At 38.4% G+C, this 72,089-nt stretch overlaps 1 protein-coding gene across 1 annotated transcript; it reads left to right on the forward strand.

Annotated features, from left to right (window-relative positions):
• The first annotated feature begins 1,287 nt into the window (after positions 1-1,287).
• MAEL (maelstrom spermatogenic transposon silencer) lies at positions 1,288-49,913 on the forward strand. Its single transcript, XM_043877380.1, has 12 exons — positions 1,288-1,552; positions 1,801-1,893; positions 3,143-3,242; positions 4,186-4,341; positions 5,655-5,696; positions 23,004-23,128; positions 23,922-23,976; positions 24,069-24,210; positions 44,659-44,721; positions 45,460-45,592; positions 48,764-48,839; positions 49,375-49,913. The coding sequence occupies exons 1-12, from the start codon at positions 1,421-1,423 to the stop codon at positions 49,560-49,562; spliced, it is 1,305 nt and encodes a 434-aa protein (XP_043733315.1). The 5' UTR covers positions 1,288-1,420; the 3' UTR covers positions 49,563-49,913.
• Positions 49,914-72,089: the final 22,176 nt, after the last annotated feature.

Here is a 72,089-nt window from a genome sequence, read left to right on the forward strand (position 1 = left end):
TAAGTCACTTCAGCCGTGTCCGAATCTGTGCGACCCCATAGACGGCAGCCCACCAGGTTCCCCAGTCCCTGGGATTCTCCAGGGAAGAACACTGAAGTGGGTTGCCATTTCCTTTTCCAATGCATAAAAGTGAAAGTGAAGTCACTCAGTCATGTCCCACTCTTAGCGACCCCAAGGACCGCAGACTACCAGGCTCCTCCACCCATGGGATTTTCCAGGCAAGAGTACCCGAGTGGGATGCCATTGCCTTCTCCATATATGCAGATGACACCACCCTTAGGGCAGAAAGTGAAGAATTAAAGAGCCTCTTGATGAAAGTGAGAGAGGAGAGTGAAAAAGTTGGTTTAAAGCGCAACATTCAGAAAACTAAGGTCATGGCATCCAGTCCCATCACTTCATGGCAAATAGATGGGAAAACAGTGGAAACAGTGACAGATTTTATTTTCTTGGGCTCCAAAATCACTGCAGATGGTGACTGCAGCCATGAAATTTAAAGACGCTTACTCCTCAGAAGAAAAGTTATGACCAACCTAGACTGCATATTAAAAAGCAGAGACATTATTTTGCCAACTAAGGTCCGCCTAGTCAAGGTTATGGTTTTTCCAGTAGTCTATAGGGATGTGAGAGTTAAACTATAGAGAAAGTGGAGCATGGAAGAATTGATGCTTTTGAACTGTGGTGTTGGAGAAGACTCTTGAGAGTCCCTTGGACTGCAAGGAGATCCAACCAGTGCATCCTAAATGAAATCAGTCCTGAATATTCACTGGAAGGACTGATTTAGAAGCTGAAGCTCCAATACTTTGGCCACCGGATGCGAAGAACTGACTCATTGGGAAAGACCCTGATGCTGGGAAAGACTCAAGGTAGGAGGAAAAGAGGACGACGGAGGATGAGATGGTTGGATGGCATCACCAAATCAGTAGACATGGGTTTGAGTAAACTCTGGGAGTTGGTGATGGACAGGCAGGCCTGGCGTGCTGCAGTCCATGGGGTCGAAAAAGAGTCGGACACGACTGAGCGACTGAACCGAACTGAACCGAACCGTAGAGCACGGAAGAACCTGAAGCACTGGCTGGCCCTCTTTACCTACTCTGGAGGATATTACGCAATAATGTACAGAAATTTCTCCAAGCCATCCTCGTGACAACAACCCCACCCACTCATCTCCGCCAATCAGAATGCTTGGCCTCTGTGCCCTCGCTCCCCCTCCACCCCGCCTCCTCGGTCGCACGAGGCGGAATCTTCCGGTCGCAGACTGTTTTTCTCCTGGAGAGGCCGATGCGCCTGCGCACCGCGCCCTGATTGGCTGAGAGCTGAGGCCCTGCGCGTGCAGACCACAGCCTCGGTTACTAAGGGCGGGAGCCCGGCGAGGGCGCCGGGTGTTGACTGAGGCTCTCCTCAAGGCCTGACTGCGCTCGCCATGCCGAACCGCAGGGCCAGCCGCAACGCCTACTATTTCTTCGTGCAGGAGAAGATCCCCGAACTGCGGCGGAGAGGCCTGCCAGTGGCTCGCGTCGCTGATGCCATCCCCTACTGCTCCGCTGACTGGGCGGTAAGGCTGGAGGCCCGTGAGCCCGGGGCCAGGCAGTTGGCAAGTGGGAGGGCCAGGCGGGAGGGAGAGAGGCCTTGGGAAGACCAGTGACCCCGGGGCCCTGCTGGAGGGGGAGGAAGCGCCCCGTCCCCGGTCAGGGGCAAACCGACGCCGGAACTGCCTCCCAGTAATGGCCAGGCATCTCTTGCGGGGCCTCGGGCATTAGGCCCTCACTGCTGCTGGTTGTTTTCCCTTTCCATCTCCTTAAGCTCCTGAGGGAGGAGGAAAAAGAGAAGTATGCAGAAATGGCTCGAGAGTGGAGAGCTGCCCAGGGGAAGGACTCCGGGCCTTCGGAGAAGCAGGTAAAGTTAACCAGAGAAGAGCAGCCACCTACCTCACAGGTAGGCATGCTCAGTAAATGCTGGATGAGTGAATGGATTAATGTCAAGAGTAGACGACCGGGTGATTTGGGTGAGTGCAAAAAAAGAGTTTTTCATTTTTTTCTTGGTGTCAGAATGCTTGCTGAAAAACGGGCAGGCTCCTGAACTAGGGCACACATTGGTTTTGTTCAATGGTGAAGGCCAGGGAAAATCCCATTAGGAAACCTGCAACCAATAAACCATGATTAGCAAAAGGTAGTCTTGATATTTAGGATTTGTACTAGATGGCTTCTAAGGGTCCTTTTGAATTCTTTTATGATTGAAGAATCTCTTTTCAGATGTTTAACAGTAGTTTGGTCCATTCTCTCTTTTTAAATGACACTAGTCTGTGTTTAAAATATTGAAATATCAGTATCTGTGGATGTTGATTAATGTTTTGTGCGCTTTACAGGAAAGAGTTGAATAAAGTTTATTTGAATTTATGTCTGTGTAGCAGAATGTTAAAGCACTGAATAAAATCTGTTGCTGATTCATATCTAGAAATATGAATTTTACCCCCTCCCTCTGTATTCTTCCCATTCTGACATAGCAAAAGTTCTATTCTTATTATAAACTGCTAACATTGGATTGAAATGCAATAGTTTTGCTTGTTTTAGGTTGGAGAGATTTTTATCTTATGGATTTATGTTTGAGTAGAAGCTCTACTCAGTTGAATTCGAATTAATTATACTTGTGAGCCCTGATTTTTTTTTGTGTGTCTTCTTTTCACTACAGTTTCTTAAGATATTTCCCCTCAAAATAAAAGTCATGTTCTACATATACATCATTGAGACTTGGAGTCAGCACAGTCTGGCTTTTACTTTGAGTGAAGAACAAACAGTGTTAGAGTACTTGGCAAATGATATTCTTTTGGCCACTGGACAAGCATGTATTATATGACTCCATAGGATTAGATTATCAGTAGTGGGGAAATGGCTTTCAACAGTAATTGGACTGGTTATTTACCACTCAGCCCCTTGATTCAAAATATTTTTAGATTTTTGCCATGTCTGACTTTGGGTGTTGGTGTTATAGACATTTATTTATGTACTCATTGGATTTATTGGCTTGGAGTGGTTACTAAAGTAATCTATGCTATGGGTTGTTTCACAGTTATTTTGCTAAATTTAAGTATATGATATAAAGTGGGCAAGAGTTTAAATATATGGTCAATGATTACCTTTCTCTTTAGAAACCTATTTGCACCCCATTGAGGAAGCCAGGCATGCTTGTACCAAAGCAGAATGTTTCACCCCCGGATCTGTCAGGCTTGTCTCTAAAAAGTGATCAAGGTAGAGTAATCCTACAGTGTTTTGCTTATATAAATTTGGGCACTTAAAATTCTATGTTATGTTGATCAGTAAACTTGTCTTCTCTTCATTTTGATTCTGCATTTCAAAGTAACTGACTATGATGTTCGAACATGATGGCACTAAAGTTGTAAAAGATCAGGTAATAACGCATTTGTTGAAGTAACACTGGGTTTTTGTTTTGTTTTTTTTTTTAAACAAAAATCTGGTTTCTACCATGTCATATGTTTTTAGACATATTTTTTGAATTCAAGTGTTTATAGCTAGACACTTAAATATGTTTGTTTCAAAAGTAAAGATAAATTGAGCCTAGGGCAGCAAAGAATATAGTTAATCAGAGTCCTTGCTATTCCTTCTGGCTGGTTTTTTTTTTTTTTTTTAATTAAATGTATTCTAACTTTGTTAAAAACTTCCTAATCTTTAGTAGTCCTTAAGTGTGGCCAATCCTGGAAAATAATACCTTTCTTACATTTTCACATTTCTTTCTTCCTTTAGAGAATTTATAAGTGGTCTTGTGTGTATTGGTAAAAGGTAAAGAGTGAACTCAATTGTCCATAGTTTGTACTAGAATTTTTCTATACTGATTCTGCTTGGTTTTATTTTCCATACCCTTCTATTTCTTGAATATGGGTCACAGCTTTTCTTAAGTCATTACTCACATTTAAGGCTTATGTATAGCTAAGTTATGTAGAGCTAGCTGTAAGTTTGAATAATTTTGTTATTTCATGCAAAGAGTGGTTACTGCTTTAATCCTTGGTAAATGTTACAAAAATTTATTTATCTGATACACCTGATTTATTTTCTCTTTTCCAATTTATTTAGGAATATAGGAACAGAAGGAGAAAGATTCTAAAACTTTTGTTTTTATCAAAGGAGTAAATCTTGAGATGCTCATGTGTTTGTGTTTTTTTTTTTTTTTTTGAAGCTCTCCTTGGAGGCATTTTTTATTTTTTGAATATTTTTAGCCATGGCGAGCTACCTCCTCACTGTGAACAGCGCTTCCTCCCTTGTGAAATAGGCTGTGTTAAATATTCTCTCCAAGAAGGTATTATTGCAGATTTCCACAGTTTTATAAATCCTGGTAAGTAGCCAATTAGAGTAGATCCTAGATGTTAAAAAGTCACTTTTTTATGTTGATCTTATTTGATAATAGTATTTTTCTTAAAAGCTGTTGCATGGGTGAGTTCTTCAAATGTAGACTGGGTGAAAAACTACTGAGAATGAAGTGTTGACAGAGTTTTTGGTTTGGGCTTTTAACCTCAAGTAAGAGTTAAAGTTGAGCAGGTAGAATGCCTGAAAAAATCTGTAGCCTGCTGTTTGCTTATCTGTAGTTTTAGAATCTGCTGAAAGCTTTGCTGTTTACTTTCTTTCCCCATCCTTCACATCAACAGTTCCTAGTTTTTAACTTGGTGTTGACTTGTAACCTTGAGCAAAATGTTTATCCTTTCTGAACCTATTAATTAATCTGTAAAGTAGGGGTAATACCTGTTGGAGGGCTGTTCTAATGTGGGAGACCTGGGTTCGATTCCTGGATTGGGAAGATCCACTGGAAAAGGGAACGACCACCCAGTCCAATATTTTGGCCTGGAGAATTCCATGGACTGTAGTTCATGGGGCTGCAAAGAGTCAGACATGGCTGAGCGACTTTCACTTTAACTTTTCTAAAGAATACATGAGGAGGTATGAAAATAGACTAGTATTTAAAAGACTTTAAGATAATATTATTCCTACTACTGTTCCACCCCATCAAAAGCAGTTAGTAATGAACACACAGGATTTCATTCATTTCTCAAGTTGGTAGATAGTAGTTAGGGGAGTACTGTACCTTTTAGAGATTAGTGGGAGGAATATATAGGGAGAAGAGTTTGGGGAAAGAATAATTTCATCTTTAGTTTTGTCAGTTGCTTTAAAATTCATTAGGAGAGTCCAACACTTTTCCTTGTTTTGAAATAACAGGAAAACAAATTTTCCTACTTAAGGAGAGTTGCTGCTTAGGACAATTTTTGAACAAGTGTAAAACGTTAAAAAGGCAGAACTTGGAGACTTTCCTCTGAGAAATATGTCAGTTATCTTGGTGTATCGAGGGCCTCATGAACTGTGGCCTTTTTATGGACTCCTGGCTAAGACTCCTTTAGCACAGATTTTCTTTACCTAGTATTTCTTTCTCTGTGAGGACTAACTTTTTAAAGTAGTGTGGATAATATACCAAGATTCTTTGATAGTCATCATACCTTTGGTTAGGAAAAAACTCCTTTGAGGTTTAAATCTTCTGTAATTTCACATAACAATAGCAATTACCTGTGTTATGATATGGTCATCCTATGGAATATGACTGTAGTACAACTGAGAGCTTCTGGATTTCTGCATCTCTCAATAAAATATTTTGAATTACAGGTGAAATTCCACGAGGATTTCGTTTTCATTGTCAGGCTGCAAGTAAGTATAAAGGAGTGGGATAGAATATAGGCATTGAATATAAACACCTGGGTAAGATGCTCTTTAAACAGACACATAAAACATTGGGGGAAGATAATCTTAAATTATTGTTAGTAAATCTTCTTAAAAGTGGTAGATAGTGTATGTAAGCCTTCAAAATTTTTAAATTACAAGCAATGATAGAATAATGTCCTTTTCCTTTTATGGAGATTGTGTTTTTATTTCTGTTTTTTTTTTTCTGCTTATATCCTTTGGCTTGAAGATCAGTGGCTTTTACTGGCCAGGTGCTTAGGTAGGTCTTCTAATAGGTATAAGGTTATCTAGATTTAGGGCTATTCACAGAAATGTCCATTCAAAAGTAAGGGGGGAAAAGTTTATGCTTCAAAAGTAACAGAACGGTAGTGTTAAACAGATGAAACAGCTATGAATTGATTTTTCAGATGAGGAAAACAGGTTTCTATGTAAAGCATCTGCAACTGAAGGATGTGACTATATAAATCTGACCTCTTGTACTCTTTTCTAGAAACTATATTTTAACCAGTTTCTTCTTTTCAAATAAAAATCAGGATAATAGGTTTGTTTTTTAGTTTTTATTCAAAATGTCAGCGTTTAAAAGTTTTTTCTTAAAAATGTAGACAACTAGTCTGTAGAAGTGTTTGAAATTAAAAATAAGTTTTTCAAATCTGCTATAACAAGCAGCTGTTTTGTAATACTTATAATATTGTTCTTTATAAATGAAGAGAATATTTTAGATTCATTTTTTATTTGTTGAGTTTTTCCCAGTATTTTTTTTAGTAAAAAATATGTATTAGTCCCTTTTCTGTTTGTTTTTTTGAATCAGAGCTGTAGGCTTTGGAACAGGGAGTTTAAGGCAGTGTTTTCGTAAGTTCCCTTATGTAGCTTTGGGTGAAAAAAATGTATAGAATAAAAATGCTGTTGTAACTTTGAGATGTGAACCTAGGTCATCTCAAGTGTTAAATTGTCTGAAGCTATTTGGCAAAATAGGTAGTAGTAAAAAAGTAGAAGTAGAAACTTAGCTGGTGAATTAATTTCACATTTTTGCTTAAGCTCTGTTTATGGTTTGTTCATCTCATGAATGCATTGGAATCCCTACCTATATGCCAGACACTCATTTGTGAGAATGCCCATTACTGTTTATTTTGTTTCTGATTAATTTTTTTTTAATCATTTAAAAAACATATTTTTGCAATGTTTTCAAAATTAAGGGATTAACAGAAAGTGTGGTTCTTGAAAACAAACCTATCAAGGTCTCCAGGAATGTTTTCTTAAGTTATTTTTCACACTATTTGAAACCACGCACAATGTTTTTCATTCAGGAAACCTAAAATACTTGGAGCTTACCAGTTTAAGCATGTCTTAAATTGCCAATTTGATAACCCCAGGAAATGTATCAACTAAATAAGATAAATGACTGTATTAGAATGACAGCGATGTCAACAGAGTAACTAAAAATACCGAGGATAGTGTAATCCAGCTGATGTTTCACACAGTAACACTCTGAAAGAGATATACATGATTAATAGCTAAGGATGGTACATTCAGATCTTCCCAATGCTCCTGTGTATCTGGTCTTTAAGAAGTACATGTGAAACCAAGTGAAGGCTTCATGGGCATTATGGTTTAACACATTATATTGAAGAGTTTTAAGACTGGAAGAGATTTGGATGGTCTCCCATGTCCCGCCCACCCCTACAGTGTTCCTCTGAATGGGAGTTCAGGTTCTGCGTGTCTGTGTTGGGGGTGCGGGGGTAGGTAGGAGATGCGGGCCCTCTCCTCCTCCCATACTTCACCAGAGGCACTCTGCCTCTTTTCCTTTCTGTAGTTAATTATGAGACAGAAGTTCTGCTTTAACATGAGCCAAGCCTTAGAAACTGCTTTCAGCTTCCTATATGGAAGGAAGGTCTGTCAGCTTTTAAAACGAAAACTTCATACACACATAAAAGGATTATAACATTCACTTGAAGTTTAAAGAATATTAATGAACAGCAGTGCGCCCGCCAGTCAGCTGAAGAAATAGCACTTTGCCGTTATCACTGAAGACCCCTGTATTTCTCTTGGATTTCATCCCCCCCCTTAAGAGAACCACTGTTCTGAATTTTGTGTTATCTCCTTTGTTTTATGAATAGTTTTAGGATAAGTACATAGTGAAATAATGTGTTTTATTTTGCTCGTTTGAACCTCTCGGTCGTGTCTGACTCTGCAGCTCCATGTGCCGCCCCCCAGGCTCCTCTGTTCATGGGATTCTTCAGGCAGGAGTACTGGAGTGGGGCTTCCCTTGTGGTGCAGTGAATAAGCCTCTGCGCTCCCAGTGCACGGGCCTGGATCAATCCCTGGTCGGGGAGCTAGATCCCACACGCCGAAACTAGAATCGGAGTAGCCAAATAAATACATGTTTTATTAAGAAAAAGAAAGAATACTGGGGTGGGTAGCTATTCCCTTCTCCAGGTCATCTTTCCAACCCAGGGATTGAACCCAGGTCTCCTTCATTGCACGCAGATTCTTTACTCTGAGCCGTCAGGGAAGCTCCACATATTCTATATATTTCTGTGTATTTTTTAAATGACGTCTTTCCCCGTTTCTCTGTTGGATTGTTTGTCATCTTTATTGGTGTATGGAAGTTCATAATATGTCTATCTGTTTTTATTGATTATTTTAATCATGTGCAGATACCTGTTTTCATTTTTCTCTCATGGGTATTTTAATTTATAGAAGTTTTTATTGTTAATTTAGTATCAATTATTTTAATTGATTATTTAATGTCTCAATTTCTTCCCTGATAGTTTGTGGGTGCTTGGGGTCTTATTTAAGAATTCCCTTTTACTTTTTTTATAGTAAACTTTAAAGAATTTATTTTGACTTGACCTACTTATATTTCTCAGAATAAGAATATATACATTATTTACCAATAAATGCTTAATGCTTTAAACTTATAATTACCTTACTTGCAGAAATTTGGCAATCATTTCAATTAACTGGAAAAATACAAAATTTTTTGTTCTTATAATTCAAAATATATTTAAAGTAAAACTTCTATAGCAGCCAAAACCTTTAATCAAAAATTCAGAACTGCAGTCTCTTAAGGGTAACAAAATGGCCACATACTAATTATCTTGATTATTAACACAGGAAAAAAATATGTGGCTCTTCAGACAAGACTGGCTAGCAGTTGGTACAGTGTTCCTTTCTGGGCACACAAAGCTGTCTTTATTTTATCTGTTCAAACACAGACAGTTGCTCCAACTTTAAAGTTTAAACGGACTTTCAACATTTAATATTGGTGATGCTTGCTAAGATTTAATAACTCCCAGCAATGAGAATCAGAAAATGATCACAACTAAAATTATCCTAAAGGACTTAACTACTACACAGAGTAATCTGCTATTCAGTAGTGTTTTTGAATTATGTGGTATTTTTCCACAAACATAGCACCTCATTAAATATCTTGTAAACCACTTTGTAGTTACAATAAGGGTTGGGAGGTTAAGTTCCAAAGAGAATTATGTAATTAGTTTCACATAACATTGAAAGACAATGCAAATCTCAGGCAAAATCAGCATTAGGAATGCAGTCTGTTGATCGCTACAGCCCATGGAGTCGCCCATACTCCAGTGGATGCTCATCTATAATGGGAACCATCTTATTCAGACATGGTATTAATACTACACTTCCAAAGTCCGAGTAGATAAACATTGAAATGGACTCCTCCTTTACAAATCATCTATTAAATATGCCTATAATATGAAAAAAATTTTTTTCCAAAAGGTCAGATGAGTTACACTTATTTTATCCTTAACCCCAGGTAAAGAATTCCTTTCTCCTTGAAGGCCATGAAGATATCTTTATTTTATAGTTCCAAGATCTTATTCCACTTGGAATTGACTTGTGTATGATGTGAGGTGGAGATTTTCTTTTTTTTTCCCATGTGGATAATCAGCTTCTCATTTATTGAATAATCAGTGTGTTCCCTGTGTGTAGTGCCACCTGTATCACGTTGTACTTCTGTTTATGCGTGAGTCTTCTTGGTATCTTCTGTTCTTTAATCTTCTTGTTTTTTAGTGCCCATATGTTAAAACACAATATTTTCATAATATTTACTTAACTTTGTTCTTTTGGAATATTATGGCTGTTCTTGTCTCTTTGCTCTTCCACGTATAATTTATTGCACTTCACAAAAAGGCTATTAAGAATCTCCCGATTTAGAATCACAGGATTCTTAATCTTAGGATTTGGGGGATTTTTAGGGGAGTGTTTGTGCATTTTTATTTTAATTTTTATACATTTTTTAAAGATTGATTTCCACTTATTACAAAATGTTGGTTATATTCTCCATGTTATACAATACATGCTTGAGTATATTACACCCCATACTTAGTACCTCCCATTCCCCCACCCCTATGTTGCCCCTCTGCCCACTGGAAGCCGCTGGTTTGTTCTCTATATTTATGAGTCTTTTTTTATATTCACTAATTTGTTGTAGTTTTCAGATCCACATATAACCCATATCATATAGTACTGATCTTGGTCTGATTTATTTCACTTGGTATAGTGTCCTCCAAGTCCATCCATTACAGCAAATAGCAATGTTTTATTCTTTCTTAATGACTGGGTAGTAGTCCTATGCGTGTATATATCACAGCTTCTTTTTAAATTTTTATTTTATATTTGAATATAGTTGATTTGGGCTTCCCAGGTGGCATGAGTGGTATAAAAAATCCACGTGCCAGTGCAGGAGATGTAAGAGACATGGGTTTGATCCCTGGGTTGGGAAGGTCTCCCGGAGGAGGGCACAGCACCCTCTCCAGTATTCTTACCTGATGAATCCCATGGACAGAGGAGCATGATGGGCTACAGTCCGGGGGTTGCCAAGAGTTGGACACAACTGAAGCAACTTAGCATGCGTAGCACACACATGATTTTTACAACATTGTGTCAGTTTCAGGCGAACAGCAAACTAATTGTTACACATGTGTGTGTATCTGTTTTCCAGATCCTTTTCCCGTGTAGGCCATTATAGAGTATTGAGTAGAGTTCCCTGTCCTTGTTGATTATCAATTTTATATATAGTAGTGTGTGTATGTTAATCCCAAACTCCTAATTCATTCCTCCTCCCCTTAACTTTCCCCTTTGGTAGCCATAAATTTGTTTTCTAAATCTGTGAATCTGTTTCTGTTTTATAAATAAGTTCATTTGTATCATTTTTCTTTTTTTAGATTCCACATATAGCAATACCATATGTTTCTTTGTCCGACTTACTTCACTTGGTATGATAATCTCTATAGGTTATAGAGATTGTCTATTGGTCTATCCATATTGGCTGCAAGTGGCATTTTTGTGGGGAGGGCCCCCCACCTCCACTGCACACAGTGTGGTATTTTACTTCCCCAACCAGGGATTAAACCCATCCCTCTGTAGTGGAAGTGCAGAGTCTTAACCACTGGATGCTGGGTAAATCCCTGCAAATGGCATTATTTTATTATTTTTTATTCCATTGTATATATGTACCACATCTTTATCCATTGATCTGTTGATGGACGTTTAGGTTGCTTCCATTTCTTGGCTATTGGAAATAGTACTGCAATGAACACTGGAGTGCATGTATTCTTTCAAAGTATGGTTTTCTCTGGATATATGCCTAAGAGTAGGATTCTTAGATCATATGGAAACTCTCTTTTTAGTTTTTTTAAGGAACCTCCAGACTCCTTTCATAGTGGTTGTACCAATTTACATTCTTACCAACAGTGTAGGAGTTTGCCTTTTCTCCATACCCTCTCCAACATTTACTGTTTGTAGATGTTTTGATGATGGCCATTCTGAAGTGAGATTTTGATTTGCATTATAATCAAAATTATAGTGCAAATTCATTTAATAATTGTGCAATTTTATAGTAATTTATAATATAAATTATAACAATTTATAATATTATAATTTGCAGTAAATTATAATGGAAACTTTATAATTAACACAATTTTTATATTTATAAAATTTATAAAAATATACAATTTATTTTAAAATTTATATAATTATAATGCAAATTTTGGAAATTAAAATTATTGAGGTGATAATTTTTATTTGCATTATAATTTTGATTTACATTTTGATAATTATTGACATTGAGCACCTTTTTATGTGCTTTTTGGTCATCTGTACATCTTTGGAAAAATGTTTATTAAGATCTTCCACCCATTTTTTTAATTTTTATTTTTTTTTATATTCAGCAGCATGAGCTATTTGTAGATTTAGGGAATAATGCCTTGTGGGTTGCATCATTTGAAAATATTTTTTCTAATTCTGTGGGTTGTCTTGTGGTTTTGTTTATGGTTTGCTTTGCTGTGCAAAAGCTTTTAAATATTCATTTATTTTTATTTACGTATTTATTTTGTTGAGCCAGGTCTTAGTTGTAGCACATGGGATCTTCAAACTTTGTTGCAACATATGGGATCTAGCTCCCTGATCAGGGGTTGAACCAGGGCTTCCTGCTTTGGGAACTTAGAGTCTTAGCAGCTAGACCACTAGGGAAGTCCTGTGTAAAAGCTTTTAGTTAGGTCCTATTTGTTTATTATTCTTTTTATTGTTATTAGGATGTGGATCCAAGAAGATACTGCTGTGATTTATGTCAGAGAGTGTTCTGTTTTCCTCTTAAGAGTTTTATAGTATCTGGTCTTACATTTAGGTTTTTAATCATTTGGAGTTTATTTTTGTGTACATTCTTAAAGGATGTTTTAATATTGTATCATTCTGTCACATGTGTCTGTCCATTTTTCTCAGCACCACTTACTGAAGAGACTGTCCTTTCTCCATTGTAATTCTTGCCTTCTTTGCTGTAGATTATTGACCGTAGGTGAGTGGGTTCATTTCTGGGCTCTCTATCCTATTCCATTGTTCTGTGTTTTTGTATGAGTACCATACTGTTTTGATGACTGTAGCTTTATAGTATAATCTAAAGTCAGGGAGCCTGATTCCTCCAGCTCTGTTCATCTTAAGATTGCTTTGACTCTTTGGGAGTCTTATGTGTCTCCATACAAATTTGAAGATTTTTTTGCTCTAGTCCTCTAAAACAGTACCTTTGGTAATTTGATAGAGATTGCATTGAGTCAGTACACTACCTTGGGTAGTATAATCATTTTGACAATATTGATTCTTCAGATACAAGAACATGGTGTGTGTATATATATATATATATACATATATATATGTATACATATATATATGTGTATATATATATCTGTGTCATCTTTAGTTTCTTTCCTCTGCATCTTCTAGTTTACAGAGTACAGGTCTTTTGCCTCCTTAGGTTAAGTTTATTCCTAGGTATTTTATTCTTTTTGATGTGATGGCAAGTGAGATGGTTTCCTTATTTTTTCTTTCTGTTCTTTTGTTCTTAGTGTATAGATAACGCAACAGATTTCTGTGTATTAGTCTCCTAAAATTTTATTGAATTAATGAACTGTAGTAAGTTTTCTGGTAACATCTTTAGGATTTTCTATGTAAGCATCATGTCATCTGCAAACAGTGATGGTTATACTACTACTTTTCCAATTTGGATTCCTTTTGTTTTCTCTGATTGCCCTGGCTAGGACTCCCAAACTATGTTCAATAAAAGTGGTGAGAGTAGACATCCTTGTCTTGTTCCTGGTCTTAGAGGGAATGTTTTTAGCTTTTCACCATTGAATATGGTGTTGAATTTGTCATATGTGGCCTTTATTATGTTGAGGTATGTTCCATCTGTGCCCACTTTTCTATGGATTTTCTTTAATTTGTAAATGAGGTGCATCACACTGACTTGGAGATACTTAAAATACTTCTATCTTTGGGATAAGTCCATTTGATCATGATGTATGATCCTTTTAATATACTGTTGAATTTAGTTTGCTAGTATTTGTTGAGGTTTTTGCATCTTTGTTAATTGATACTGGCCTCTAATATTTTTGTGTGTTTTCTTTGCCTGATTTTGGCCTCATAGAATGAGTGTAGAAGTGTTCCTTCCTGTGCCATTTTTTGGAATAGTTTCAGAAGGATAGATGTTAACTCTGCTCTAAGTGTTTAATAGAACTCGCCTGTGATGCCATCTGGTCCTGGACTTAACTTTGTTGGGAGTGTCTTAATTAGTTTCAGTCTCAGTACTTGGGATTGTTCTGTTTGTATTTTCTGTTTCTTCCTGGTTTGGAAGGTTGTTCTTTTCTAATAAGCTTCCCAGGTGGCTCAGTGCGGGAGACATGGGAGACATGGGTTCCATTCCTGGGTTGGGAAGACCCCCTGGAGGAGGAAATGGCAACCCACTCCAGTATTCTTGCCTGGAAAATGCCATGGACAGATGAGCCTGGCGGGCTACAGTCCATAAGGTCTCTCAGAACCAAGCACAGCTGAGCAACTGAGCACAGATAGGTACGCACCTTTCTAATAATTTGTCCGTTTCTTCTAGATTGTCCGTTTTATTGATGTATAGCTGCTCATAGTAGCTTCCTATGATCCTTTGTATTTCTGTGGTATCCGTTATTTCACATCTAGTTTTGAGTTCAGCCCTCTCCCTTTTTTCCTTGATGAGTCTAGCTACAGATTTATCAATTTTGTTTATCTTCTCAAAAAACCAGCTTTTGGTTTCATAGACCTTGTCTATTATTTATTTTGTCTCTATTTAATTCATTGTTTTGTCTCCATTTCATTTATTTCTGCTCTCTTTCCTTCTGCTAATTTTAAATTTTTGTTTTTTCCTCTGATTGCTCTAGATGTAATGTTAGATTTTTTTTATTTGACAGATTGTTCTTGTTTCCTGAGATAAGATTGTATTGCTTATAAACTTCCCTCTTAGAACTGCTTTTGATGCATCCCATAAATTTGGATTATCGTGCTTTTGTTTGCATTTATCTCTTAAGTATTTTTTGCTTTCCTCTTTTTTTTTCCCCATGATCCATTAGTTTATTTAGTAGCATATTATTTATCCTCTGAGTGTTTTGTTTTTAAGTTTTTTTTTTATTGATTTTTAAAAAATCTTCTAGTGTTGTGGTTGGAAAGGATGATTGATGTAATTGCAGTTTTACCCAAGCTTGCTTTGTGGCGTAGCCTGTGATCGCTCCTGGAGAATGTTTCCTGTGCACTTGAGAAGAATTTGTATTCTGCTGCTTTCAGAATGTTCTCTAAGTATCAGTTAAGTCTGTCTGCTAATGTGTATTTAAGACCTGTGTTTCCTCACTGATTTCAGTTCGGATGGTCTGTCTGGTGATGTGATGTGATGTTGAAGTCCCCGCTCCTGTGTCACTGTCGATTTCTCCCTTCACGGCTGGGGTGTGTGTCTTGCTCAGTTGCTCAGCTGTGTCCGACTCTTGTGATCCTCTGTCCATGCGATTTTTTCCAGCAAGAATCCTGGAATTGGTTTCCATTTCCTCCTCCAGGCCCAGAGGCCCATTTCTTCCTCTTCCCAACCCAGAGATGAAACCTGAATCTCTATGACTGCTAGCATTTGCATTATACGTTGAGGTGCTCCTATGTTGATTGCATGTATAATTGTTAATTCCTCTCTTTGGATTGATCTCTTGATCATTGTACAATGGAAGTGACAAATAGGTTCAAGAGATTAGATCTGATAGAGTGCCTGAAGAACTATGGCCAGAGGTTTGTGACATTGTACAGGAGGCAGGGATCAAGACAATCCCCAAGGAAAAAAAATGCAAAATGGCAAAATGGTTGTCTGAGGAGGCCTTACAAATATCTGTGAAAAGAAGAGAAGCAGAAAGCAAAGGAGAAAAGGAGAGATATTTCCCATTTGAATGCAGAGTTCCAAAGAATAGCAAGGAGAGGTAAGAAAGCCTTTCTCTGTGATCAATGCAAAGAAATAGAGGCAAACAATAGAATGGGAAAGACTAGAGATCTCGTCAAGGAAATTAGAGACACCAAGGGAACATTTCATGCACAGATGGGCACAATAAATGACAGAAATGATATAGACCTAACAGAAGCAGAAGATATTAAGAAGAGATGGCAAGAATATACAGAAGAACTATGCAAAAAAGATCTTCACAACCCAGATAATCATGATGGTGTGATCACTAACCCAGAGCCAGACATCCTGGAGTGTGAAGTCAAGTGGGCCTTAGAAAGCATCACTACGAACAAAGCTAGTGGAGGTGATGGAATTCCAGTTGAGCTATTTCAACTCCTAAAAGATGATGCTCTGAAAGTGCTGCACTCAATATGCCAGCAAATTTGGAAAACTCAGCAGTGGCCACAGGACTGGAAAAGGTCAGTTTTTATTCCAGTCCCAAAGAAAGGCAATGCCTTTGTAGTACTTTTGAAGTTGTACTTTTGCTCAACATTCAGAAAACTAAGATCATGGCATCTGGTCCAATCACTTCATGGCAAATAGATGGGGAAACAGTGACAGACTTTATTTTCTTGGGCTCCAAAATCACTGCAGATGGTGATTGCAGCCATGAAATTTAAAGACGCTTCCTCCTTGGAAGAGAAGTTATGACCAAGCTAGACAGCATATTAAAAAGCAGAGACATTACTTTGTCAACAAAGTTCCATCTAGTCAAGGCTCTGGTTTTTCCAGTAGTCATGTATGGATGTGAGAGTTGAACTATAAAGAAAGCTGAGCGCTGCAGAATTGACACTTTTGAACTGTGGTGTTGGAGAAGAGTCTTGAGAGTCCCTTGGACTGCAAGGAGATCCAACCAGTCCACCCTAAAGGAGATCAGTCCTGGGTGTTCATTGGAAGGACTGATGCTGAAGCTGCAATACTTTGGCCACCTGATGCGAAGAACTGACTCATTTGAAAAGACCCCGATGCTGGGAAGGATTGAAGACAGGAGGAGAAGGGAACGGCAGAGGATGAGATGGCTGGATGGCATCACCGACTCAGTGTGCATGAGTTTGAGTAAACTCCGGGAGTTGGTGATGGACAGGGAGGCCTGGCGTGCTGCAGTCCATGGGGTCACAAAGAGTGGGGCACGACTGAGAGACTGAACTGAACTTGATCATTAGGTAGTATCCGTCTTTGTATGTTCTATGTCTTTATTTTAAACTTCATTTTTTCTGATACGGGTATTATTCCATCGTTGATTTCCTTTTGCATGGAATATCGTTTTCCATCTCCTCACTTTCAGTCTATATGTGTCCCTAGATCTGAAGTGGTTCTCTTGTAAACAGCATGTATGTGGTTTTATTTTTGTGCGTTCAACCACTGTATGTCTTTTGGTTGGAGCACTTGATCTGTTGACATTTAAGTTAATTACTGATACATATGTACTTTTTGCTATTTTGTTAGTTTTGTACTTGTTTTTATAGGTCTTTTTTCTTCCTCTTTTATTCTCTTGTGATTTGATGACTGTCTTCATGTTATGGTTGGATTCCTTTTTCTCTTGTGTGTAAGCATTGAATACCTTTTTAATTTTATGTGTTGAGTCCATTGTAGATTTTTGGTTTGTGGTTACCGTGAAGTTTTGATATAGAAGTCTATATATCCAAGATTAAGTTGCTGGTCTCTTAATTTCAAATGTGTTTCCATTATCCTGCATTTATACTCTGCTCATTCTGTGTGAGTGATTTCCTATCTTTACTGTGTGTACTGGTGAGCTTTCCTATTTGTAATTTTGTTTCTAGTTGCCACCTTTTCATTTCCATTTAGAGAAGTTCCTGTAGCATTTGTTATGAAACTGGCTTGGTAGTGCTGAATTCTCACCACTTTTTCTTGTCTATAAAGCTTTTGATTTCTGCATCAAATATGAATGAGAGCCTTGCTGAGTAGAGTATTTTTGGTTGTAATTTTTCCCTTCATCATTTTAAATATGCCAAACCATTTCCTTCTGCCCTGTAGAGTTTCTCCTGAAGAATCAGCTGATAACCTTACAGGGATTCTGTTATATATTATTTGTTGCTTTTCCCTTGTTGCTTTTAATATTTTCTTTTTGTCTTTTATTTTTATCAATTTGATTAACATGTGTCCTGGCACATTCCTCCTTGGGTTTCTGCTGTACATGACTCTGTGCTTCCTCAACTTGGGTGACTTTTCCATAATTAGGGAAGTTTTCAGATATTATATCTTCCAAATATTTTGTCAAGCCCTTTCTCTATATCTTCTTTTAGGACCCGTATAACATGAATACTAGTGCATTTAATATTGTCTCAGAGTTCTCTTAAACTGTCTTCGTTTCTTTTTATTCTTTTTTCTTTTCTTTTTCTGTTCCATAGCAGTGATTTCTACCATTCTGTCTTCCAGCTCACTTATCCATTCTTCTGCCTCATTGATTTTGCTATTGATTCCTTCTAGTGTTTTTTTTAGTTACTGTATTTTCCACTCTGTTTGTTCTTTATATCATCTGGCTCTTGGTTGAACATTTCTTGTATCTTCTTGGTCAGTTCCTATATTCTTTTTCCAAGATTTTGGGTCCTCTTTACTGTCATTACACTCAATTCTTTTTCAGGTACATTGTCTATCTCCACTTAGTTTTCTGTTGTTGTTGCTCCTTCATCTGGAACCTATTCCTCTGTCATCTCACTTTGTCAAACTTTCTGTCTTTGTAGTCCCATTGGCTACAGGATTGTAACTCATTCTTCTTCTGGTGTCTGCTCCCTGGTGGGTGGAGCTGGGTCCTTTTTCTCTGGTGGGCAGGGCAGTTGCAAAGATTGTGTTCAGAGGCAGCTCTGAGCTCAGGAAAACTTTAAGCAGCTTGTCTGCTGAGTAGGGATCTGTTCCCACCCTGTTTATTTTTTGGCTTGAGGCATCTCAGCACGGGAACCTTGAGGCTGTTGGGTGGGGCTGGGACTTGGCATTAGAAGGGTATCCTTCAGGACAGCGCACACCAGTGAGCATGCCCCAGAGCCTTTACCGCCAGTGCTCCTGTCCCCACAGTGAGACACAGCAGCCCCCGCTCTGCACGAAGAGCCTCTAGGGCCAGCAGGTGAGTTTGGCCCGGACTCCTGTGAAGTTGCTGCTCCTCCCCCTGGGCCCTGGTACACACGCGATCTTGTGCGTGCTCTCCAAGAGCGCGGTCTCTGCCTCCCCGGCCCTCTGGCGCTCTTGCCGCAAGCCTTGCCAGCCCTCAAAGCCAGAGGGCTCTGGTGGCCCCTCCTCCCAGCATCAGGCCCCAGACTAAGAAGCCTGACAGGAGGCTCAGAGCTGTCATGCCTGTGGGAGAACCTTTGAGATATAATTACTTTCCAGTTCCTGCTTCACCCAACTGGTAGGTATGAGATTTCATTATTTTGCAAATGTGCCCCCCCACCACCATCTTGTTGTGGTGGGTTTTTTTGTTTTTGGAGGTATGATATTTTTGGGGATAGATTCCAGTCCTCTTTGTTGCTAGTTTTTCAGCAGTTGTGATTTTTAGTGTTTCATGAGAGGAGGTGAACTCAGGTCCCTTTACTTTGCCTTCTTGTCCTCTGTCCAGAGAAACTAATCTCAGTATTTTGAATATATTTAAATCTTTGAATCATTTTGGAAAGAACTTGACAGCTTCATGATATTCTTTGTGTTTACACATTTTTGACCAGAGACATGTTAACACCACTGGTGTTAGTTTCTGCAAAAATTCCCCAGTTAGTAATGTTTTAATATAGAACTACTCTTATTTTTTAAATGTGTAGCTCTTTATAATAAAGTCTTAGTTTTCTCTATAGTCTTTATCTTATTAGTTATAGCTTATCATTTTTCTTGCTAATTGTATGTAATAGCTCTCAATTATATTCTTTTTTCTCAGAAAATTAATTTTATTTAAAAATTATTCTCTTTAGTATTTTTTAAATTGAATCAAAATTATATTTTCTAATTGTTTATTTTTTGTTTTGGTTTTAACCCACCTTTGCTAAACTCTGAAGTTTTCAGAAAATTCCTTATATTTGTGAAATGACTTCTTCTAATCTGTATCTTTTATTTAAAACATTTAAAACCTGTTTGTCTTACTATGCTGGCTCTGAACTCTCATTTCTAATCTTTCACCGGTGAGTATTCTGTTTGCCGTAGTTTTTCTCTCTCTCTCTTTTTTAGTTTTGGTATATACTCTTTATCAGGATAAAGAAGTTCCCTTCTGTTCCCAGTTTCACTAGAGATACCAGTTGCATGTTTTAATGAATACTCTTTCTGGATATCAGATGATTTGTGTCTTTTGTTTATATGGTTATTTACTAATCTTAAAAACTAACCTTACATTCCAGGAACAAATCCAACATTTTCACTATATAACTCTTAAATAAATTGCTGGATTTGTTTTGCTAATATGGATTGGTCAGAAAGTTCCTTTGGTTTTTAAAATGTAAAAATAAAGGACACATTTTTCATTTTCACCAAGACCTTTATGAAACAGTGATTCACCATTTTGTTCCACTAACTTCTACCATTTTTCAGCAACTTCATAATTCCATCTTCCTAAAACTTTTTACCTTTTGGAACAAAGGATTGTTCCAGGTGCCTTTTTACACCAGGGAATTGAAATTTTTTCTTTAAAAGAAGTTTGTAAAGATCAAAATAAATGGAAATTTGAAGGTGCAATGTCTAGTGAGTATGGTGGATGAATCAGAACTTCCCAGCCAAGCTTTAACAGCTTTTGCCTGGTCATCAAAGAAACATGCAAGCTTGCATTATCCGATGGATAACATATAGTCTTTATATGTTTGCTTTTGGCGATTTCTGGGTGCTTTTCATTGAGTGCTGCTTTCAGTTGATCTAATTGGGAGTAGTCATTGTTGGAATGAATCATTTGGTGTTCCGGAAAAAGCTCATCCCTTCCAGTCCCACCATGTACACACCATCACCTTCTTTGGATGAAGATCGGCCTTTGGTGTGGTTGGTGGTGGTTCATTTTGCTTGTCCCATGATATCTTCCACTTACATTATTATACTGTATCATCTTTTTATCACCTGTCACAATTTATTCAGAAAACAAAATGTTTTTGTTATGTTTTAAGTAGAGAATTGCATTCAGAAATATGGTCAAGAAGGTTGGTTTTTTTTTCCTTATGTGTAACCCAAACATATTTAATAAAAGCAGTTACTGCAGTGCTTTGATTTTCAGTGCTTGAGTTGGATATTTTGAGTATTTCACTTATCTCCCGTGTGGAATAAGGTTCATTGTTCTCAATGTCTCAATTTGATTGCTGTCACCTTCAACTGGTCTGCCCATGAAACTGTGCAGACCACTTTGGACATGTTTGATCAGTCACAATACCTTTTCTATATACTTCACAAATCTTTCTTTGTGCTTCAGATGCATTTTTACCTTGAAATAATAAAGTATATTATTCTGAAAATGTGGCTTTTTTCCCTTCCATCTTCAATATTAAAATGGTTGCACAAAAATTCAGCAGTTTTGGTAAACTTTTTAAAATGCATGCTTATATGACAACTGTTACAATACAGTCCAACAAAATTGTTTTGAATGAAGTTAAAGACACCTAAGCATGGGCCATTTTACAGAAAAACCAAACTTTTTGGACAACGCAATATTTTGTTTTAGAATTTGCGCATTCATGTTCAACCTGAGGTTAATCTTTACCTTATCATCAAGGCTGTTTTGCCATTCTAAAATGGTTTGGGGAACGTATTTTCAGTTTTTGAGTCTACATTGATTCTTTTTTATGATTCTGTTTAAGTTATCAGTAATTTTATTTCCTGGAACCTAATAAACCTTGTTTTTTAAAGTTTTATGTTTGATAACTCTGTTATGGGGATCTTGTTTTTTGGATGTATTTTTGTAGTCTGTTTATCTTGGTGTTCAATCACGTATTCAACTCTCTTAATATGTCTCGTCATTTTTGAGTACTGAACAGTATGACTTGGCACACATGCAGAGAAATCATCAGTAAAGTTTACAATCAGCTTCACAGCATGAACAGTGGAGGCCAGAAGACAATTGGGCATTTTTTAATTTATAAATTTTTATATATACACAAGTAATTCTGGAGTAATATTTTAAATTCTTACTAGCTATAGGTCTGTTGAAATCTCAGTTTCTCAGTCTCTGTATCTCTTCTAGGATTGGTAAATGCCCAAATAACCAACATACCCAAATGCCAGATTCAGCTCTCTAGGGTTTCTTCATTTTAAGATCTTGGACTTACAGTTCCTCTTTTCATTTATATATCTGCAGTGCTTTCAAGCAGATGTTTGATGTGTTCCGTATTTTCCTTAGTCTGTCATTATCAGAACTTGAACTCCTCCTGTATTATTTTTTTAGTTGGCTGCACAGTGCTGCTTGCAGGATTGAACCCAGGGCCCCAGCAGTGAAAATGCTGAGTCCTCATCACTAGACCACCAGAGAGTTCCTAGCATTCTTTTTCTTAATAGTTTCCAATTTTATGTTGAAATTTGTAATTTGATCTCATCAGCTAATAAGCATGATGATTTAAAATCTGTGTCCAGAAACTTCAACTTCTGGACTCAATTTTGTCTTTCAACTTTGTCTTGGTTCTCACTCTTTTCTGTGTGTGTACCTGGTTTATTCATATAGATTATCTGGAAAAAAATGAGTTAAGGTAATTTGAGGTTGATGGTTCTCTTCTAGAAAGGATTTATGATTGCTTTTTCTCACAAACCAGGCCCCCAAAGCTGTCTGAAACACACTTCTTAGCCAGTAAACTTCCTCTTAAGGAATTAGCAAATGACTCCAGGACAGAGCTCCAGGCAGAGCCCTGCTGGGCTGCCATCTCGGGGGTCACACAGAGTCAGACACGACTGAAGCGACTTAGTAGCAGCGGCAGCAGCCAGGGTGAAAACTGCCTCCAGAGTTAGGCGGACCTCTCTGACTTCTTTGCATTTTGATCACCTCTCTCTGCATTTGATTACCTCTGTGGCTTTTTTTGCTTTTGACCTGATAATTCCTTGCTACTATAGCTGTTTTCGATACCCTAAATTTTTGTGGGAAGTTTGTGTTACTTGGTCTGTATTTTACTGGAAGTGGAAATATCATTTTACAACCTTCTAAAAGCCAATCATTACTATCAAGGTCTCCAGCCTTTTTAATAAAACAGTTCATGAAAGGCGACATAGAAATGGTGAAAACACTGCTACTTTAACTTAACAAGCCTGGGATTGAGTCCTGACTCCACTGTTCACCAGCTGTTAACTTATTGTTAACTTCTGTGATTCTCCGTTCTCTCTTCTCTAATATGTACGTATATTACCTATTTTATAACATTATGGGATAAAATGTGTAAAGTACCTGACCATTACCAGGCTTGGTACAAGTACTTAAATACAAGTTACCCACTACTGCTTCCTATACTCACCCTTCTATACCTAATCCATAATATTTGTCTTGGTCAAATTTTAACTCCTACCTACTTTTTTGCTTCCTTCAGGTGATTCTAGTCACAAGATTCCTATTTCACACTTTGAATCTGGGCATGACCAAGCAACTGTGTTACAAAATCTTTATAGATTCATTCATCCAAACCCAGGGAACTGGCCACCTATCTACTGCAAGGTAATTTCAACATAAGAATTTCTTTTAAGTCATCTACTTAGAAAACAGAAGATCCATGAAAGATACCCAAAGAAAGAACTTTAGCCTGTGTATTAACTGTGTGTTAAAATATGTTCATTTTTAGTTGCTTTGAATGTAATTAGGTACGTATAGTGCCTTTTCTTCTACATTTCTCTAATATTGGAGGGGTTTTGCAGACTGCAGTAACTGAATGTATTTCACCTTTGGTGGATTTCATGTTTATGGCTCCTCCTGTGAAATGCCGTCAATGCCTGTTTACCCTGGAGGGTGGGTTTCTGGTTTGTACACCTATCACTTCGAGGCAAGAGTACTCGAAGTTTATTCAGAACTGTTTTTATAGTAATTCCTTGATCTTCTTTTTGTAATCTTTATTCTTTGTTTTGTCTAAATTCTTTCAGGCTCGGTATAGTAGAATTGGGTTTTAACCTTTCTGTTTTATTAATAAAACAGTAAAAATAGAATATTTCTCACCACGAACACAAATCACCTTATCTTTTTCTGAACATTGGTTTCATTTGCCTACCCTAAGTCTCACTTGCTGTTCATAAAGTATATTAACAATGCTTTATGAACATAACTGATTATTATTAGCAGTATTTTCTAGTATATGTTGCTCTTTTTTTTTTTAACAGTTCTCATTTAGTTTTCACGAACTCTTCAGCCTTTCCCTTCCCCTTACCCCTCCCCCCCGCCCCCAGTTTGAAAGGGCCTTATTAATTGAAAGTAACAGAGGATAGAAGAAAATATAAGTACAATTTTTTCCCTCCTCTAGTCTGATGATAGAGCCAGAGTCAACTGGTGTTTGAAGCACATGGCAAAGTCATCAGGTGAGTTTAGTATCAGTGTTTCCATTTTGATGTACATGTTCTGTGTACTTGAATTCACTAATTTTATGTTTGTTTTTATTTACCAATGGAAGAAATCAGACAAGAGCTAGAACTTCTCACTGTAGAGGATCTTGTAGTAGGGATCTACCAGCAAAAATTTCTGAAGGAGCCTTCTAAGACCTGGGTTCGGAGCCTCCTAGAGGTGGCCATGTGGGATTATTCTAGCAACACAAGGTACTTAGGTGATTTTGTGATAGTGATACTGACTTTTTTCTGAACTGAGAAATACAGTAGGATTAGTTTGTTCCTTTTAAAGCAAGATTTTCCTATGAAACTTTGAAATCATTGTATTTCCTTGAATATAAGTTTTCACTGATTATAAGATACATTGTTAATCACTAAAAGCAAAAAACAAACTACCAAATAAAATGACAGTGTTTTATCATTTTAGAGTGTATTGATGAAAGTATATGGTATCCATTTAAATAAATACTCTATTACATAGAACTCTTATAATAAATATAAAAATGAAATGAAAAGTATTTTTTATTTTTGATATTTCAGGCTTACAGAAAATTTGGAAGACTCTAGTACAAGGAAATTGTATATACCATTCTCAGATTCTAATTGTTAATATTTTAATATATTTATAAAAATAAACACTGTTTCTTTTTCTCAACCACTTAAGAATAAGTTGCTGTCATGATGTCTTTTCACCCTGAATATCAGGAATGTTGTAAGAACAGGAACATGTATATTGCCACAGTACAGTTATCAAAACAGTATATTTCCATTGCTACAATACTACTGTCTAATCATATTAGTTCTAATCATATTTTGCTAGTTCTAATAATGCCTTCTGTAGCAAAAAATAAACACCTAGGGTCCAACCCAGAATGACATGTTATATTTAATTATGTCTCTTTCAATTCAGTTCAGTTCAGTTCAGTCGCTCAGTCGTGTCCGATTCTTTGCGACCCCATGAATCGCAGCATGCCAGGCCTCCCTGTACATCACCAACTCCCGGAGTTTACTCAAACTCATGTCCATCGAGTCGGTGGTGCCATCCAACCATTTCATCCTCTGTTGTCCCCTTCTCCTCCTGCCCCCAATCCCTCCCAGCATCAGGGTCTTTTCCAGTGAGTCAGCTCTTCACATGAGCTGGCCAAAGTACTGGAGTTTCAGCTTCGGCATCAGTCCTTCCAATGAACACCCAGGACTGATCTCCTTTAGGGTGGACTGGTTGGATCTCCTTGTAGCCCAAGGGACTCTCAAGAGTCTTCTTCAACACCACAGTTCAAAAGCATCAATTTTTCGGCGCTCAGCTTTCTTCACAGTCCAACTGTCACGTCCATACATGCCCACTGGAAAAACCATAGCCTTGACTAGACACACCTTTGTTGCAAAGTAATGTCTCTGCTTTTTAATATGCTATCTAAGTTGGTCATAATTTTCCTTGCAAGGAGTAAGTGTCTTTTAAAAAATTTCATGGGTGCAATCACCGTCTGCAGAGATTTTGGAGCCCCAAAAAATAAAGTCACCCACTGTTTCCACTGTTTCGCCATCTATTTGCCATGAAGTGATGGGACCAGATGCCATGATCTTAGTTTTCTGAATGTTGAGCTTTAAGCCAACTTTTTCACTCTCCTCTTTCACTTTCATCAAGAGGCTCTTAAGTTCCTCTTCACTTTCTGCCCTAAGGGTGGTGTCATCTGCATATCTGAGGTTATTGATATTTCTCCCGGCAATCTTGATTTCAGCTTGTGCTTCTTCCAGCCCAGCGTTTCTCATGATGTACTCTGCATATAAGTTAAATAAGCAGGGTGACAATATACAGCCTTGACATACTCCTTTTCCTATTTGGAACCAGTCTGTTGTTCCGTGTCCAGTTCTAACTGTGGCTTCCTGACCTGCATACAGGTTTCTCAAGAGGCAGGTCAGGTGGTCTGGTATTCCCATCTCTTTCAGAATTTTCCACAGTTTATTGTGATCCACACAGTCAAAGGCTTTGGCGTAGTCAATGAAGCAGAAATAGATGTTTTCCTAGAACGCTTGCTTTTTTGATGATCCAGCGGATGTTGGCAATTTGATCTCTGGTTTAGGATCCTTTTAACCTGGAATTATTCACTAATCTTTGACTTTGGTGGTCTTGATCTTTTTGAAGAGTGCAGGCCAGTTACTTTGTAAAATTTTTCTCAGTTTGAATTTGCCTATATTTCCTCATGGTTAGATTGAGGTTGTGTGTGTGTGTGTATGTAATCTATTTATTAATTGAAGGAATATTGCTTTACAGTATTGTGTTGGTTTCTGCCAAACATCAACATGAACCAACTATATATGTATGTATGTATTTATATGTCCCCTCCCTCTTGAGCCTCCCTCCCGCCTCCCTCCCCACCCTACCCACCTAGGTTGTTACAGAGCCTCAGTTTGCGTTCCCTGAGCCACACAGCAAACCCCCGTCGGCTGTCTATTTTATATACGGTGACGTGTATTTCCATGTTACTCTCTTTATATATCCCACTCGCACCTTCCTCCCCTTCTTCCATGTCCATAAGTCTGTTCTCTCTGTCTTTCTTCATTGCTTCCCTGCAAACAATGTCATCATTATGAGGTTGTATGTTTTTAGCAAGAGTACCTCAAAAGTGATGTGTCTTCTCAGTTGTGTCATATCTGGAGGCATCTGATTTTAATCTCATTACTGATAACTTTGATCACTTGCTTAAGATAATGTCTGCCAAATTTTTCCATTGAAAAGTTACTCTTTTTCACCATACAATTAATATTCTGTTGGGAGAGTCTTTGAAATTTGGTAGATTATCTGTTCTTCAATCTTTAATCTGCTTGCTTTAACATCCATTGATGATTTTTGCCTGAGTCAATTATGACTATATTTGTGAAATGGTGATGGTCTAATTTGATTGTTGTTTCTACATTTACTAGTTAGCATTCTACTGTAAGGAGCTTTTCCTTTTTGCTGACTTTTTTTTTTCATTTATGACTATGGACTTACATATTCCTAGTATCTTATTCAGTGAACTGAAATGTCTTACTAACTTATTTTTTGCTCAGATTTGTTTCTTTATGGACAGTGGTTTCTGTGTTGTTTGCTTGGAGTTTGGGTTTTGTTAGATCTTACAGTGCTGCCTGGTTCTTGGAGTGTTTCTCTGCTTTTCCAAATGTTCCAGGTTCCTCTTGTACTTCCCTGCTCTGGCTTTAAATTAGCCATTTATCCAAGGAACCCTAGTTCTGTTTAATGAAGGAGGGTGTTTAGGAGATAGAATCTGGGTGCTAGGTGTTCATTCCTACTAGAGCATCTTTGGCTCTAGTTCCCCTTAGTGGAGAGAACTAGGAAATATGTATGTGTGTACTACCCTTCATACACATTTTTATGTGGCTAGACTCACCTGCCCACTCCTTCCTCCCTTTCCTCCTCCCTCTCTGTCTTCATCTCATCATGAGTTCATACATAAACCTGCAACTGCCATTTAAAACCATAGAGTTTTCTAGTTTTCTATTTTTGTATTGCCTTTCTGCATGTGCTCAACAATTTTGTTGGTTCAGTCCTAGAATGTATTAGGTTGTTGTAAAATTAAGTGATAAACCACCATTTTAAAAAGGCATATTAACAGTTCAGAATCTTTTTTTCAGTTTTGTTAGTCAGAGGTTAGTAAAAAAGTTATTGGTGAGGGACTGGTGGTCCAGTGGTTAAGACTTTATGCTTCCACTACAAGGGGCACAGGGTTTGATTTCTGGTCAGGAAGCTAAGATCCCTCATGCTACAGGATATGGTCCCCCCCCCAAAAAATTATTGGAATTTGTTTTTTTTTTTTTTCCTTAACTGTGGTTAAATTATTCATATGAAATAGTTTATTTGCTTGCTTTATTCCAGTTTGTTTTTGCCCATATTTATTGGTTCTATTACATTTTAAATGTGCATTAAATGTGTATTAAAATTTACAGCTCAAACAAAACAGTGCAGTCTAGTTCTATAAAATTTCTTGAAAGTGTTAGTCACTCAGTAATGTCTGACTCCTTGTGACTCTGGGGACTGCAGCCCACCAGGCTCCTCTGTCTTGGGGATTCTTTAGGCAAGAATGCTGGAGAGGGTAGCCGTTCCCTTCTCCAGGGTATCTTCCTGACCCAGGAATCAAACCTGGGTCTCCTGCACTGCAGGCAGATTCTTTACCTTCTGAGCCACCAGGGAAGTTCTGTAAAGTTCCTTGGATTGCATTAAATTTATAAACTAACTTGAGAACTGAAATCTTTACATATGAATTCTGTGCCAGGACAGGAGATGTCTTTTCATTGTTGAGATCTAGGTTTGGGTCTTTCAAATTTGTTTTAAAATTTTTCTCACATAGATTGTGCCTATCTGAGATTGCTGAGTTTTTGTGGGGTGGTGCCATGATAACTTACTTTGTTTATTCTATGAAAGTTGACTTGATTAGACTTTCTGACTTTAATTGCATCAGTTTTGGTAATCTGTACTTCCCTAAGAAATGATTCATTTTATATAGGTTACCAAACTTATTTAAGTCTGCACACTAAGTCTCTTATAATTTAAAATTCCTTGTTTCATTGGTTTCTTATATATTTGTGCTTCTGCTTTCCCCTCCTAAATCACACCTCGTGCATTGTCTATTTTTTTTTTTAAAACGGCAGGATTTCAGTTTATTAGATCTACTAATTTTTTGTTCTCTTCCTCATTCATTTCTGTTTTTGTATTCTTGGTACTTTGTGACTCTTTGTTTAGATTTGTGGACTCAGTGTTTAGTTAACTTTTTGATTATTTTTTTAATTGATAAGTGTTTAGTAGAGTGAATTTTCTCAGACATGGCTTTCAGAGCACCCCATAAGTTGTTGACATAGCATTTTGTCATTTTTTTTAAAAAAAATTCTGTAGTTCCAACTCTCTTTAACCCAAGAGTTAATATGAGGCTTTAAAATGTCCAGGTGGAAAGAAAGTCTTTCTGGTTTTTTGTTAGTAAATTCTAGTGTCTTTGCATTTTGTTCAAAGTATTGTTTATAACATTTCTACCTTATGAAAGTTACCAGTGTTTTGCAAATTAAAATAATCAATATTTGGACTGTTTTGTGGATATATGAGAACAATATGTATTTTGTCAGGGTGCAGCTTTTGACAAGTATCCACAAGCTCTACATTATTATGTCATTTAAGCTGCATTATCTTCTTATGTTTTTTGTCTGCTTGATCTGTTTTATATTGAAAATGTGGCCTCATTACTATTGTTTATGTCTGTATCTTAGGACATCTCCTATAGTTATAAGTGGTTGCTGTGTTATTTGATGCCTTTACAGGAAAAGTTTGCTGAATCTTGATTGGTCAGGGGCTCTTGGGAATGACAGTAACTGTGTTCTTGTGTGCTTAAAACTTTTTCTGTTGGTTTGCATTTTATTTCTTTTAGTTTTAAAAAAATAACAGCTGCATTGTATTGCTTTATGTTGTTTTTTAGAAATTTGGTTGTTAAATTCTCTTGATTTTTTAAAAATTTTGATCTTTTTTGCCTGGAGACCCTAAGAATGATTTTTTTCATCTTTAATAGATTTTAAAGAAATTGATTCATTCATTCATTCATTTCTTCATGTGCTGGGTCTTCACTGCTGTGCGTGGGTTTTCTCTAGTTGTGGTGAGTCGGGGTGCTCCTCTCTAGTTGTGATGCACAGGCTTCTCGTGGTGGCTTCTCTTGTTGCGGAGCATGGGCTCTAGGGCGAGTGGGCTTCAGTCGTTGTGGCCCATGAGCTTAGTTGCCCACCACATATAGGCTCTTCCTGGACAGAGATTGAACCTGTGTTGCCTTCTTTGGCAGGTGGGTTCCCTACCGCCATACCACCAGGGAAGTCCTCCAGTCTAATAGTCTCACTGAGGTAGTTCTCTGAGCTCATCATTGCAGGTCAGCTTTCCCAGGCCTCTGGCAGCCCCTTTTAGTGTGCAGAATCAGGTCTTATTTCTGGATATTTTTCTTAGATTGTAGTTTAATATTTTTTTCCATTTCATTTTTCTTAAGGATGTCCAATGTATGTATGTTCGGTCTATTTTACCTGTCTTTCATTATGGTCACTCTTTCTCACCCCTGTTTCATCTTTCATTAATCTCTTATTCTTATGTTAGTTTTCGGTTTTCTTTAGTTTTTTACTTAACTTCTCATTTGAATCTGTTCTTCCTTAGGTAATTTGAAATTCAGTTATTTTCCCATACAATTTTTATTTTTTTTCTGAGTTTTGTCAACCCTTATGTCTTATTTTTGTTCTTAGTTTTGAAGTTTCTTATTTAGGCCATGTTTTCATATCATCAGGATTTTTGTTTGAGGATATTTAATTCGTATATTAATAATAGTGTAGAATGTGTGTGTGGTCGCTAAGTAGTGTCCAACTCTTTGCAGCCCCATGGACTGTAACCCACCAGGCTCCTCTGTCCATGGGATTTCCCAAGCAAAGATACTGGAGTGGGTTGCCATTCCTTTCTACAGGGGATCTTCCTGACCCAGGGATCAAACATGCATCCCCTGCATTGGCCCGTGGATTTTTTTTGTTGTTTTTTACTGCTGAGCCACCAGGGAAGTCCTTGTTGTGTTATGGTGTTATGTTACAGTTTTCTTCTCCTTCATGTTTCTTTTGGTGGGGGCAGGAGTAAGGGTAGGGATAGTCCTCAATGACAGTGATTCTCCTTTTCTGTTTTTTTCTTGCCTGGCTTTATGTTGTTCCTTTGCATTTCTTGGACAGAGGTGGTTATTTCCTGTGGTTTAAAATTTATAGTTTAAGTGCTCCCTCATCTGTCAGTGTAACAAAGTATGGTTTCTTTGAATGCTTTCAGGGCGGTGGGGGTGTGGTTATGGGTCTTTACTTTTTTCTTTTTTTTCCTTCTGCTTTCCTTGTTCTGGAAAATATTAAATTTGCCCCTCTTTGCTTTTTTATCCCTCACACAGCCTCTGAAGGACTTTTGCCTCTTGCCTTCTGCTGACCAGAGACATTGCCTTCCAGGCTGCCTTCTAGAGCTTCAGGCACTTTGAAGTCCTTTCCTGTAGTCAGTGCTCTGATCTTACCAGGATTCTGAATATTTATGGGCTTCCTCATTGTGGGAATGATTATGATTTAATCTTGGGCTCTTCATTTCTCTTCTCTCTTCCCTGATGTTTTCTGGGCTCCACTCTCTATATGAAGCTATGTAAAGGCTTGGGTGTGAACTTGAGAAATGAATCCATTGGAAATTAAGAGGTGTTTTTTTCCCCCTATTTATAGGTAATTGACGCTTGTAGTCTTATAGTGTTCTCTGAGTTATGCTGCAGGCCTGAACTTTGTTTGTTTATTCTTGTTAGGCTTTAAGTTTATGGATATTTAGACTTATGTACCATTGCCTCAGCCACTCGCTAAAGTATTCCTAAAATTTCATATCCAGAATCATTCACTGTCTGTGTTTTTATACTTTATTGCCTCTGTGCCATCCAGAGTGGTAATGCAGCATTTCTTAAAAGATAACTGCACTATTATCTCAGGATTTTCTACCAAGCCACTGATAGACACCTTTTCTGCAGATTTTGATGCTGGTTCTTTCTTGATCTTGTGAGTTGATATCAATCGAAGATTTCAGAGACAAATCAATATTTTCTCAATGGTTTATTGACTAAAATGTTGAAAGATCACAGTTGTTAGATTATCAAGAATGGTAAGCAAATATATGTGCAAACCAGAATCAGATTACAGATATAGAAGACAGACTAGAGTGGTTACCAAAGGGAGGAGGGTGAAGGAGGGAGAGATTCAGGAGCATGGGATGATAAAACTAATGTATACATAATAGACACACAACAAAGATATACTGTATAGCACAGGGAATTACTATACCATTATCTCACAATAACCTGTAATGGAATATAATCTGCAAAAATACCAAATCACTATGCTGTGTACCTGAAACTCACACAATATTGTAAATCAAAACTGTACTGCAATAAAAATGAAAATAACTACATATGACTGCTTTGAAAAATAATAAATTTGTACTTGTTTAGGCAATTTCAACTATTTCTAGACTGACCAATAGCAATTGTATAATACTTTGTATGTTGCATTTCACCTTCAGTTAAAATGTGAAAAAATCATTTTAGAATTGAAGAAACAGTGTTGAGTCTCAGATTACATATGGGCTGCAACAGGAATAGAGTAACTTTGGTGTAAGGCATTTTTGGGGGTTTGTGCCATGGGATCTTATTAAAGATAAAACCATTACATAGTACTCTAAGCACTTTAATAATAGATTTCTTTGGAAAGGATGGATCTGCCTTTTCCTGAGCTTCATAATGTCGTATAATTCTGAATACATATATTCAGAAGATTCCGAATAGTTAGTATTTTACAAAGGAGTTCTGGTTTTAGTGGACAATAGAAACTGTTGTTAGAATCTGTTAGTTAATATAAGCTGATAGGAACTCAGTTCATATAAGCTAGATATGACTCATTTCAAACACTGCTCTTAAAGTTTATTAAAATTTGTAATAAATTTTTGATAAATATTGTCTCTACCTCCAGGAGAAATGGGTGGGTTTTATATTGGTGAAATTTAATACAGTTACATAAAAAAGAGTAGCAAGAGTCTTAAACAGGCTGTTAATCATGTTATTTTGAAGGCTAGAGTATTTATAACTTTTATAGATTCCCTCCATTCTCCTTGTTGCTTTCTGTCATAGTTGTCCTTTGATTAATTCACTGTGACCTGCTGACTGAAACAAGGTAGCTTTTATTTAATCAACAAATATTTCTTAAGCATGTCCCAGTAAGTGTCCTAGGCCCTTACCAAGCATATAGTGGTGAATGAGATGAATATGGTCTCTGCTTTCATGCAGCTCACAGTTAAGTGGGAAAGAGAAGCATCCTGTAAATTAAAAAAAACAGTGGTTTTAACTGTGATCAGTGATAAGGAAATCAGCAGGGTACTATAGTAGGAAATACTCTGCAGAAAGGTTGACTGCTTTCTAGAATGTTAAGGAGACTTTTTTGATAATTTAACATTAAAGCTGAGATCTTAAGCAAGAGGAAAGAAGCAGCCTTGCTAAAAATAGAAGGAACAGCATCCTGAGCAGAGGGTTGCAAAGACCTTGAGGTGAGAACTTGGTGTATACTGGAAGCTGTTAGACAATCTGTGCGTCCCACTGGAGAGTTAGTGAACAAAGGGGAGAATTCATAAGATGAGACTGAAGCAGTAAGCAAGGACCATAAACATAGGGCCTTGTTAGCTAAGGGAAGGGATTTTATCAAATAGGGAATCAACAGGATTAGCCAAGATTTCTAAAAATTTCTGAGTATTTAATGGATGTATTAGGAGCAGTCAAGAAAGAAAGTATTAAGCCTGTAATTATTAGTCATTTCTCTGGTCCATGTAAGAAATGGCTTGAACAGGGATGATGACGTAAAGTTAGAGCTGAATAAGTAGCTGTCAGGCTGGTGAAAATCAGTGGACCTTGCTGGTGGGCTGGGTGCGGGAAGAGAGAATGAAAAGAGGAAGGCCTAAAGACCGTGCCAGGTCTCTAGTGCAGGCCTCAGAGTAGAAGAGGAAGTGAAGGAGCAGCGTGTTTAGAATATGTTGGGGCCCTGGGGAGGCACGTTCTAGAAATAGTGTGTAAGCAGCTGGTCCTTCTGGCCTAGAACTCAGTGCAGAAGTTTGGATAATGTCAGCGTTCGTTTCACTATATTTCAGGCACTGTTCTGGATACTGAAAATGGCAGTGAAGGGAGCCAAATCCTCTGCCTAAATGGATCTTACAGGGTATGGATGAGATCATCTAGGCAGAGGGTGCAGAGAGAAGAGGGCCCAGCACAGGGCCCTCACAAACTCTGACGTTTTCACACTGGGAGAGGTTGAGTTTTTCATCTTCTAGGACCTTTCAGCCCACAGTTGCTATCCATATAAATCATCATAGCCAATCATCAGTGTTGATGAGGGTTGAAGAGATGAAGAGAAAACCTGGGATTATAGATGCAGTAATTTCACAAATCTCATTAGGGTACTTGTTGGTGAGGCAGAAATAGCTTGCTTTGGTTCCTTGGATTATCTCATTCTTTTGGGTTGTGAGTTGTGATCCTCCTGTTGTCGTTGTTGAGTCACTTAGTCGTGTCTGTCTCTGCAAACCCATGAATTGCAGCAGTCCAGGCTTCCCTCTCCTTCTCCGTCTCCCTGTGATCTTCCTATGTGGACCTTTCTTGTGTTGCAGGCTTTCCTTGAATGTCTGATTGTCCTTGGCTCTGTTCACATTTTAGAATGAGGCTGTAAAGATGCATAAGTGCTCTGTGTTGTCCAGTGGGGACTGTCAACTGATCAAGCTTTGCTAAGGGAAAACAGACAAAGGAGCTAATTGTAAAGCTGGAGGTCGAATCATAAATTCCAGAATTCTGAGGGTTTTGCCCTATGTTTTCAGCATGCATTCTTGCTGCCTAGTTCTCTAAGAACAGGTCACTTCTTTGCATGGAGTCAGGGAAGTTAACTATTCTCTGTACAGAAGAAGTCCAGTCTCATATCTTGCCTCTGCTTTCTGGCCAGAGACATGTCCATGAGTTCAGAGCTTCTCCAGAGGTACATAAGTAGGTTAGCGTCTGTGCTGCCTATTCCGTGAGCACTGAAGGCTGAGACTTCGTTTGTCTAGTCCCATCAGTTCTCACTCCTTCGTTTACTTTCTGTATCCCACAGGTTTGTTCAGTTCTCTTCCTTGGAGGCCTCTTCCTGTTTTCTCCTCTGTTGTGGACATCTCCTATTATGATTGTTTGACTTTCATTTTGATAGGGTCTTAAGGGCAAGAGGAGATAAATTTTAGGCATCTTGAACCAGAGCATTTGTAGTTTTAAGAGGTGCAGTTTTCTATTTTGACATCACTTTAGAATAACTTTTTCTTAGTCCAACTTGAGGTTTTGATATTTAACAAATACAACTTTTGTATGTAAGGCATGAGACTAGGTTCTGTGGGAAGCAAGGTGAAGAGTAACAGGGTTGCCCTTGCTGTCAGAGTCTCCTGTCTGATAAGAGCAGTAAAGCACGTTATGCATGAGTTATATATGATAATTTCTGAAAATTCTTAGAGAGTTTCAAAAGATTATGATAAATCACATGAGGGAGAAATTGCTTCATGTATTTAATATATGAAGTACTTTATAGAATAAATGTTTTATTTGCTTCTTCTGGAAAGATGGATAGAATTTCTGTGAGCAGAGATTTGGGTTAAAGGGAGGACCTTTCCAAAAGAAGAACATGGCCTGAGCAGTGATTCAGGATTGAAAACATGGAGAGTCTGATTGAGAAAAAACAGTGAGTCAGTTTGACTAGAGTGGAGAGCATCAGAAACTGTCAGATGACAGTGGTTCCTGAGAAAAGGGAAAGGCAGGGCTGTCCTTGAAAAGGAGGAAACTTGACCCTGAAATAAGAGGAAAAGAGTTCTTTGAGACCTTTGGGTATCAAGAGAAGAGTGTAAAAGTCCTTTATGCTGCACATTATTTTAATGGATAAGATCGTTTTGAAACTTCAGAAGTGAGTTGCAGACTTAACAGACATACTCACTTATGATCTTATGTTATTACTTTAGAGTGGAATTTCATAAAGGAAGCACATTGGAAATTATTAAAGTTTAAGCTAGATTTGAGGTTGCATAATGCATTTTAACATAACAGTATACAAAGTTCTGATTACTGACAGTTTTTAGAATGAATCTTCCTTTACTAGAAAATACATTCACATTTTGGGATAATTTGGAGGAAGATCAGTAAGTATAAATAAAACCAGATCAAAATAATGTCCTTTTTAACAGTATGATGAGATTTGGAGACATTTTTCCCTGGAGTCAGATTTTTCTGGGGTTTTTGTTGTAGTTTGTTTTAATACTGGGATACATTGTAATATTTTAATTGTTTTCATTTAAAATATGATCTCCAATGGAAAATGTGTATATTAAGTAGGTGCTCTTGGGAATTAAGATCTGGACAAGAGCAAAATTTCTTGGTTTCGCGTGGACCTGTGAGGACTAGATTCAGTTTTCTTTTGTTCGCGTCTCACTGGGGTCTAGTTCACTCACAACGCTGAGCTAGTGTCAGGCGTATGGCATGGTGGTGCAGATGCATGTATCCATCCTTCTTCAGATTCTGCTTCCCATACAAATTATTACAGAGTATTGAGTAGAATTTCCTGTGCTATACAGTAGGTCCTCCTTGATTCTCTCCCTGATACATAATAGTGTTTCAGTGTTAATCCTAGCCTTCTAATTTATCCCTCCACCCTCACCTTTCCCCTTTGGTGATTGCAAGTTTATTTTCTAGCCCCGTGAGTCTGTCTCTGTTTTATAAATAAGTATATTTTAATATATTTTTTAGATTCCACATATGCTTATGGGCAAATGTCATATAATATTTGTCTTTGTCTGGCTTACTTCACTTGATATGATAATATCTAGGCCATCCATGTTACTGCAAATGCCATCATTTCATTCTTTATGGCTGAGTAACATTTCATTGTATATATGTATCATGTCTTTGTCCATTCCTCTGTTAATGGACATTTAGGTTGCTTCCATATCTTGGCTGTTGGAAATAGTGCTGCGGTGACATTGGGGTGCATGTATCTTTCTGAAATATCATTTTCTCTGTAAATATGCCCAGGAGCAGGATTGTAGGATCATATGATAGGTCTCTCTTTAGCGTTTTTAAGGAACCTCCATCCTCTTCTCCAAAGTGGTTATACCAACTTACATTCCCCACCAATGGTGTATGAAGGTTCCTTTTTCTCCACACCCTCTCCAGCATTTATTGTTTGTAGAATTTTTGACGATGGCTGTTCTGACCAGTGTGAGGTGAAACCTCTTTATAGTTTTGCTTTGCATTTCTCCAATAGGTAGTGATATTGAGCATCTTTTAATGTGTTTGTTGGCCATCTTTATATCTTCTTTGGAGAACTTTCTGTTTAGGTCTTCTGCCCATTTTTTTGATTAGATTGTTTGGTTTTGATACTGAACTTGCAAGAGCTGTTTGTATGTTTTGAAGATTAATCCCTTGTTGGTTGCTTTGTTTGCAAATATTTTCTCACATTCTAGGTGTTGTCTTTTTGTCTTGTTTATGACTTTCTTTGCTGTACAAAAACTTTTAGGTTTCATTAGGTCCCAGCTGTTTATTTTTGTTTTTATTTTCTTTATGAGGTGGGTCAGAAGACAGAGTGCTGTGATGTTTATGTCAGAATTGTTCTACCTGTGTTTTCCTCTAAGTTTTATAATAGTTGGTCTTACATTGAGGTCTTTAATCCATTTTAGTTTATTTTTATGTATGATGTTAGAGAATGTTCTAATTTCATTTCCTCTGCATTCCAGTTTTCCCAGTACCTCTCAATGAAGAGACTATCTTTTCTCCATTATATAGTTTTGCCTCATTCAGTTCAGTTCAGTCACTCAGTTGTGTCCGACTCTGAGACCCCATGGACTGCAGCAGGCTAGGCCTCCCTATCCATCACCAATTCCCAGAGTTTACTCAAACTATGTACACTGAGTTGGTGATGCCATCCAACCGTCTCATCCTCTGTCATCCCTTCTCCTCGTGCCCTCAATCTTTCTCAGCATCAGGGTCTTTTCAAATGAGTCAGCTCTTTGCATCAGGTGGTCAAAGTATTGGAGTTTCAGCTTCAGCATCAGTCCCTCCAGTGAACACCCAGGACTGATCTCCTCTAGGATGGACTGGTTGGATCTCCTTGCAGTCTAAGGGACTCTCAAGAGTCTTCTCCCATCACCACAGTTCAAAAGCATCAATTCTTCGGTGCTTAGCTTTCTTTATAGTCCAACTCTCACATCCATACTGGAAAAACCATAGTGTTGACTAGACAGATCTTTGCTGACAAAATAATGTCTCTGCTTTTTAATATGCTGTCTAAGTTGGTCATAACTTTTCTTCCAAGGAGCAAGTGTCTCTTAATTCCATGGCTGCAGTCACCATCTGCAGTGATTTTGGAGCCCCCCAAAATAAAGTCTTTTCACTGTTTCCACTGTTTTCCCTTCTATTTGCCGTGAAGTGATGGGACCAGATGCCATGATCTTAGTTTTCTGAAAGTTGAGTTTTAAGCCAACTTTTTCATTCTCCTCTTTCACTTTCATCAAGAGACTCTTCAGTTCTTCTTCACTTTCTGCCATGAGGGTGGTGTCACCTGCATATCTGAGGTTATTGATATTTCTCCCAGCAATCTTGATTCCAGCTTGTGCTTCTTCCAGCCCAGCATTTCTCATGATGTACTCTGCATATAAGTTAAATAAGCAGAGTGACAGTATACAGCCTTGACGTACTCCTTTCCCAATTTGGAACCAGTCTGTTCCATGTCCAGGTCTAACTGTTCCTTCTTGACCTGCATACAGATTTCTCAGGAGGCAGGTCAGGTGGTCTGGTATTCCCATCTCTTTCAGAATTTTCCACAGTTTATCCTGATCCACACAGTCAAAGGCTTTGGCCTAGTCAGTAAAGCAGAAATAGATGTTTTTCTGGAACTCCCTTTCTTTTTCAATGGTCCAGCGGATGTTGGCAATTTGATCTCTGGTTCCTCTTTTCTAAATCCAGCTTGAATGTCTGGAATTTCATAGTTTACATACTGTTGAAGCCTGGCCTGGAGAATTTTGAGCATTATGTTAGTGGCATGTGAGATGAGTGCAATTATGCAGTAGTTTGAGCATTCTTTGGCATTGCCTTTCTTTGGGATTGGAATGAAAACTGACCTCTTCCAGTCCTGTGGCCACTGCTGAGTTTTCCAAATTTGCTGGCATAATGAGTGCAGCACTTTCACAGCATCATCTTTCAGGATTTGAAATAGCTCAACCGGAATTCCATCACTCTACTAGCTTTGTTCATAGTGATGCTTCCTAAAGCCCACTTGACTTCACATTCCAGGATGTCTGGCTCTAGGTGAGTGATCACAACATCATGATTATCTGGGTTGTGAAGATCTTTTTTGTATAGTTCTGTGTATACTTACCACCTCTTCTTAATATCTTCTGCTTCTGTTAGGTCCATACCATTTCTTTCCTTTATTGTGCCCATCTTTGCATGAAATGTTCCCTTGGTGTGTCTGATTTTCTTGATGAGATCTCTAGTGTTTCCCATTCTCTTGTTTTCCTATATTTCTTTGCACTGATGGCTGAGGAAGGCTTCATATCTCTCCTTGCTGTTCTTTGGAACTCTGCATTCAAATGGGAATATCTTTCCTTTTCTCTTTTGCCTTTCGCTTCTCTTCTTTTCACAGCTATTTGTAAGGCCTCCTCAGACAGCCATTTTGCCTTTTTGCATTTCTATTTCTTGGGGATGGTCTTGATCCCTGTCTCCTGTACAGTGTTACAAACCTCCATCCATAGTTTATCTGGTACTCTATCATATCTAATCCCTTGAATCTGTTTGTCACTTCCACTGTATAATTGTAAGGGATTTGATGTAGGTCATACCTGAATGGTCTAGTGGGTTTCCCTACTTTCTTTAATATAAGTCTGAATTTGGCAGTAACAAGTTCATGATCTGAGCCACATCAGCTCCCGCTGTTGTTTTTGCTGACCAAATAGAGTGTTTCCATCTTTGGCTGCAAAGAATATGATCAATCTGATTTTGGTATTGACCATCTGGTGATGTCCATGTGTGGAGTCTTCTCCTGTTTTGTTGGAAGAGGGTGTTTGCTATGACCAGTGCGTTTTCCTGGCAGAACTCTATTAGCCTTTGCTCTACTTCATTCTGTACTCCAAGTCCAAATTTGCCTGTTACTCCAGGTGTTTCTTTACTTCCTATTTTTGCATTCCAGTCCCCTATAATGAAAAGGATACCTTTTTCGGGTGTTAGTTCTAGAGAGTCTTGTAGGTCTTCATAGAACCATTCAACTTCAGCTTCTTCAGCATTACTGGTTGGGGCATAGACTTGGATTACTGTGATACTGAGTGGTTTGCCTTGGAAACGAACAGAGATCATTATGTCGTTTTTGAGATTGCATCCAAGTACTGCATTTCAGACTCTTTTGTTGACTGTGATGGCTACTCCATTTCTTCTAAGGGATTCTTGCCCACTGCAGTAGATAACAATGGTCATCTAAGTTAAATTCATCCATTCCAGTCCATTTTTATTCATTAATTCCAAAAATATAGATATTCACTCTTGCCATCTCCTGTTTGACCACTTCAAATTTGTCTTGATTCATGGACCTAACATTCTAGGTTCCTATGTAACATTGCTCTTTACAGCTTCAAACTTTACGTCCATCACCAGTCGCATCCACAACTGGGTGGTGTTTTTGCTTTGGCTCCATCTCTTCATTCTTTCTGGAGTTATTTCTCCACTGATCTCCAGTAGCATATTGGGTACCTGTTGAGCTTGGGAGTTCATCTTTCACTGTCCTGTCTTTTTGCCTTTTCATACCGTTCATGGGGCTCTCAAGGCATACTGCTCATGGGGTTCTCTTTTGCCTCCTTTGCTGTAAATTAATTGATCCTAGCCAGGTGTCCCTGTCCTTCACCATCTCCCAGAGTTTGCTCAGACTCATGTCCATTGAGTCAGTGATGCCATCCAACCATCTCATCCTCTGTTTCCGTTTCTCCTCTTGCCCTCAATCTTCCCCAGCATCAGGGTGTTTCCAGTGAGTTGACTCTTCGCATCAGGTGCCTAAAGTATTGGAGCTTTAGCATATTCATATTGATTTCCTTTAGGATTGACTGGTTTGATCTCCTTGATGTCCAAAGGACTCTCAAGAGTCTTCTCCAGCACCACAGTTCAAAAGCATCGATTCTTCAGCACTCAGCCTTCCTTATGGTCCAACTCTCGTATCCATACATGACCACTTTAAAAACCATAGCTTTGACTATATGGACCTTTGTCAGCAAAGTGATATCTCTGCTTTTTAATTCACTGTCTAGGTTTGTTGTAGGTCTTCTTCCTGGGAGCAAGCGTCTTTTAATTTTGTGGCTGCAGTCACTGTCTGCAGTGATTTGGAGCCCAAGAAAATAAAGTCTGTCACTGTTTTCACTGTTTCCCCATCTATTTGCCATGAAGTGGTGGGACCGGATGCCATGATCTTTGTTTTTGCATGTTGAGTTTTAAGCCAGCTTTTTCACTCTCCTCTTTCACCTTCGTCAAGAGGCTCTTTAGTTCCTCTTCACTTTCTGCTGTTAAAGTGATATCATCTGCATACCTGAGGTTGTTGATATTTCTCCCAGCAATCTTGATTCCAGGTTGCGGTTCATCCAGCCCAGCATTTTGCAGGATGTACTCTGCTTTGTAAGTTAAATCAGCAGGGTGACAACAAATAGTCTTGACATAGCCCTTTTCTAATTTAGAACCAGTCCGTTGTTCCATGTTCAGGTCTAACTTGTTTCTTGTCATGTGTACAGGCTTCTCAGGAGGCATGTAATGTGGTCTGAGATTCCCATCTCATTAAGAATATTCCAGTTTGTGTGATTCACACAGTCATAGGCTTTAGCATAGTCAGTGAAGCAGAAGTAGGTGTTTTTTTGAAATTCCCTTGCTTATTCTATGATCCAGAGCATGTTGGCAATTTGAAATCTGGTTCCTCTTCCTTTTCCAGATCCAGCTTGTACATCTGGAAGTTCTCAGTTCACATACTCCTGAAGTCTAGCTTGAAGGATTTTGAGCATAATCTAGCTGGGATGTAAAATGAGTACAATTGTACAGTAATTTGAAAATGAGTACAATTATACAGTAATTGTACATTGCTTTGGCATTGCCTTTCTTTGGGATTGGAATGAAAACTGACCTTTTCCAGTCCCGTGGCCACTGCTGAGTTTTCCAAATTTGCTGGCATAATGAGTGCAGCACTTTCAGAGCATCATCTTTAGGATTTGAAATAGCTCAGCTGGAAATGCATCACCTCCACTAGCTTTGTTCATAGTAATGCTTTCTAAGGCCCACTTGACTTCACAGTCCAGGACATCTAGCTCTAGGTGAGTGATCACACCATCATAGTTGTCTGGGTCATTAAGAGCTTTTTTTGTACAGATCTGTGTAGTCTTGCCACCTCTTCTTAATCTCTTCTGCTTCTGTTAGGTCCTTGCCGTTTTTGTCCTTTATTGTGTCCGTCTTTGCATGAAATGTTCCCCTTTGCATGAAATGTCTCCATTTTGCTTAAAGAGATCTCTAGTCTTTCCCATTCTGTTATTTTCCTCTATTTCTTTGCATTGTTCACTTAAGAACGCTTTCTTATATCTCCTTACTATTCTCTGGAACTCTGCATTCCAGAGAATAGGTATACCAAAGAGAAAAGTATACCTTTCCCTTTCTCCTTTGCCTTTCTCTTCTTTTCTCAGCTATTTGTAAGGCCTCCTCAGACAACCATTTTGCCTTTTTGCATTTCTTTTTCTTGGGGATGGTTTTGGTCACCACCTCCTGCACAATGTCATGAACCTCCATCCGTAGTTCTTCAGACACTCTTCTACCAGATCTGGTCCCCTGAGTCTATTAATCACCTCCACTGTATAAACATAAGGGATTTGATTTATGTCATACCTGAATGTCTTAGTGGTTTTCCCTACTTTATGCAACTTGACCCTGAATTTTGCTACAAGGAGCTTATGAGCTGAGCCATAGTCAGCTCCAGGTCTTGTTTTTATGATTGTATAGAGCTTCTCCATCTTTGGTTACAAAGAATATAATCAGTCTGATTTCAGTATTGACCATCTGGTGATGTCCATGTGTGGAATCACCTCTTGTGTTGCTGGATAAGAGTGTTTTCTATAACCAGTGTGTTCTCTTGGTAAAACTTGGTTAGCCTTTACCCTGCTTTATTTTGTACTCCAAGGTCAAACTTGCTTGTAATTCGAGGTATCTCTTGACTTCCTTTTTTTGCATTCTAAGACCCCTATGATGAAAAGGACATCTTTCTTTGGTGATAGTTCCAGTAGGTTCTGTAGGTCACCATTGAACTGTTCAACTTTAGCTTCTTCAACATTATTAATTGGGTAATTGACTTGGATTATTGTGATATTGAATGGTTTGCCTTGGAAATGAGCTGAGATCATTCTGTCATTTTTGAAATTACACCCAAGTACTGCATTTTGTCCTTTGTTGACTAAGAGGGCTACTCCATTCCTTTAAGGGATTCTTGCCCACAGTTTTAGATACAATGATCATCTGAATTAAATTCACGCATTCCCTTCCATTTTAGTTTACTGCTTTCTAAAATGTCAGTGTTCAGTTTTGCCATCTTCTGTTTGACCACATTCATTTAATCTTGATTCATGGACCTAACATTTCAGGTTCCTATGCATTATTGTTCTTTATAGCATCAGACTTTACTTTTGCCACCAGACACATCCACAGCTGGGCATTGTTTTCACTTTGGCTCGGCCTCTTCACTCCTTCTGGAGCTATTGCTCCACCCTTCTGCAGTAGTTATAGGGCACCTACCGAGCTGGGGAGTTCATCTTTCAGTGTGATATCTTTTTGCCTTTTCATACTGTTCATGATGACTGTAGCTTTATAGTATAGTCTGAAGTCTTTTCCCCAGCCCTGTGTTTCTTTCGGGATTGCTTTGGCTGTTTGGGGTCTTTTGGATTTCCATAAAATTTTAAGTCTTTTGTTCCTGATCTTCCATTGGTAATTTGACAGGGATTGTGTTGAGTCAGCAAACTGAAGTAGTATTTTGATTGAGTCTTCCAGTCCAATAACATGGTTTATCTTTCTGTTTGTTGATGTCATCTTTAGATTTTTTAATCAGTTATCTTCTAGTTTTTGAACTTCAGTCCTTTTGCCTCCTTAGGTAGGTTTATTTTTAGGTATTTTTTTTATTCTTTTTGATGTAATGGTAAATGGGATTGTTTCCTTCTCCTTCTTATCTTTAGTGGTTAGTAGACAGACATGCGGTACTTACTGTTTGCCATGTTTATAATTTTTAAATGAAGATTCTTGCTAAGTTCAGGCAAGCCTCCTATTGGATTGGCCAAACAGTTTGTTCATCTTTCAGAAAGCCCCAAACAATCTTTTTGGCCAACCCAGTATTATGCAGCTAGTGCTGTTCTGAGTCTTAATAGACTTTGGCACTCAGGGGAAAGATATATATATATGCAGGTTTATAGTGGTTCTTGTATGTTTGTTGTTGGTCATTTTAACATCACTGCCTGAAGTCATCACTTAAACATCCGTTTTTCATTCATACCTTCCCTGCCTGACTTACCTAAAATGTCACCCTTCTGTAGCATTTCATATCACCTTTTTGTTTTTTTCCTTCTTAGAACTTATCATCTAACTTACTGTATGTTATGCCTAAATATCTTTAATCTGACTTCCCCATTAGAAAGTAGGTTTTGTGTGCATAAGTGTGTTTCATTCAATGCTGAATGCCTAGAACAAGCCTGGTAAGTAGTCTGTATTCAGTAAATGCTTGTTTTATGAGTGGATGCTAACCATAGTCACTAATATGTCTCCTGATCTCTCATTTTATTTCAAGGTAAAATTTCTCTCTTATAGTTGTGTGTTGTTTGCAATATAACATGAATTTACATCTGAGGAAGTAATGTAAAAAACTTGTTTTTTAAAAAAATCTATTTTGTATGTTAAATTAGAAATTTTAGTATTTGAGTAATAATTGAAATCATTTAAGAAAAAGTGACACTGAAGTAAGTTTGAAATTTGGCACATGAAAACTCATTAGATCAGGATATTAAAGTCTTTTTTTGTACAGGTGCAAGTGGCATGAAGAAAATGATACTCTCTTCTGTGCTTTAGCTGTTTGCAAGAAAATTGCGTAAGTTAGGAGTGTCTTCATAATACTCTAATCTGCACTGAATTCTTTGCAACTTTCCTTGTTGCTTTGACACATAGGATGCATCACTTCACCTCTGTTTCCATAGTTCCCTTTTAAACACTTTTTAAAATCATGTTACTTTTCTTATTCTGCCCCTGTCACTACTTGTTGGATGTAGTTACCACCTGAGCAATTTGACTGACCCTTCAGAAGCACTTAAGCTGAATTTTTCCTTCTAGGGTTCCTATAGGAAAGCAAAATCCCCTACTGTCGTTAAGAACAGCACTTCCTCGTGAAGGTGCTCAAAAAATATAGACCCTTTTCTCCTCATTTTGTCAGGAAAGTTCCTGCAGCCTCAGATCTGTAGGTGCTCTGTTGATCACTTTATACAGCTGCTGATCGTTGGTCTGAGAATGAAGAAGTGTTTAAGTTTTAGCCCTCCTCCTCGTGATGTCTGTCCCTGCCTTAAGTACATAAGAATTCTGGTGATCTGTACCCTCATTCCTGTTCTCTTATAACGAGGCTGATATATTTGCTAATCAAAGTATTGCTTACCACTGATATCCAGTTTTATATGTGCTGCTACCAATTCCCATTTTTATTCAAATCTCTAAATTTCTTTTTCCCCGGATTTACAGTATCTCTCACATACTTTGTTAGAAATTTTTAAAATGTGACTGCTTTTTAAATGAATTAGATAAGATGCTGATAATGAACGTTTTGAATTCCTTTTTACAGGTACTGCATCAGTAATTCTCTGGCCACTCTCTTTGGAATCCAGCTCACAGGGGCTCATGTTCCGCTTCAGGACTACGAGGCCAGCAGCAGTGTGACCCCCAAGATGGTTGTGCTGGATGCAGGGCGTTACCAGGTGGGGAGCCGACTCTTGCTGCGGGTTTCTCGTGCCCTGCTCAGCGCGGCCCTGGTCCGCAGCAGACAAAGAGCGTTCCTGCTTGGGTCTCTCTTCTCCTAGACGTGTTTTTAATCCTTCATGGAATGTCAGTTTTTAATCCAATTGGATTTTGCATAAGATCCTTTCCTTTCCTGGTATATTTTTTCCTTCTGGGGAACGTTTGGCATTAGTCTTTATACAAAACACATTCAAACATTTATTCAAAAAATTATATGATACACATTTTTGAAGTAGATATTTTAAATACAAGACCTGATTCCGGATTTGATTAGAGGCTAATATAATTTCCGTACCACCTCTCTTTCCTCCTTGCTCTATTTACTTACTCGTAGACCTTGCTATACTACTGAGAACATAGCAGTTAAGAGTATGGGCTCTCTAGTTGAATTCCTGAATTTCACTTCAGGTTCTGCTGCATGTAGGCTGGGTGACTGCAAGTTATTTGAACTATCTGTGCTGATTTCTTATCTGTAGAACAATAATAATAATAAGGGCTAGTAGTTGTAGGGTTAAATGTAGCAGCATATGAAAGTACTAAGAATTCTGCCATAGAATATAGTATATAATAAATATTATTTTAAAATAATAAAATAGTGAAAGGGGAACTCCAAAATGGAATCAATAATTGACACAAATAACTGTTAGTATCGATCTCAAAGGCAATACTTATGCATAGCAAAAGCAGCAGTCTCAAAAGTTATATACTGTATGATTCCATTTATGTGACATTCTTGAAAATACAAATGATAATGATGGACATGTCAGTGGTTCCCAGGGAGTCGGGGAGGTGTGTCTGTGAAGGGATAGTGTGAGGGAGGTTTTTGAGGTGATAAGATGGTTCTGTCTCCTAACTGCAGTGGTGGTTTCACAGATCTCCTTGTTAAAACTCAGAAATGTAACCCCCCCCCCCCAAAGTCTGTCTTACTCATGTGACAGTTTTAAAACCTGGGCAGGACTGTTCTCTCTGTATTGTTAACCCCAGCCCAGTGATTCTTTAGGGGGGCCAGTTTTTGTGCCGTGCAGGAGACACTTGGCAACCCTTGGAGACGTGTTTGGTTGTTAACAGCTGGGAATGGGGCGCTGCTGGCTTCTCGTGAGTAGGTACCAATAAGCCTGCTAAACACCTGATAATGCACAGTGGAAGAAAGTGAGAGTGAGCGTCACTCCATCACGTCCGACTCTGTGCGACCCATGGACTACACAGTCCATGGGATTCTCCAGGCCAGAATACTGGAGTGGGTAGCCTTTCCCTTCTCCAGGGGATCTTCCCAACCCAGGGATTGAACCCAGGTCTCCTGCGTTGCAGGCAAAGATTCTTTGCCGGCTGAGCCACAAGGGACAGGACAACCTTCTAAACAAAATATTACTTAGCCTAAAAATGTCAGTAGTATCCAGGATGAGAAACCCTGCCTTAGCCCCATCATCGCTGTCTGTGTTGAGACTACCAGGTTTAGTCACGTTATCCCCCCTTTCATTGTTAGCATCAATCACTATGCAAGCTCAAAATACCTAGATCCTCGCTCATTTCCCAGACTCATCTTACTAGGCCAGTTCTGTATTCAGCCCTCCCCAACTGTGTGTCTTCTCAACCTCAGCTATCAACAAAATCTTGTATCGTCAGCCTCCGCTGGGGAAGGCCTGTTTTCCTCCTTGATTCTAACTAAAATTTGACTGTCCTCTAAAGACACTGTTTCCCTGTTAGCTCTTTAAAATGGAGACATTTTTTCCCCCTCATTTATTGTGGGCCTAGATTTGAGGTAGTTGTCCTTATTTAACTTTGTGGCCTCCAGACTTCCTAACTTCTCTCTAAAATCACTAGGCTTTGAATCTCATGTCATTCAGGCTGTAGCACCTGATAACCCCTTTTTGGAGTCCCTAGGCCCCTGAGTTGGACGTCTTCATTCTTAGAGCAACATTGAGGCAGAAGATAAAACAGTATTGCCATCAGAATTCTTGATTACAGTTTCCCCATAGATCTTTCTAACTGCCTGATATTTCATTTCCTTGACTTCCCCTTCTCCAGTGGTGCTATCTCCTGCCATCCATCAAATATCCACTCCCATGATCATATTCTAGGTCCCAGTGGCATCTTCGCGCAGTCTCAATTTCAAGCATCTTGCTCTCCGACTACCACTGTCTTTCTCTGGTACCTCAGTGCCAGCAGTTCCTTTATCTTGACTGAGACCTTCTACGTCTCCACTGTTCTGAAGCCCTCCTTCACAGGGTCGCTGCACTGCACAACTCTAGGGGTGCCATTCACATGGACGGTGCTGCACCTTGCGTCTTTCTCTCTCCTCACCTTGCCCTTCACCTCCTCCCTTCCCTTTTTAGACTCCTTGCTCTGTTATTTCCACTCACTCGCACTGGCAACTCCAGTGGCCTTTCATTCTTCATCATACTTGGTTAATAAGCACTAATCCTGATTAAATCAGCTTTTTACCCACTCTGTTCTTACACACTTGAAAAGAAACTACCATACTGACTGGTGGTATTTCATCTCTGTCACCTCCAGCTTCAAGTGAGCCCTTAGCAGTGCGTGGCAGTTGTCCATTTCTCTGGTTTGATTAATCTTCCTCTCTCCTAGGCAGTTATTTTTCATCTTCTCTCACTTCAAACTTCCATCACCTCTTCCTTCATCCTTGTTCTAGCTGACGCTCTTATCCCCTCCTTCTCTGAGAAAATAGAAGCAATCAAGAGGTTTTCCATGTATTCCTACCATTACATTCACCGTATACTCTGCTTCAATGTATGAATTGTCTATGTTTCTATCTAAAGCCAATCCTTTTATTTCTATATATCTCATTCTCTTACCTACCTAAGGACATGGCTCTAATGACTTTATACTTTATCCTTCATCACTAGGGTTTCTGTCTGTTCTGAGTTATTCTTATTAGGAAACATTGTATGATCTCATATTTAAAAATAAAAACCCTTTTTTATGCTGTAATTTCCCCCTCGAAGACTTCCTTCTGCTTTCCTTTACAACAGTACTCTTCAAAAGTTGATCAGACATTGGAAAGTGGGTGTTAGTTTGTATTTAAGGAGTAATTTGAAGTAGATGATCCAATAATAAGAAATAAACGTTTCCCACTTTTCTTTGTTTGTTTGTCGGTTGCTTTTTACTTACAGAAGCTAAGGGTTGAGAGCCCAGGATTCTCTCATTTCAGCTCTTCTAATCAAGACCAAAGATCAAACACACCCACTGGTAAGTATCTTATGTTTAATAAGGCACCTTAAAAAGTTAGGGTCTTTCCAAGATTCCAGGCTATGGTACTTAAACAGATGTTCCAAATTGGCTTTAGGACATGAGAATCTTGAATTGGGAGTTTTACTTGTCAAATGCACTTTTTTTGGATATGTGTGACTTTTTACCACTTTGATAAAATTTAACCTACTCTTCAGAATTTTGTTCAGGGCATTTAAAGTAAAGCCCTTGTAGCCGCTGCTGTTTCGTAGTTTTGATGTGAGGGTGCCTTTGGGGAAATGAGAAAGTTTAAAAAAGCTAGTGACATGAAATTTCAAATGGTCCCTGAAGAACTTCAATTAACATTTCCAGGACTTAAAAAGAATATTCTTGTTCAGCCTTTAGGCATTTACTCTAAGAATTATCTCCCCTTTTGATGATCTGTTCAATCATGGTTAAGTGAAAGGCATGCAGTAGGATGAATCAATTGAGGAAGCTGTTTATAATGAGACTGTAAAATTGCTGCATTTCTTTTCTTGTATTTTTAATATCCTAGGTGACTACCCATCTGGGGTGAAAATCTCTGGCCAAAACAGCAGTGTTCGGGGAAGAGGGATTACCCGCTTACTAGAGAGCATCTCCAATTCCTCCAGCAATATCCATAAATTCTCCAACTGTGAGACTTCAGTCTCGCCTTATACATCCCCAAAACACGGATACAAATCTTTCTCTTCCTTATCTTAATGATGGTACATTTTTCAATTTCTGGAAAAATAGCAGGCCCAACTTCCCTTCTGACTATAGTCATATATTGAACAGATGACATCAATGATAAATGTCATTACTATAAAAACTACCTAATTTGTAAGGAAATTCTGTTTCATGGATTAAAAATAATTGTGGTTGGAGAAGATCTCGGCATTTTTGCATTTTTCTTTAGGGCTTGTTCTACTTTCTGACTGTATTATGGGAATGCCATTAAAGTTTTGAGTCCTGTAATAAAACCAGCATTTTAAGAGTTGTGCTTTTGGGAATGTTATATTTTTGTATCTTTTCCTCCACAATAAAGGTATTGAATATCTGTTATGAAAGATTTTAAAATAGTCTTATGTATTTCTTTCCATTATGAAATGTGGAATGGTACCCTTGAGACCAGCTCTTTTCATTGCAAATATCTAAGAAAATTAGTCTTTAACAAAAATACTTTTTCTACTTAAAGTCTTTTAAACATGCTGACTTTAGCAAAAGTCATTTGAAGAATGAGAAACCAGAAGGAGATTATGTAATTTTCCCCAAATCATATGGCTGGACAGTGACCAGATTCCAGGTTTACTTGACCACAAAGCTTTCTGCATATTCCAAGCAGATGTATTTTGAGTCAAGAATTTGGCCTGTTTGTGACTGACTTAAACTGGCTCATGTTCTCTACTTGGGCTATTATATAGCCTTGGAGTAGGAGAAGAGATATAGTAACCTTTTATCTTGGAACCATAGTAAGATCATAGATGGCAGTGGCAGAAACAGCATTCTAATTTAGGTCTGTTTGACTCAAAACCCAGGAGAATCATTTGGACTCTGGTTTTTCTTAATAGCCGTATTCTCCTTTACTACTGAGTACCTACATTGTGGAGATATATACACACACACACAGAGTTACACAAATACACACACACATGTTGTTAAGTTCCTAATAACTACTCTGAAGAAGGTGATACTTCCATTCCATTTTACACACACAGGTGGTGCAGTGGTAAAGAATCTGCCTGCCAGTGCAGGAAACACAAGAGATGCAGGTTTGATCCCTGGGTTGGGAAGATCCCCTGGAGAAGGAAATGGCAACCCACTCTAGTATACTTGCCTGGAAAATTCTATGGACCGAGGAGCCTGGTGGGCTACAGTCCATGGAGTCTCAAAGAGTCAGACACAACTGACAGAGCGCACACACAGAGATTCAGGTCGTACATCTACTTTATGGAAGAAATGTTAACCATGTCTGACTCCAAAGACCATGTTACTCATATCCACACTGTCTTTTACCTCCTTTTCATCTATCTCTGATATCAGATCTTTAAACAAGGAACAGTTATGGAATGGAACTTTATATATTGCATTTTCTACTAGCAGATTGGTTTTTAAATCTTTATAAGCTATGAGACCATTTTATCTTTCTTCAAAATCAGCATGACAGTAATTGAGTTCATTCAGTCATGTCTGCCTCTGCGACCCCTTGGACTGCAGCGCACCAGGCCTCCCTGTCTTTCTCAGTCTCCCGGAGCTTGCTCAGATTCACGTCCATTAGTCAGTGATGCCATCCAACCACCCTGTCCTCTCCTCCCTTCTCCTCCTGCCTTCAGTCTCCCCAGCATCGGGGTCTTTTCCAATGAATAGGCTCTTCTCATCAAGTGGTCAAAGTATTGGAACCTCAGCATCAGCTTCCAGTGAATATTCAGGGTTGACTTCGTTTAGGATTGACTGGTTTACTCTCCTTGCAGTTCAAAGGACTCTCAAGAGTCTTCTAAAAACCCATAATTCAAAAGTGTCAGTTCTTCAGTGCTCAGACTTCTTCATAGTCCAACTCTCACATCCATACATGACTATTGGAAAAACCATAGCTTTGACTAGGTGGACCTCTGTTGGCAAAGTAATGTCTCTACTTTTTAATATGTTGTCTAAGTTGGTCACAGCTTTGCTTTCAAGGAGCAAGCGTCTTTTAATTTCATGGCTGCAGTCACAGCCCACAATGATTTTGGAGCCCAGAAAATAAAAGCTGTCAGTTTCTATTGTTTCCCCAGCCATTTGCCATGAAGTGATGGGACCAGATGCCATGATCTTCGTTTTTTGAATGTTGAGATTTTAAATTTAATCAGCTTTTTCTCTCTTCTTTCACCTTCTTCAAGAGGCCCTTTAGTTCGTTTGCTTTCTGCCATAAAGGTGGTGTCATCTGCATATCTGAGGTTATTGATAATTCTTCTGGCAATCTTGATTCCAGCTCGTGCTTCATCCAGCCTGGGATTTCGTATGATGTACTCTGCATATAAGTTAAATAAGCAGGGTGACAGTATACAGCTTTGACATACTTGTTTCGCAATTTGTAATTGGTCTATTGTTCCATGTCCGGTTCTAGCTATTGAATTCTTGACCTGCATACAGATTTCTCAGGAGGCAGGTAAGGTGGTCTGGTATTCCCATCTCTTTAAGAATTTTCCACAGTTTGTTGTGATCCACACAGTTAAAGGCTTTATCGTAGTCAATGAAGCAGAAGTAGATGTTTTTCTGGAATTATCTTGCTTTTTCTATAATCTGAAGGATGTTGGCAATTTGATCTCTGATTCCTCTGACTTTTCTAAATCCATCTTGTATATCTGGAGGTTCTGGGTTCATGTACTATTGAAGCCTAGCTTGGAGGATTTTGAGCATTACTTTGCCAGCATGTGAAGTGAGTACAATTTTGCTGTAGTTTGAACAAACTTTGGCATTGCCCTTCTTTGGGATTGAAATGAAAACTGACTTTTTCCAGTCCTGTGGCCACTGCTGAGTTTTCCAAATTTGCTGGGATACTGAGTGCAGCACTTTAACAGCATCATCTTTTAGAATTTGAAATAGCTCAGCTGGAATTCCATCACTTCCACTAGCTTTTGTTCATAGTGATGCTAAGGCCCACTTGACTTCACACTACAGGATGTCTTGCTCTAGGTGAATGATCACACCATTGTGTTTGTCATTAAGATCTTTTTTGTATAGCCTTCTGTGTTTTCTTGCAACCTCTTCTTAATCTCTTCTGTTAGGTCCATACCATTTCTGTCCTTTATTGTGCCCATATTTGCATGACATGTTCCCTTTGTATCTCTAATTTTCTTAAAGAGATTTCTAGTCTTTCCCATTCTGTTGTTTCCCTCTACTTCTTTGCATTGTTCACTTTAGGAAGGCTTTCTTATCATTCTTTGCTATTCTTTGGAATTCTGCATTCAGATGGGTATATCTTTGCTTTTCTCCTTTGCCTTTCACTTCTCTTCTTTTCTCAGCTATTTGTAAGGCCTCCTCAGACAAGCATTTTGCTTCTTGCACTTCTTTCTCTTGGGAGTGGTTTTGACCACTGCTTCCTGTAACTATTACAAACCTCTGTCCATAGTTTTTCAGGCACTCAATCTATCATATCTAACTCCTTGAGTAATCACAATGGTGTGATCACTCACCTAGAGCCAGACATCCTGGAATGTGAAGTCAAGTGGGCCTTAGGAAGCATCACTACAAACAAAGCTAGTGGATGTGATGGAATTCCAGTTGAGCTATTTCAAATTCTAAAATGATGCTGTGAAAGTGCTGCACTCAGTATGCCAGCAAATTTGGAAAACTCAGCAGTGGCCACAGGACTGGAAAGGGTCAGTTTTCATTCCAATCCCAAAGAAAGACAATGCCAAAGAATGCTCAAACTACTGCATAATTGCACTCATCTCACACGCTAGTAAAGTAATGCTCAAAATTTTGAAGCCAGTCTTCAGCAATATGTGAACCATGAACTTCCAGATGTTCAAGTTGGTTTTAGAAAAGGCAGAGGAACCAGAGATCAAATTGCCAACATCTGCTGGATCATCCAAAAAGCAAGAGAATTCCAGAAAAACATCTATTTCTGCTATATTGACTATGTCAAAGCCTTTCACTGTGTGGATCACAATAAATTGGAAAATTCTGAAAGAGATGGGAATACCAGACCATCTGACCTGCCTCTTGAGAAACCTGTATGCAGGTTAGGAAGCCACAGTTAGAACTGGACATGGAACAACAGACTGGTTCCAAATAGGAAAAGGAGTACGTCAAGGCTGTATATTGTCACCCTGCTTATTTAACTTATATGCAAAGTACATCATGAGAAACGCTGGGCTGGAAGAAGCACAAGCTGAAATCAAGATTGCCAGGAGAAATATCAATAACCTCAGATATGCAGATGACACCACCCTTATGACAGAAAGTGAAGAAGAACTAAAAAGCCTCTTGATGAAAGTGAAAGAGGAGAGTGAAAAAGTTGGCTTAAAGCTCAACATTCAGAAAACTAAGATCATGGCATCTGCTCCCATCACTTCGTGGCAAATAGATGGGGAAACAGTGGAAACAGTGTCAGACTTTATATTTTTGGGCTTCAAAATCACTGCAGATGGTGATTGCAGCCATGAAATTAAAAGACGCTTACCTCTTGGAAGGAAAGTTATGACCAACCTAGACAGCATGTTAAAAAACACAGACATTACTTTGCCAACAAAGGTCTGTCTAGTCAAGGCTATGGTTTTTCCAGTGGCCATGTATGGATATGAGAGTTGGACTGTGAAGAAAGCTGAGCACCGAAAAATTGATGGTTTTGAACTGTGGTGTTGGAGAAGACTCTTGAGAGTCCCTTGGACTGCAAAAAGATCCAACCAGTCCATCCTAGAGGAGATCAGTCCTGGGTGTTCATTGGAAGGACTGATGTTGAAGCTGAAACTCCAATACTTTGGCCACCTGATGCGAAGAGCAGACTCATTTGAAAAGACGCTGATGCTGGGAAAGATCGAGGGCAGGAGGAGAAGGGGATTACAGAGGATGAGATGGTTGGATGGCATCACCGACTCAATGGACATGGTTTGGGTAAACTTCAGGAGTTGGTGATGGACAGGGAGGCCTGGCGTGCTGCAATTCACGGGGTCGCAAAGAGTCGGACATGACTGAGAGACTGAACTGAACCCCTTATATCTATTTGTCACTTCCATTATGTAATGACAGTAATTGGGTTGCTGAAAAAAAAAATCTTTGTTGAAGATCAGTGGACTGTATTCATCTGGGTCTGTTTATGTAGTTCTGTTCCACTGATCTAATTGTCTATTATTTCAATAGCACATGCTTTTTATTACTCTAGCTTTATAGTAAACCTTGAAGTGGAATAGAGCGTCTTCCAACTTTGGAGTTGTATTGGGTCTGTATTTACTGAGTTGGCTGGTTCTTTTGCTTCTCAATATGTAGTTTAAAATCAGTTTGTTGATATTCACAAAATAACTTACTGGGAGTTTGAGAGGGATTGGCCAGAATCTGTAGATCAATGTTGGTAAGAACTGCCCTTTTGACAATATTGAGTGTTCCTATTTGTGAACATGGAATCTCTCTACATTAATTTAGTTCCATCAGAATGTTATATTTTTCTTCATATCTTATGCACATTTTTCTAGACATATATCTAAGCTATTTCATTTTAGGGGGTACTAATGAAATAAATTTTTTGATATTTACAGAGTTTTTACAGGAATTTTGTTATTTTAAATTTTTATTGAAGCATAGTTCATTTACAATGTATTTGTTTCTGCTGTACAACAGTGAATCAGTTACACTAATAAATACATCTACTCTTTATTTTGATTCCTTCCCCATAGAGGTCATTACAGAGTACTGAGTAGAGTCCCCTGCACTATACAGTGGTCCTTGTTAGTTATGTGCAAATGTCAATCCCAGTTTACCACCACTTTTCCCCTGGCGACCATAAGTTTGTTTTCTCTATCTTTACTGGAGTTTTAGATTCACAGCACAGTCTAGAGGAGGCTACAGACATTTCCCATATAACTTGCATCCCCATACATGTATAACTTTCCCCTCATTAGCAACATCCACTGGTTACAATTAATGAACCTAAAATACACTGACATATAACTAGTCATCCAAAGTCCATAGTCTACCTGAGGCTTCAGTCTTAGTAGTGTATAACCTGAGTTTGGACAAATGTAAAATGACACATATATACCCATCATTATGATACAGAGTATTTTCACTTCCCTGAAAGTTCTCTGCGCTCTAATGGTAATGTGTTTTTAATTTCTAATTCTACTTCTTCATTACTGGTATATAGGAAAATGATTTTTTGTATATTAATCTTGTCTCCTGCAACCTTGTTATAATCATGAGTTTATAATTAAACTCGCAGTTTTTTGGTCAATTCTTTTGAGTTTTCTGCATAGGTTATTATGTCATCTGTGAACAAAAATAATTTTGTTTCTTCTCTTTCTGGTGTCTGTACCTTCCATTTCTTTTTCATATCTTATTGACATCCAAATAAATGGTCTTATTCTGATGACATGAGTATCAAAGCTAGAGATTTTGGAGAGAAGGGAGATAGATCTGAAGGAAGCACTGAAGAACAAGGAGATGCTACTCAAACCTTTAGGCCCAGTGGCAACAGGGGGTATGAGAGAGGAAAAACAGCATTTGGGAAGACTGCAGGAAAAACTGCATTCAGGGGCAATCCACATTTCTGTTGTTGCAAGAAGTTGATGAGGGCATCCAGGAGAAAAAAAGGTTGAAAGGCAATTTTGATGAGCCATGAATTTTAGAGGGCATTATAGGTTCAGGAATTGGAGAAAGGTGCTAAAAGGGGCAGGATTAGGGATGTATAGACCCTTTGATCTGAGTGTGGGAGTTGACCTAGGAATCTCGTGGTTCTTGTGATAACTGACGTAAACAGGGCTAGAAAGGGCATGAGAAAACTGGTAGATTCAAAGCAGATATTGATGCTGAGACTCATTATTAGCAGATCAGGATGAGCGAATTTCTGTGACTTCGCTCATGATGGGTGAGCATGCACCTATGGGAGGTGTACTTCTGGACCCAGACATTGACTCGTGCTAGACCTCTGTTGAGGGAAGGGCAATCACTCTAAACATGTCTACCTTATCTTGTTGATGCACAGCAGGAATTTGAAGTTGTGGAAGGCCTGGGGATGGGAGATGGACATAAAGCATAATGCAGGTGGCATGACTGCTGTCATTTGACTTGCTGAGACCAGGAGCACGATGGAGAATCTGAGCCTGGCCTTTTACCTCTTAGAGGTCTGAAATAGTACCGTGTTGGTGAAACCCCCTGGACATTGTCAGAAACAGATGGTGATCCTTATAAGAAATGTTTGTCCAATTTAGTCCTCCAAAATTCCCTCAGATCAAGATCAAGAAGCGGAGAAGGCACTGGCGACCCACTCCAGTACTCTTGCCTGGAAAATCCCATGGACGGAGGAGCCTGGTAGGCTGCAGTCCATGGGGTCACTCAGAGTCAGACATGACTGAGCGACTTCACTTTCACTTTTCACTTTCATGCACTGGAAAAGGAAATGGCAACCCACTCCACTGTTCTTGCCTGGAGAATCCCAGGGACGGTGGAGCCTGGTGGGCTGCCGTCTATGGGGTTGCACAGAGTCGGACACGACTGAGGTGACTTAGCAACAGCAGCAGCAAGATCAAGAAGTAGCTCATTAAGCACATGAAGCCTAGGGAAAGGTAAAACATTTTAACAGTAGAAACAGCAAATAATGGAATTATTCATCCAGGTACTGCAGATACTGGAACTGTTAAATATGGAATACAGAATATCTATGCATGAAATGTTTTAAGACTCACAGAAAAGTAAGCAATAATTATTTCAATGAGGAGGCATATTTGAAGGACAAAAAAACAAAGAGAAGTTCTAGAAATGAAAAAAAATGTAATTGTTGAAGTGAAAAAAAAACTCACTGGAAGACTAACCACAGCTGAAAAGAAAATTAGCGAGCTGGAAGATAGTACTGAAGAAATGAGTAGAATGTATCATAGAGATACAATAGAATTAAAATGAGAAAAAGATGATAGATTTGGAGGAAAAAGTGAGTCTAATATTTGTCTAATTGGAATTTCCATGCAAGAAAGACTAAAGAGGTGGCTGAAAAATTTCAAAAATGATGAAAAACATGAATCCTTAGGTTAAATTTCTCAGGCAAGAATACTGGAGTAGGTTGCCATTGCCTTCTCCAGAGGATCTTCCCAAACCAGAGATCAAACCCTGGTTTGCAGGTGGATTCTTGACTGACTGAGCCATCAAACCTAAGCAAATATTGTTCATGTAAAAAGCCGAGTATTATATTGTTTAATTCAAGGGGGTTATAAAAGGACAGCACTAAAATGCTGGATCTGTAATAACATAAGCAGACAGGGTGTTTGCTGAAATTAGCGTTCTAAAATCATAGAATTGTTCATTAAAAGCTTAATATATTATTTGATACTGTGCTGTGCTGTTTGTTCTTTGTTGCTCGGTCATGTCCGACTCTTTGAGACCTGCCAGGCTCCTCTGTCCATGGGGATTCTCTAGGCAAGAATACTGGTGTGGGTTACCATGCCCTCCTCCAGGGGTTCTTCCCAATCCAGGGATCGAACACAGGTCTGCCACATTGCAGGTGGATTCTTTACCGTCTGAGCCACCAGGGAAGCCCTACGTGACACTGCTGCTGCTGCTGCTAAGTCACCTCAGTCGTGTCCGACCCTGTGCGACCCCAGAGACAGCAGCCCACCAGGCTCCCCCGTCCCTGGGATTCTCCAGGCAAGAACACTGGAGTGGGTTGCCATTGCCTTCTCCAATGTGTGAAAGTGAAAAGTGAAAGTGAAGTCGCTCAGCCATGTCCGACTGGTAGCGACCCAATGGACTGCAGCCCACCAGGCTCCTCCGTCCATGGGATTTTCGATCCCACTAGATCTTATCAAATAAGTTTGGTAAAATGTCCAGGGTAACCACTGAGAGAACAGAAATAGAGTGAATGATTTATGAATTTATAAAGAGAAAACAATTAGAATACAGAAAAATATAATAACAAAAATAAACTCACCCCCTTGGGGAAGCAGGAGAGAAGAAAAGAAAGAAAATGCATAGAGTTGGGGGAAAGAAAAATAGTAAAAATAAAATAGTAGAATCAAGTGCAATATATCAGTAAGTACAATAAATGTAAACTCACTGGTCAAAAGTTTACCAAATTGAATTTTTTTTTAATTCAGTTATAAAAATAAATAAATAAATAAAATCCAGTTATATGCTGTGTACAAGATATGCACTAGAAGCAACTTGGCAGGAAAAATGAAAAAAGTTAAAAAAAAATACACATGTACCAGGGAAATACCAACCCCTCAAAAATCTGTGGTATTAATATCAAACGAAAGAGTGTTTAGCAAAAATCATTGTTAGATTTTAAAAATATTTCCTGATTAATTCAGTAATTTTTCCTTTTTCACTAGTTTCCAAAAATGTAAAGTTAAAGGTAATAGAGAATAAGGAGAAACTGACAAGTCTACCATCAGGCTGTAAGATTTAAACATGTCTTTGATAAGCATACTAAAAATCAGTAAATAATATAGAATAGTTGAAAACTTTAGTTAAGCTTAAATAGACAATTTAACTACATTCATTTCAAATACACATGGAATTTTTTTCAATAGTAATGGACCAAACTGTAAGAAGAAAAGTCTCAATAAATTTCAAGGAATTGACAAGTCATATTTTTTCTCAATTATGTGTATATATAAAAAAAATTTTTTTTAATCTCATACATTTGGAAATCATGATGAAATCCATAAACTTATGACTAAGTTGATAGTAAAAGTCTGCAAAATAGTTTTATTAAATACTACATACTACATGAAGAGAGAGGAAAACATATAGCTTTAAATATTTATATTGGAAGAAAAGGACTGAAAATTAGCAACTAAATAACCAACTTAAATTAGAAAAATAACGATTTACCCATGAAAAGTAGAAGAAAAGAGAAAATAAAGAGAAATAAAAAACAAAGATAATGAACTTCAACAAAGCCCAAGCTGACTCTTTGAAAAGATTATTAAAGTAGATGAAAACTCTGAGATGAACCAAGCAAAAAAGAAGGCATATACAATAATTAGGAATATAAAAGGAGGCATAAATCCAGACCAGCAGAGGCTAAAGACGTGAAAAAATACTGAAATATTTCATACCAATAAATTTGAAAACCTACATGAACTGGAAACAAATTCCTAGAAAAATGTAATTCACTAGAAATGCATTTAGAAGACTTAGAAAGTCTATACTTCCTGTAATGGAGAAATTGAAATGCTAAAAGATTCTTAAGAATAAAATGCCAGGGTCACATAGTTTAACCAGCAAATTCTACTAAATTTTCAAGAAATATATCATTCCAAATATATACAAAAATATATCATCTGTGTTCAAGTTGGGTTTATTCAGGAGAGCAAGAGTGATTTAGCATTAGAAAAATCTATAAATGTCGTTCATCACATTATAGGTTCAAGGGAGAAAAAGCATGTTATTAGAATGGATGGAAAGAGAAATATTTGACAGAATTGAACATCCACTTATGATTCAAAAAATAAAAACTGCAAGCGAACTAGAATTAGAACTTCCTTAGCGTGATGAAAAGCATCTACAAAAATTTTATAACAAGTATTATTCTCAATAGAAATTTAAGAGCTTTTCCTTTAAAATCAGGAGCAAGAAGGAAAAAAAAAAAAATGTCTGATGTTACTTCTATTTAACGTTGTACTCAACAACCCAAAACCTATGGGACACTATAAAAGCAGTGCTAAGGGGAAGGTTCATAGCATTACAGGCTTACATCAAGAAACAAGAAAAAAGCCAAATAAATAACCTAATTCTACACCTAAAGCAATTAGAGAAGGAAGAAATGAAGAACCCCAGGGTTAGCAGAAGGAAAGAAATCTTAAAAATTAAAGCAGAAATAAATGCAATAGAAACTAAAGAGACCATAGCAAAAATCAACAAAGCTAAAAGCTGGTTTTTTGAAAAAATAAACAAAATTGACAAACCATTAGCAAGACTCATTAAGAAACAAAGAGAGAAGAACCAAATTAACAAAATTAGAAATGAAAATGGAGAGATCACAGCAGACAACACTGAAATACAAAGGATCATAAGAGACTACTACCAGCAGCTCTATGCCAATAAAATTGACAACTCGGATGAAATGGACAAATTCTTAGAAAAGTATAACTTTCCAAAACTGAACCAGGAAGAAATAGAAGATCTTAACAGAGCCACCACAGGCAAGGAAATCGAAACTGTAATCAAAAATCTTCCAGCAAACAAAAGCCCAGGACCAGATGGCTTCACAGCTGAATTCTACCAAAAATTTAGAGAAGAGCTAACACCTACCTTACTCAAACTCTTCCAGAAAATTGCAGAAGAAGGTAAACTTCCAAACTCATTCTATGAGGCCACCATCACCCTAATTCCAAAACCTGACAAAGATGCCACAAAAAAAGAAAACTACAGGCCAATATCACTGATGAACATAGATGCAAAAATCCTTAACAAAATTCTAGCAAACAGAATCCAACAACATATTAAAAAAATCATACACCACGACCAAGTGGGCTTTATCCCAGGAATGCAAGGATTCTTCAATATCCGCAAATCAATCAATGTAATACACCACATTAACAAATTGAAAGATAAAAACCATATGATTATCTCAATAGATGCAGAGAAAACCTTTGACAAAATTCAACACTCATTTATGATTAAAACTCTCCAAAAAGCAGGAATAGAAGGAACATACCTCAACATAATAAAAGCTATATATGACAAACCCACAGCAAGCATCACCCTCAATGGTGAAAAATTGAAAGCATTTCCCCTGAAATCAGGAACAAGACAAGGGTGCCCACTCTCACCACTACTGTTCAACATAGTGTTGGAAGTTTTGGCCACAGCAATCAGAGCAGAAAAAGAAGTAAAAGGAATCCAGATAGGAAAAGAAGAAGTGAAACTCTCACTGTTTGCAGATGACATGATCCTCTACATAGAAAACCCTAAAGACTCTACCAGAAAATTACTAGAACTAATCAATGAATATAGTAAAGTTGCAGGATATAAAATTAACACACAGAAATCCCTTGCATTCCTATATACTAACAATGAAAAAACAGAAAGAGAAATTAAGGAAACAATACCATTCACCATTGCAACAAAAAGAATAAAATACTTAGGAGTATATCTACCTAAAGAAACAAAAGACCTATACATAGAAAACTATAAAACACTGATGAAAGAAATCAAAGAGGACACAAACAGATGGAGAAACATACCATGCTCATGGATTGGAAGAATCAATATTGTCAAAATGGCTATTCTACCCAAAGCAATCTATAGATTCAATGCAATCCCTATCAAGCTACCAACGGTATTTTTCACAGAACTAGACCAAAGAATTTCACAATTTGTATGGAAATACAAAAAACCTCGAATAGCCAAAGTAATCTTGAAAAAGAAGAATGGAACTGGAGGAATCAACCTGCCTGACTTCAGACTCTACTACAAAGCCACAGTCATCAAGACAGTGTGGTACTGGCACAAAGACAGAAATATAGACCAATGGAACAGAATAGAAAGCCCAGAGATAAATCCACGAACCTATGGACACCTTATCTTTGACAAAGGAGGCAAGGATATACAATGGAAAAAAGACAACCTCTTTAACAAGTGGTGCTGGGAAAACTGGTCAACCACTTGCAAAAGAATGAAACTAGAACACTTTCTAACACCATACACAAAAATAAACTCAAAATGGATTAAAGATCTAAATGTAAGACCAGAAACTATAAAACTCCTAGAGGAGAACATAGGCAAAACACTCTCCGACATAAATCACAGCAAGATCCTCTATGACCCACCTCCCAGAATATTGGAAATAAAAGCAAAACTAAACAAATGGGACCTAATGAAACTTAAAAGCTTTTGCACTACAAAAGAAACTATAAGTAAGGTGAAAAGACAGCCCTCAGATTGGGAGAAAATAATAGCAAATGAAGAAACAGACAAAGGATGAATCTCAAAAATATACAAGCAACTCCTGCAGCTCAATTCCAGAAAAATAAATGACCCAATCAAAAAATGGGCCAGAGAACTAAACAGACATTTCTCCAAAGAAGACATACAGATGGCTAACAAACACATGAAAAGGTGCTCAACATCACTCGTTATTAGAGAAATACAAATCAAAACCACAATGAGGTACCATTACACACCAGTCAGGATGGCTGCTATCCAAAAGTCTACAAGCAATAAATGCTGGAGAGGGTGTGGAGAAAAGGGAACCCTCTTACACTGTTGGTGGGAATGCAAACTAGTACAGCCACTATGGAAAACAGTGTGGAGATTCCTTAAAAAACTGGAAATAGAACTGCCATATGACCCAGCAATCCCACTTCTGGGCATACACACTGAGGAAACCAGATCTGAAAGAGACACGTGCACCCCAATGTTCATCGCAGCACTGTTTATAATAGCCAGGACATGGAAGCAACCTAGATGCCCATCAGCAGATGAATGGATAAGGAAGCTGTGGTACATATACACCATGGAATTTTACTCAGCTGTCAAAAAGAATTCATTTGAACCAGTCCTAATGAGATGGATGAAACTGGAGCCCCTTATACAGAGTGAAGTAAGCCAGAAAGATAAAGAACATTACAGCATACTAACACATATATATGGAATTTAGAAAGATGGTAACGATAACCCTATATGCAAAACAGAAAAAGAGACACAGAAATACAGAACAGACTTTTGAACTCTGTGGGAGAAGGTGAGGGTGGGATGTTTCAAAAGAACAGCATGTATACTATCTATGGTGAAACAGATCACCAGCCCAGGTGGGATGCATGAGACAAGTGCTCCGGCCTGGTACACTGGGAAGACCCAGAGGAATCGGGTGGAGAGGGAGGTGGGAGGGGGGATCGGGATGGGGAATAAGTGTAAATCTATGGCTGATTCATATCAATGTATGACAAAACCCACTGAAATGTTGTGAAGTAATTAGCCTCCAACTAATAAAAAAATTAAAAAAAAAAAAAAAAGAAAACGTTGTACTGGAGTTTCTAGCAAACACAATATAAGAAAGAAAAGCACAAGTTTTGGAAAGGAGTAAATAAAATTGTCGTTATTCACAGATATGGCTGTCCGTATAGCTTAAAAGAATCTACAGACAAAAAGTAGAAAAAATAAGGAATTCCCTGGCAGTCCAATGGTTAGGACTCTGCACTTCCACTGTGTTTTCACTGCCATGGGCCTGGGATCAATCCTTGATCAGGGAACTAAAATCCCGTAAACCATGTGGCAGAGCCAAAAAAACCCGAAACTAACAAGCCAAAAACAAAGTAGAAAAAAATAGAAGAGTTTAGCTGGCTAAAAGTTCAATTAAAAAAATCGAATAATCAAATACATTTCTATGTAACAGCAACAAATAGTTTGAAAAACATTTTTTAAAAGAAGGGGGAAAAGACAACATTTACAACAGCAAAACAACAACAAAATAAAACAGAACCCCCAAACTGTGAGGTACCTAAGAATAAATCTGACCAGAAACTTAGACCTAGTTTTTCTGTCTATAGAAAGACTCAAAACTGTACAGATTTTCATTCTTCCTGGACCAGTCCGTAGATAATTGCAGTTTCGATTAAAGTTCCAACCCTGTTTTTGTGGGACTTCACAAGCTAATTCTAGGAAGACAGAGATGAAGAAAGCCTGGACACACCTAGAGCAGAATAACGTCATAAGAGGGATGGGACTTGCCCTGTCAGATCTTTAATTGATTATAAAAAATATTATAATGATAATTAAGATTGTGAGATATTAAAGTAAGTATAGCCAAATTAACAAATGGCACAAAATCAGAAGACCCACTCATTATTTTTTCCATTCATTTATGAAACTGACCAAGGTAATATTTCAGACCAATGGGACTATTTAGAAAATTGTCCATGAATAATTCATTGATAAATGCATAAAGGGAAAAAGTTGAATTTAGACCCCTTCCCCACTTTATTCATAAAAAGCAATTCCATTTGGTCTAAGATTTAAAATATGAAAAGAGGGGGGGCGGCCCTAAAATGGCAGAGGAATAGGAATAAGATGGTGGAGGGAGATCACTTTCTCCCCCACAAATTCATTGAAAGAACATTTGAACACTGAGAAAGTTCCACAAAACAACTTCTGAATGCTGGTAGAGGACATCAGGCACCCAGAACGGCAGCCCATTGTCTTCGAAAGGAGGTAGGAAAAAACATAAAAGATAAAAAGACAAAAGAGGGAGGGACAGAGATCCATCCTGGGAAGGGAGCTTAAAAGAGAAGTTTCCAAACACCAGGAAACCCTCTCACTGGCAGGTCTGTGGGGAATCTTGGAATCTCAGAGGGCAACATAACCGGGAGGAAAAGTAAATAAATAAATAATTAAAACCCACAAATTACGTGCCTAAGGGTAACTCCCAGCACTCGCAGCCATCACCAGCAAGCGGGGGCTGAACAGGGAGGTGCCGGCTGCATTGCTTAGGGTAAGGACCTGGCCTGAATGCCTTGAGGGCAATCTGAGGGAATTAACATGAGATAGCAAGCCAAACTGTGGGATAGCCAGAGAAAGAAAGAAAAAAAGAAATAACCTGTGAAAAGCCCTAACCTCAGGCACTGCCAGGCCCGCTCACAGAACAAAGGACTGAGCAGAGCTAGCCGGCTGCTGCGGACTGGCCCATCCCCTGCTGGAGACAGGCAGAGGAGGGCAGACAGAGCCGGAAGGGGGCAATCATGGCCCCAGAGAGGCATCATCCACCAAACTGCAAGCAGGCTCCATTGCTAATCAAGAGTTCTTGGGATTCTGGATGGTTGACATCCGCCGGGAGGGTCGCAGCCAGAGATCAGCTCCCCAGAAGAGACACACAGCACACCTGAGAAGGCGCACCCGTTGCACACCCAGAAAACCGAGCGGCAGGGACGGGGGAGGTGATAAGATGCAGCCCCCAAGTGGGGGTGACTGCACTCACCAAGCACCTGGTCACCTGAGCTGTTCGGACCTAGGAAGGGCACAAAATGCAGGCCCAGCCAAGTCTGTGCCTTTGGGGAGTACTGGAGAGCCTGAACCTAAGTGGCTTAGACCTGGGAAGTGCAAGCAACCCAGGGCCCGCTTTAGACAGTTCCCGGCAGAGCAACCTGGAGCCTGAGCAGTGTAGATCAGGAAAGCACACACGCTGTGAGTGGGGGCAAACCCAGTGTGGCCGAGACACTGCGAGCGCTCCCCACACACGCCAGTGATATTTGCTCGCAGTGAGCCTCCCTCCCTGCAGCGCGACTGAACAAGTGAGCCTGAGTAAGTGACCACCTTCAGCCCCTGTGTCAGGGCGGAAATGAGACACTGAAGAGACCAGCAAACAGAAGAAGCCAAAATAAACAGAGGGAATCGCTTTGGAAGTGACAGATGCAATAGATTAAAGCCCTGTAGTTAGCACCGACTACGTAGGAAGAGGCCTATAGATCTTAAGAAGTATAAGCCAGAAAAAGGAACTATCTGAAACTGAACTGATCCCACACTGTCCACAACAGCTCCAGAGAAATTCCTAGATATACTTTTTACTATTATCACTTTTTAAATTTAAAAAAAATTTTATTTTAAGTCCTCTATTACTCCTTTAATTTTCATTTTTATAATCTACTATTACCTTGCAAAAAAAACACCCCTATTTTTAAAGCAAACTTCATATATATATTTTATGATTTTTGTCACTTTGTTTTCTTTTTTTTTTAATATTGTATTTTTCACAGTCTAATATCTACTCTAGATTCTTAATCTTTGCTTTTTGGTATCTGTTATCAATTTTGTACCTTTAAGAACCCAATCTTCAGTACCCATTTTTACTTGGGAGAGTGATTACTGGCTTGATTGGTCTCTACCCCTTTTGATTCTCCTTTTTCTCCACCAGGTCGCCTCTATCTCCTCCCTCCCCCTTCTCTTCCCTACCTAACTCTGTGAATCTCTTTGTGTGTTCGGGGCTGTGGAGAACACGTAAGGAAATGAATCCTGGCTGGATCTCTCTCTCTCTCTCCATTTAATTCCCCCTTTTCTCCTCCTGGTCACCTCTGTCTCCTCCCCGCGCCCCCCGCCTTCTCTTCCCTATATAACTCTGTGAACCTCTCTGAGTGTTCCAGAGTGTAGAGAGCAAATAGGGAAGTGATTACTGGCTAGCTTGATCTCTCCTCTTCTGATTCCCCCTCTTCTCCTCCTAGTCACCTCTATCTCCTTCCTTCCACTTCTCTTCTTCATGTAACTCTGTGAACCTCTCCTGGTGTCCCTCACTGTGGAGAAACTTTTCATCATTAACCTAGATGTTTTATCATCAGTGCTGTATAGATGGAGAAGTCTTGAGGCTACTGTAAGAATAAGACTGAAATCCAGAGGCAGGAGGCTTAAGTCCAAATCCTGAGAACACCAGAGAACTCCTGACTCCAGGGAACATTAATCAATAGGAGCTCATCAAAAGCCTCCATACCTACACTGAAACCAAGCACCACCCAAGGGCCAACACGTTCCAGAGCAAGATATACCACGCAAATTCTCCAACAACACAGGAACATAACCCTGAGCTTCAACATACAGGCTGCCCAAAGTCACACCAAACCCACTGACCTCTCAAAACTCACTACTGGACACTTCACTGCACTCCAGAGAGAAGAAATCCAGCTCCACCCACCAGAACACTGACACAAGCTTCCCTACCCAGGAAACCTTGACAAGCCACCTGTCCAACCCCACCCACAATGAGGAACCTCCACAATAAAGAGGAACCACAAACTGCCAGAATATGGAAAGGCCACCCCAAACACAGCAGTATAAACAAGATGAAAAGTCAGAGAAATACTCAGCAGGTAAAGGAACATGATAAATGCCCACCAAACCAAACAAAAGAGGAGGAGATAGGGAATCTACCTGATAAAGAATTCTGAATAATGATAGTGAAAATGATCCAAAATCTTGAAAACAAAATGGAGTTACAGACAAATAGCCTGGAGACAAGGATTGAGAAGATGCAAGAAAGTTTTAACAAGAACCTAGAAGAAATAAAAAAGAGTCAGTGTATAATGAATAATGCAATAAATGAGATAAAAAAAAACACTCTGGAGGGAACCAACAGTAGAATAGCTGAGGCAGAAGACAGGATAAGTGAGGTAGAAGATAAAATGGTAGAAATAAATGAAGCAGAGAGGTAAAAAGAAAAAAGAATTAAAAGAAATGAGGACAACTTCATAGACCTCTGGGACAATGTTAAACACCCAAACATTCGAATCATAGGAGTTCCAGAAGAAGACAAAAAGAAAAGCCATGAGAAAATACTTGAGGAGAAAAAAAAAAAAAAAAGAAAATACTTGAGGAGATAATAGTTGAAAACATCCGTAAAATGGGGAAGGAAATATTCACCCAAGTCCAAGAAACCCAGAGAGTCCCAAACAGGATAAACCCAAGGCAAAACACCCCAAGATACATATTAATCAAATTAACAAAGATCAAACACAAAGAACAAATATTAAAAGCAGCAAGGGAAAAACAACAAATAACACACAAGGGGATTCACATAAGGATAGCAGCTGATCTTCCAATAGAAGCTCTTCAGGCCAGAAAGCAATGGCAGGACATGCTTAAAATGATGAAAGAGAAAAACCTACAATCCAGATTACTGTACCCAGCAAGGATCTCATTCAAATATGAAGGAGAATTCAAAAGCTTTACAGACAAGCAAAAGCTGAGAGAATTCAGCAACACCAAACCAGCTCTTCAACAAATGCTAAAGGATCTTCTCTAGACAGGAAATGCAGAAAGGTTGTATGAACACAAACCCAAAACAACAAAGTAAATGGCAATGGGAACATACTTATCAATAATTACCTTAAATGTAAATAGGTTGAATGCCCCAACCAAAAGACAAAGACTGGCTGAATGGATACAAAAACAAGACCCCTATATATGTTCTCTACAAGGGACCCACCTCAAAACAAGGGACACATACAGACTGAAAGTGAAGGGCTGGAAAAAGATATTTCATGCAAATAGAGACCAAAAGAAAGCAGGAGTAGCAATACTCATATCAGATAAAATAGACTTTAAAATAAAGGCTGTGAAAAGAGACAAAGAAGGACACTACATAATGATCAAAGGATCAATCCAAGAAGAACATATAACAATTACAAATATATACACACCCAACATAGGAGCACCACACATGTAAGGCAAATGCTAACAAGTATGAAAGGGGAAATTAACAATAACACAATAATAGTGGGAAACTTTAATACCCCACTCACACCTATGGATAGATCAACTAAACAGAAAATTAACAAGGAAACACAAACTTTAAATGACACAATAGACCAGTTAGACCTAATTGATATCTATAGGACATTTCACCCCAAAACAATCAATTTCACCTTTTTCTCAAGTGCACACGGAACCTTCTCCAGGATAGATCACATCCTGGGCCATAAATCTAGCCTTGGTAAATTCAAAAAATTGAAATCATTCCAAGTGTCTTTTCTGACCACAATGCAGTAAGATCAGATGTCAATTACAGGAGAAAAACCATTAAAAATGCCAACATGTGGAGGCTGAACAACAAGCTTCTGAATAACCAACAAATCACAGAAGAAATAAAAAAAAGAAATCAAAATATGCATAGAAATGAATGAAAATGAAAACACAACAACCCAAAACCTATGGGACACTGGAAAAGCAGTGCTAAGGGGAAGGTTCATAGCAATACAAGCTTACCTCAAGAAGCAAGAAAAAAGTCAAAGAAATAACCTAACTCTACACCTAAAACAACTAGAAAAGGAAGAATTGAAGAACTCCAGGGTTAGTAGAAGGAAAGAAATCATAATAATTAGGGCAGAAATAAATGCAAAAGAAACAAAAGAGACCATAGCAAAAATCAACAAAGCCGAAAGCTGGTTCTTTGAGAAGATAAATAAAATAGACAAACCATTAGCCAGACTCATCAAGAAACGAATGGAGAAGAATCAAATGAACAACATTAGAAATGAAAATGGAGACATCACAACAGACAACACAGAAATACAAAGGATCATAAGAGACTACTATCAGCAACTATTTGCCAATAAAATGGACAACTTGGAAGAAATGGATGAATTCTTAGAAAAGTACAACTTCCCAAAACTGAACCAGGAAGAAATAGAAAATCTTAACAGGCCCACCACAAGCACAGAAATTGAAACTATAATCAAAAATCTTCCAGCAAACAAAAGCCCAGGACCAGATGGCTTCACAACTGAATTCTACCAAAAAATTTAGAGAAGAGCTAACACCTATCCTACTCAAAATCTTCCAGAAAATTGCAGAGGAAGGTAAACTTCCAAACTCATTCTATGAGGCCACCATCACCCTAATACCAAAACCAGACAAAGATGCCACAAAAAAAGAGAAAACTACAGGCCAATATCACTGATGAACGTATATGCAAAAATCCTTAACAAAATCCTAGCAAACAGAATCCAACAACATATCGAAAAGATCATACATCATGACCAAGTGGGCTTTATCCCAGGGATGCAAGGATTCTTTAATATCCACAAGTCAATCAATATAATACACCACATTAACAAAATGAAACATAAAAACCATATGATTATCTCAATAGATGCAGAGAAAGCCTTTGACAAAATTCAACATCCATTTATGATAAAAACCCTCCAGAAAACAGGAATAGAATGAACATATCTCAACATAATAAAAGTTATATATGACAAACCCACAGCAAACATTCTCCTCAGTGGTGAAAAATTGAAAGCATTTCCCCTAAAGTCAGGAACAAGACAAGGGTGCCCACTCTCACCACTACTATTCAACATAGTTTTGGGAGTTTTGACCACAGTAATCAGAGCAGAAAAAGAAATAAAAGGAATCCAGATAGGAAAAGAAGAAGTAAAACTCTCACTATTTGCAGATGACATGATCCCCTTCATAGAAAACCCTAAAGATTCCACCATAAAATTACTAGAGCTAATCAACTAATATGGTGAAGTTACAGGATATAAAATTAACACACAGAAATCCTTGCATTCCTATACACTAACAATGAGAAAACAGAAAGAGAAATTAAGGAAACAATTCCATTCATCATTGCAAAGAAAAGAATAAAATACTTAGGGATATATCTAACTAAAGAAACAAAAGACCTATATATAGAAAACTACAAAACACTGGTGAAAGAAATCAAAGAGGACACAAATAGATGGAGAAATATATCGTGTTCATGGATTGGAAGAATCAATATTGTGAAAATGAGTATACTACCCAAAGCAATCTATAGATTCGATGCAATCCCTATCAAGGTACCAATGGTATTTTTCACAGAACTAGAACAAATAATTTCACAGTTTGTATGGAAATACAAAAAACCTCGAATAGCCAAAGCAATCTTGAGAAAGAAGAAAGGAACTGGAGGAATCAACCTGCCTGACTTCAGACTCTACTACAAAGCTACAGTCATCAAGACAGTATGGTACTGGCACAAAGACAGAAATATAGATCAATGGAACAAAATAGAAAGCCCAGAAATAAATCCATGCACCTATGAATACCTTATCTTTGCCAAAGGAGGCAAGAATATACAATGGACAGAAGACAATCTCTTTAACAAGTGGTTCTGGGGAAACTGCTCAACCACTTGTAGGAGAATGAAACTAGAACAGTTTCTAACACCATGCACAAAAATGGATTAAAGATCTAAATGTGAGACCAAAAACTATAAAACTCCTAGAGGAAAATATAGGCAAAACACTCTCCAACATAAATCACAGCAGGATCCTCTATGACCCACCTCCCAGAGTAATGGAAATAAAAGCAAAAATAAACAAATGGGACCTAATTAAACTTAAAAGCTTTTGCACAATGAAGGAAACAATAAGCAAGGTGAAAAGGCAGTCTTCAGAATGGGAGAAAATAATAGCAAACGAAGCAACTGACAAAGAATTAATCTCAAAAAATATACAAGCAACTCCTGCATCTCAATTCCAGAAAAATAAACGACCCAGTCAAAAAATGGGCCAAAGAACTAAATAGACATTTCTCCAAAGAAGACATAAAGATTACTAACAAACACATGAAAAGATGCTCAACATCACTCATTATCAGAGAAATACAAATCAAAACCACAGTGAGATATCATCTCACGCCAGTCAGAATGACTGCTATCCAAAGTCTACAAACAATAAATGCTGGAGAGGGTGTGGAGAAAAGGGAACCCTCTTGCACTGTTGGTGGAACTGCAAACTAGTACAACCACTATGGAGAACAGTGTGGAGATTCCTTAAAAAACTGGAAATAGAACTGCCATATGACCCAGCAATCCCACTGCTGGGCATACACACCAAGGAAACCAGAACTGAAAGAGACACGTGTACCCCAACGTTCATTGCAGCACTGTTTATAACAGCCAAGACATGGAAGCAACCTAGATGTCCATAAGCAGACGAATGGATAAGAAAGATGTGGTACATATACACAATGGAATATTACTCAGCCATTAAGAAGAATACATTTGAATCAGTTCTAATGAGGTGGATGAAACTGGAGTCTATTATACAGAGTGAAGTAAGCCAGAAAGAAAAGCAACAATACAGTATA

This window comes from Cervus elaphus, chromosome 20 (assembly GCF_910594005.1).
Source record: "Cervus elaphus chromosome 20, mCerEla1.1, whole genome shotgun sequence".
Taxonomy (NCBI): Eukaryota; Metazoa; Chordata; class Mammalia; order Artiodactyla; family Cervidae; genus Cervus; species Cervus elaphus.

Excerpts from the sequence above, each read along its gene's own strand:
- MAEL (XM_043877380.1), top strand. The coding sequence starts at position 1,421 with ATGCCGAACCGCAGGGCCAGCCGCAACGCCTACTATTTCTTCGTGCAG. Across the intron at positions 1,894-3,142 it reads CCGGGCCTTCGGAGAAGCAG|AAACCTATTTGCACCCCATT; the intron begins GTAAAGTTAACC and ends CTTTCTCTTTAG. Across the intron at positions 23,129-23,921 it reads GGCCACCTATCTACTGCAAG|TCTGATGATAGAGCCAGAGT; the intron begins GTAATTTCAACA and ends TCCCTCCTCTAG.